Source organism: Ictalurus furcatus, chromosome 8 (assembly GCF_023375685.1).
Source record: "Ictalurus furcatus strain D&B chromosome 8, Billie_1.0, whole genome shotgun sequence".
In the NCBI taxonomy this organism is placed as follows: Eukaryota; Metazoa; Chordata; class Actinopteri; order Siluriformes; family Ictaluridae; genus Ictalurus; species Ictalurus furcatus.
Genome location: NC_071262.1, coordinates 22,536,535 through 22,605,301, shown reverse-complemented (window position 1 = coordinate 22,605,301; position 68,767 = coordinate 22,536,535). Strand labels below are relative to the sequence as shown.

General features: G+C 41.5%; 2 protein-coding genes across 11 annotated transcripts in view; one reads left to right on the top strand and one right to left on the bottom strand.

Moving 5' to 3' along the window:
• cep41 (centrosomal protein 41) overlaps positions 1-3,849 on the bottom strand; it is a 12,001-nt gene extending 8,152 nt beyond the window's left edge. For 2 of the 7 annotated variants that reach the window (XM_053631535.1, XM_053631536.1), the window contains exon 1: positions 1-164. This exon is cut by the window's left edge. Coding sequence is in view for 5 of the 7 variants with exons in the window: in XM_053631531.1 (XP_053487506.1) it covers positions 461-508; positions 630-693; positions 831-1,004 (286 nt within the window). In the remaining 2 variants the exon portion in view is untranslated. Of the gene's footprint in view, positions 165-460; positions 509-629; positions 694-830; positions 1,774-2,170; positions 2,866-3,088 lie in introns of those variants that run through there. The other 5 variants (XM_053631532.1, XM_053631533.1, XM_053631534.1 and 2 more) reach the window with 5 other exon arrangements.
• A 4,315-nt stretch (positions 3,850-8,164) lies between these two features.
• On the top strand, positions 8,165-54,387 carry poc1b (POC1 centriolar protein B). 4 transcript variants are annotated; one of them, XM_053631524.1, is made up of 12 exons: positions 8,165-8,300; positions 9,015-9,099; positions 9,188-9,359; positions 9,440-9,619; positions 10,392-10,499; positions 10,592-10,707; positions 11,303-11,436; positions 12,116-12,184; positions 12,272-12,424; positions 13,608-13,685; positions 51,620-51,835; positions 53,789-54,387. In XM_053631524.1, exons 1-12 carry the CDS (start codon positions 8,286-8,288, stop codon positions 53,933-53,935), a joined length of 1,473 nt encoding a protein of 490 aa, XP_053487499.1. In that variant the 5' UTR covers positions 8,165-8,285; the 3' UTR covers positions 53,936-54,387. The 4 variants fall into 4 exon arrangements, with proteins under 4 accessions (XP_053487499.1, XP_053487500.1, XP_053487502.1 ...); XM_053631525.1 differs by having other exon boundaries at positions 9,166-9,359; XM_053631527.1 differs by lacking the exons at positions 51,620-51,835; positions 53,789-54,387 and adding an exon at positions 24,833-25,695 and having other exon boundaries at positions 8,980-9,099; positions 9,166-9,359.
• The last annotated feature ends 14,380 nt before the right edge of the window (positions 54,388-68,767 follow it).

Sequence of the window (68,767 nt, the reverse complement as noted above, 5' to 3'; positions counted from 1 at the left end):
CTTCCGCAAAATATAAGTGTAGCTATGTCTATAGGTAATGTGGCTCACTGTGATGTGACTCACAGTGATACCGTAGCGCAAGCTCTTCATTCTGAATCTCACCACCTGCTGCGCTACACACATCGCCCGAGGATGTGCTTTACGCTGGAACAGGTTCTGGATGAGAGGAAATGGACAACTCAGGCGCAAATCCGTCACATATCTCCCCTACTTACAACACACAACCACCTCACGTTTAAACACATCGAAAGGGGCTTCCGAGCGGAGGGGCGCAACAGAAAAACATTCGCTCTATCATCGGGAGACCACGAGTTCAAATCCCAACGATGCCACGGCCATATGGAGACGGGAGACGGGGGTGGGGAATTAGCAGCTCTCTCTGTGTGGGAGGGGCATACTCTGTCTAATGTCAATCACATGACCCTAGTCAATAGTGCGTGCGTTTTAAAACTAAACTTACTTTTCTTGAGCTCCTCCAGCCTTTCCATGTGCTTTGACAGGCTGAAACCTATAAAACACACATCGTTGGGTTTTTTTTTTGTCGTTGTTTTTCTCAGGGCGTCTTTAACACACCATGTTAGATCCAATCTCTTTCAGATGGTTAAAACAAACAAACAAATGGATGTTACCTGTATCTAGTCTGGATTTTACATGTTGATATTTGGGGTTCTGGGGAATTCTCTTGTTCATGTACTGAAAAAAAAACACAAAAAAACCAGAAAGAACACACAATGAATTATATTGAAAATACTGGCTGAAACACAGGGATGTGAAACAACTCAGTGGAAAAAGTAAGTGAACCCTTAGAATTAATAACTGGTTGACCCCACCTTGGCAGCAACCTGGCACTTAACCTCAACCAGGCGCTTCCTGTAGCTGTGGATCAGACCTGCATATCGTTCAGAAGGAATTTTAGCCCATTCTTCCTGGCAGAACTGCTTTAGCGCCGTCATATTCTTTGGACGTCTCATGTGTATGGCTTTCTTCAAGTCATTCCATAGCATCTCTATCGGGTTGAGGTCTTGGCCACTCCAAAAGGCGGATTTTGTTTTTCTGGAGGCATTCTGTTGTAGACTTGCTCCGGTGTTTTGGGTCGTTGTTCTGTTGCATCACACAACGCCTACACAGTTTCAGCTGACGTACAGACATTCTCACATTATTCTGCAGAATTGTCTGATATACTTGGGAATTCATCTTCCCCTCAATGATTGCAAGCTGGCCAGGCCCTGATGCAGCAAAGCAGGCCCAATTCATGACGTTTCCTCCACCATACTTTACGGTTGGGATGATGTTTTCATGATGATATGCCGTGCCCTTTCTACGCCAGATGTAGTGCTGTGTGGTTTTTCCAAATAGTTCAACCTTAGTTTCATCAGTCCACAAAACATTTTGCCAATACAGCTGTGGAGTGTCACTGTGCTCTTTTGTAAACGTCAGGCATGCAGCGATGTTCTTTTTAGTAAGCAGTGGCTTCCTTTGTGGTGTCCTGCCGTAGATACCCTGCTTGTTCAATGTTTTACGTATTGTACACTCATGAACAGGGATGTTAGCCAGTTCCAATGATGCCTTCAAATCTTTGGCTGTCATTCGGGGTTGTTTCTTTACCTCATTGAGGAGTCTTCGTTGTGCTCTTGGTGTCATTTTGACTGGGCGCCCACTTCTTGGTAGAGTAGCAACAGTCCCAAAGTGTCTCCATTTGTAGAATGTTTGCCTAACTGTAGACGTGAATTTATAAAGCCTTTGAAATCACTTTGTAATCCTTGCCAGCTTTATGTAAATCAACAATTCTTGATCGTAGATCTTCTGAAAGCTGTTTTTGGCGAGGCATGGCTCACGTAAGCGTGTGCTTCTTATGCAGAGCAAACTCCAAAAGTTTGAGGGGTTTTTATCAGTCAAAGTAGCTGTAGTCCACAACTCCAAACTCATTTTCTTAACGAGATTCCAATTAGCTTTTTTGAGGTCATTAACTCAAGGGTTCACATACTTTTTCCACAAGCACTATGAGGTTTTTTTTGGTTGTTCTCAATAAAGACATGAGGGATCAGAATTTTTTTGTGTTATTATTTTAAACACATTATATTTGTCAATACCCTTGACTTAGATGAAGATCAGATCACATTTTATGACAAATTTATTCAGAAAACCATGAAATTCCAAAAGGTTCACATACTTTTTCTTGCCTCTGTACATCGTATTTACTGTTCTGCCTTACTGAACAGCACGCCACTTTTACTCTGCTGTAGTCCAGCACTGTTTTCATTTACCTGATTACATTACAGCATCATCTCAACCATTCATGTCTAAATATGTGTGTGTTCATGTCTAATAAGTGTCTGTACTGTCAGTGTCTGAATCCGTGCCTTGTCACAAGCATTTCAATGCCCAGGGTAACCAATGTAACTGTGCAAATGACAGATAAATGACTCTTTAAGAAATATTTAGGACAGGAAACTAGGAGGCGTAATTTAATTACAAAAAAATGTACAAGGATGGAGGAATCAAGGAGAAGTCAGTCAGTTAGAGTTTTTGGATGCTCCTGGGGATTCTCCACCATGCTTTCAGACATGACTAAGAATCACTAGCTAGTGCACTAACTCACAGTGCACTCTCAGTGAATAGGCTGCAATTTGGGACGGGGCCGGATTCTGACATCTCAGCTGCAATGTTACACGCCTTGTGTATTAATTTCCCACAGCATGCCCAGTGCATTATGGACATTTCTGCTGCACGCTGTATATTCATCCTCATCCATGCTTTCAGATATAAACCTGTCTGATCCACTTCTCTGGGTAGTGCATAAACAAGTTACAGTCTTGCCAGATAGTTAGAGCTTTCCTGTGTCTGTCATCACCAATGCAAGGTCTTCTTAAAAAGAGAAACATTTATTTCTCAACATTACAAATAATGAATTTTGTTGGCTGACTGCAGCCATTGCTGGGTGACGTCATCTATAGCTTCCACAAATAATAACTAGCTAATTAGCTAGCGCTCAGTCAACCTTGTTTCTATCACACAGGCCGAACAATATTGTAATAATAACAATAATAATAATAATAATAATAATGATGATGATGATGATGATTCCAACCTTTGCGTCGCCGATACTCTGCTTCAACGACATCTTTACAACAGACGCGGCGTGACTTAGCGGACGCTAGCTAACTTTCAAACTCAAACAGGGACCACGGTAAGACGCCGTTGTTTGACTTCCAGTGCCACTAACGTTTAGAGCAGTTGCTCAGCAACAGTTGCTTAGCAACGAACGCGTGCTAAGTGTGCAACAAGAACTTCTTCTTTTTCTTCTTCTTCTTGTTTTAATGGCGGTTGGCAAACCAATTAAAGGTGCATTACCGCCACCTACTGGACTGGAGTGTGGGCAGTAGATTGGCAGAAAAAATAAAATAAAATGGAAATAAAATAAAATAAAATGAAATAAATAATAATAATAATAATAATAATACCAAAACAATACTACATAAATAAAAGAAAATAAAGAGATAAATAAATATATTCTAGATATTCCTACTAGATTACTAAAGTCTCTCACTTATCCCAGTATTTTTTAAATAGTTTATTAGGGGGCGTGTATTTTCCCAGATGTTTTCCCCAGCAAGTTCTCTAGTGTCATGTTTTGTTTTCCAATCTGCATCTCTAGCTCAGCTCTTTCCTCTTCATACCTTTTGCAGTCTAACAGAATGTGTTTTACTGTCTCTTGTGTACTGCAGTGTGTGCAGAGTCCAGTGGGGTGTTTTCCTATTCTGTTTAATGCTAGATTTAAGCCAGCATGACCTATTCTAAGATGCATAATTATCATCTCTTCCTTTGGGTTTCTGCCCTGCCTCACACTCATGCCTACTTGTTTTTGTATGGTATATAGGTGTTGTCCGGTGTCAGCTGTGTCCCAGTATTCCTGCCATATTTTATGTGTGTGTCCCTTTATAATGGTTTTGATCTCTGCTCTACTTAATGGTACTTGTATATCAACTGTTTCATGTTTTATCGATCTCTTTGCCAGTATATCCACAGTTTCATTTCCCTCTACCCCTACATGTGCAGGAACCCAGAAGAAGGAAACATTCAGCCCCTTAGCATGAAGTATGGGAGGCAGATAAAGTATTTAGGAGACAATGTCTTGTCTGCATGATGTTTTCCCAGACTGTATGCTTGATAGTGCTGTCAGACTGTCAGAAGTTATAGCGACATCTTGGCTCTGATGATTTTTTTCCAACCACTGCAGTGCCAATAGGACTCCGAATAATTCTACAGTGTACACTGATAAATAATCGGTCGCCCTTTTTTTGACTGCTACTTCATACCGAGGAATGAAAAAGGCCGCACCAGCGTGGCCTGTCTCAGGCTGTTTTGACCCATCTGTATATATGAATAATTTATCCTGATACTGGTCCACATAGTTTTGAATTATTATCCCTTGTGGCGCTATTTTAGAATTCTCTTTTAATATTTGTTGTAGTCTTGTATCTATAGATGGTTTTATGAATCTCCAGGGTGGTACAGTTGGTATCGCCACAATGGGGCTTACTTGTATCTGACTGAGACCTGCATTTTGTGCCTTTGCATTTCCTAACCATCCAAAGCTTTTAAAGTTAGCCCTATAGAACTCTGAGCATTCTTGTAAGCTGGCTTTTGTGGGGTGCACCCTGCTATGCCCTTGTAGATTTACCCAATATGCCAGCATGATCTTAAACCTCCTGATACACAACGGCATCTCTCCTGTCTCAACTTGTAATGCAGTCACTGGTGATGATTTAAATGCTTTAGTACATATCCGGAGTGCCTGTACCTGTTTCACATCCAGCTTTTTAAGATTTGATTGTGATGCCGACATATATGCTAGGCAGCAATAATCAAAGGCGGCCCTCATAAGAGCCTGATAGATATTTATGAGCGATGCCCTACTTGCGCCCCAGTCTCGCCCTGACAGACATCTCAGAACATTATTAATCTTTTTACATTTGTTCTTGATTTTATCAATATGCGAACCCCAGGTCAGCTTCCCATCAAAAATCACTCCTAAAAATCTCACAGCCTTGACCTGTTCAAGATCTAGCCCATATAATTTAAGTGGTACTGTTTTATGACGTTTAGAAAAACATATACCTTGTGACTTTGAAACTGATCGTTTAAATCCCCATTCATTTGCCCACTGTTCTACTTTCCCTATTGCATGTTGCATTTTCTTTCTTAAATATTCTATATTCCGACCCCTAAACCAGAGTGCCCCATCATCTACATAAAGCGACTTACCTATATTTTCTCCGACCTGATCAAATATGTCATTAATCATAATATTAAACAGTATTGGGCTACATACATTGCCTTGTGGGGTACCATTTTCCACTGCATACCTCTTTGCGTACTCTGCACCTACTCTAACTTCTATTGCTCTTCTGTTCAAGAAGTCTAATACCCAATTATATATTTTACCATTTATTCCTAATCTGTCGAGTTTAATTAGAAGTCCATCCTTCCAAAGCATATCATATGCTTTTTCAACATCAAAAAATACAGCAATTACATTTTCTTTGTTAGTCTGAGCTTTCCTAACTTCTGACTTTAGGTATAATACAGAGTCCATTGTCCCCCGCCATTTATGAAATCCTGATTGATATGGTGAAAGAAGACCTTTACTTTCTATATAGTGATCTAGTCCAGTGGTTTTCAAAGTGGGGGCCGCCAGGGGGCGCCCTCAACAATTTGGTGTGAAAAAAAAAATTCACACTCTCAGACAACCACACACACACTCACACACACACACACACACACACACACTCATAATCAATTCCTAATGTAATGTAATGTAAAGATGTAAGATGTAATTATTAATAAATTAAAAAAAAAGGGGGGGGGGTATATTCAGAAGTCTGTATTTTTAATGTGTTTTAAAGACATCTTGCAAAAGGGGGGCCTTGGTCAAATGTTAATGCCATTTGGGGGACCTTGCCCTGGAAAAGTTTGGGAACCCCGATCTAGTCTATCTGTTCACATCCTCTCCATAGTTTTTCCTAGCTGTGACGTTAATGCTATGGGTCTATAGCTTGATGGATCTGACGGGTCTTTGCCGGGTTTGAGTATTGGAACTATAACTGCCTGTTTCCATGTTAGTGGGATTTTTCCTGTATTCCATAGAATACAGTTTTAATACTACATCAAGTGTGGTGTCTCTCATGTGACCTAAAATGCTATAGCATATACCGTCTTTCCCTGGTGCCGTTTGCCGTGCATTTGATATGGCCCTTTTAATTCAAATAGAGTAAATGGCAAGTCCAACTCTCCCCCTGATGTAGTCCTTCTTTCTACTATCCCCGGATTTTGGGCAAGTGTCTGATCTCTACACTGCTTAGCTGTTGAGGATAGGTTTTCAGTACTACAACAAGATCTCAAGACACCCCCCCCCCCCCCCCCCCGGAGTTTTCAGCGGTCTTGTGTTGCCAGATCTTCACCTTAATATTCACGTAAACGAATCTCACGGTTAAAGACGCTAGAAATGAGATGACAACGTTAATGTCTGCATATTAAAACAATCTGATTTTAAATAAAATCTTATACTGAATCATAGATAAATGAATCACATGAAAATGTATCACTTGAATATGAATCTCATGAAAATGAATCACATGTAAATGAATCATACGTAAATGAATCACATGTAAATGAATCACATGTAAATGAATCACATGTAAATGAACCATATGAAAATGAATAAATAAATTAAAGACAAATAAAATCTTATACGTATTCATAAGTCCTATGCGAATACGATTACAACACATTACAACAGATTTTTAGCTTTGTCGTGCACCGAGCTAAATAAACCTTAGTAAGTTAGAGAAAGTCAATGTTTTTATACGGCGTAGATAAATATTACAATACATTTTCCATGCCAGTCATGATGTTAGTCTTTAAAAACGGTTTATAATGGCCAGTGCCGGTCCTCCCTATACACAAACTACACAAGTTGCGTAGGGCCTCGAACCACCACGAGGCCCCCTTGATCTCTTATAGGCCTATTATTTAACGTCTGTAAATATTTTTTTTATAAAATGCAAATATAAATGCTGATTCAGCTTTAGAGGAGTCATGTGAAATTTCTTTTTTAAAAAATACATGCTTGTATTTATTTAATTAGTGTTTCGGACTCGGACATCATGCTCAGTGCGGCAGGTAATGGCATCATTGACATGTGTTTTGACATATGGTTAAGGCTTCCAAACGAAGCTCTCCGTCAGGAGCGGAAAAAAGAAAGAAAAAGCGCCAAAAAGCAAAAGAGCAAGAATAACTTAAAGATATTTTTTTAAAATATATTTTGCATTCTTATTTAGTCTTGACAAACCATGCAGTGAATTAATTAAAACCAATACTCCAGTTAGTCCAGAGCAACAGATTCAATAGTAGTCCACTGTGTTTCGTTAGAAATACCCCATGATGAAATGTAATTTTCTGTTAGTGTCGGTAGATATCAATAACCGAAACATTCTTATACGTGTTTTAATGTATAGGAAATAAACATATTCCAGTTCAGCAAGGCAAGCTGAAACTGCTCTGAAAGAACAGATTAAGGGGTGGGGTCTTTTTTTTTTAAGGCACTGACAGGGGCCCACTGACAAAGTTTTGCTTAGGGCCCCGGGAAGTCTAAGACCGGCACTGATAATGGTGCTGGAAGCTGATTGGTGAGTTTATTTGTCTCTGTGGAATTTTAGGTAAACACTTGGCAACCCTGAATTTAATCCTTTAGCAGTCTGTTATCCCAATTATGTACATTTACAAACGAATAACAATTAATATACGCGTTATGGACACGAACTAAAACAGCGTGGTGTTTTATTTAACAGTTTTTTGTAAATAAGCATTGTTAAAGTAAACTAAATTAGGTCGCTACTCTGCTACCCTGCTTAATAAATAACGCTATCTAGTTTGATTGAACATGCCTGATGCGGCCATGCATAACGGAAACCCAGTCATGAGTAGTCTATTATTATTATTCATAAATACGACGATTGTTTATTTAAATTAGAAGCGAGTTAGCTAATTAACAATTAGTAAATATATAGTTATATATTTTCCCAAATGATTAGCGATAGTGAATCGACTTTTCTGTGTTCGTTTATTTCCGGCTGCTAGCAGCGTAAAACGGCGCCTTGTTTGACAGACGCGAAGTTAACGGAAGTAGAATTTTAAAATGAAACAAATGTTTACCTATTTTTAAAAAGTTTCGAACATATCCTAGAAGTTTTAATAGATATCTTTTAAATAGCTAGCTAAACAAAATGGCGTCTGTTTTGGTAAGTAAATAAACATTTATCTTCTTTAGCTAATTGTTTTTCGCGTGTTGTTTTTATCGTTGCTAAGGATTCGGTCCAAGTTAGCCAGTGATTTAGGTATTATCTCGTCTTGCTGCTGGAACATGGCTTGTTTATGTTAGTGGAAAGTAGCATAGGTACATTAGCTGATTAGCTTTAAGACCTGAAAGGGATTTCGCTAATGCACTTTAACTGTGGCAGACCGTATATCTGTAACCGCTAGTAGTAATGTATCGTTGTGAACGAGTCGACTCTGTGAACCGAACGTTACGAGCCGACTCGCATATACGAGTCGTTTTTCTTTTTCCTCTTTTTATAGATGTAGGCAGTGACGATACTCTTGCATTGTAATGTTCCCACGGAACCCTCCATATAATCAAAATGTTTCCATGGAAAATTCTTTTCAACATCCGAGCTGTTTTGAATTCATAAAAAAAAGAGTCGACTCCAGTTTTTGATGAGCTGATGCAAATGATCCGACTCACCTACATGTTTTGACCTATTTCTAATTCTAACATTAGTGCTATTTTAAATATCACTAGGTTAGTGTCCAAATGATGTGGCCTAGTACACTTTTTAGGGAATAGGGAGTATGGTGCCTGTTATTCAGTTATCAAAAATGCATCTTAGCACTGCTTAAATGGGTTTTTTTTTAGTGCAGATCTGGTTTCAGCTCACAAATATCTTCTGGTTCAGGAGGACCCGACACTTGCGAGACATTTTAAAGGCCACAAAGATGCTGTCACGTGTGCAGATTTCAGTCCCAACAACAAGCAGCTGGGTATGTATATGAAATTCTGCCTCGCTTTGCTGTTGAAATCAATTTGAGTATCTAATCATATATCAGTATATGATCGTTTTTCCCCCAGCCACTGGATCCTGTGACAAGACTCTGATGATATGGAACCTCAACCCCAAATCCAGAGCGTTCAGGTTTGTCGGACATCAGGATGTCGTAACCGCCGTGCACTTCTCCCCGTCTGGCGAACTGGTAGCTTCTGGATCAAGGGACAAGACTGTGAGATTATGGACGCCCAATATGTAAGAGACACACCAGATTTTTATCTGTGCTCCGTCACTAATCCAGGCACGTCTGAGACATGATCTGTGTCATATTTCAGCAAAGGAGAGTCGATGGGGTTTAAAGCGCACACGGCAACCGTACGCAGTGTGAGCTTCTCCGCCGATGGTCAGAGGCTGGTTACTGCTTCAGACGACAAGTCTGTGAAAGTGTGGAGTGTGCATCGGCAAAAATTCATCTACTCCCTCAACCAACACACCAACTGGGTGCGCTGTGCCAGGTATGTGGTGGGTCTGAGTCATTAGATACGCCTACAACAAGATTTGCCAACCTTTTGTGTTAAGAGGTTTGTGATTTAATAAATAAAAAGAATAACAGTGGCAGATGAGTCAGTTCACATATCAATCCAGAATGGTTGACAGGAAGCCCCGCCCACTTCCTCCTATTTTGGTAGTCTTTTCTCCTTAAAAGATGCACCAACCCGTCATGTCGTTCCACAACATTAAACATAACTATCATGGGGTGAAAGGTATGACGGGTAGTTCGTTAATAAATTGAAAAGTGTAATTGTTGGCAAATTGCTGTGGTATAAGAGGAATAAAACACTTCAGGTCATAAACAACATTGTGGTGCTAATCAGAACTCCGCTTCATCACACCACGCCATTGTTGATTGTTTTCCTATAACAGCAGAACACTGTTTTATCCTTTACTTAACTATAGTAAGTAAGGGATAGAATAGAAAGTAGTCCAGAAATGTTGACTTAACCCTTTCATGCATAGTGTCCATGCTTATGGGCAGTCAATTTAAGGCTCTTTATATATATATATATATATATATATATATATATATATATATATATATATATATATATATATATATATATTAGTGTGTGTGTGTGTGTGTGTGTGTGTGTGTATATATATTAGTAAATATAAGATGTAAATCTCCTCCAAATCAGTTTAGAGAATTACTGTGAATGAACATAATGACAAGTCTCAGTGTCTAGTTTTAAAAAATAAAAATAAATTTACAAGGTTTGTGTCTTTTAGGTTTTCTCCAGATGGGCGGTTGGTGGCGTCATGCGGCGATGACAGGACGGTTCGTCTTTGGGACACGTCCACTCGCCTGTGTGTCAACACGTTTACCGATTACGGCGGGTGAGATTTTCTTTCTCTCTTTTTCTTCTTTTATTTTACTTCTGAACATCTTTCATTCAGCGAGATTAACCATGTTATTTTGCATCTTCTAGACCAGCAACGTTTGTGGACTTCGACAGCAGCGGTACTTGTATCGCGTCCTCGGGAGCGGACAACACGCTGAAGATCTGGGACATTCGAACAAACAAACTCATTCAGCATTACCAAGGTACGATTTTCATTCACAGCCATCAGCGCGTTTCACGTGTAATCCTGCGGGGTTACGTTCTGACCAATCGGCTCCCCAGTTGTGGGGCATGCAGGAGAAACCAACGTGACCTGTTCACCTGTTTTTTCACTTGCTCCTTAACTTGCGTTCTGATTGGTCGAGAGGTGGAAAGAAAAGTGTCAGTCGGGGCAATTCTGAAAATTCTGCTGTGACCAAAAAAAAACCCCACTCTGAACCGTTAGAGGAACTTTCCAGAACAGTTCCTGCTTTGATATTGATGATCTACTGGTGTGATTATTATGTAAAGTAACAGGAACCAGTTTGCGTGACTTTGCCGTCCACGTGAACGTGGACGAGGCTGACCTTGAGTGACCTTGAGACTGTGGTGTTCCTTATTGTTTTGTCATTTTTGTGCAGACATGCTCTGTGTAATTTTAGCCGATTTATTCTGCCTGCTGCACACTAGAGGACACTCCTATACCCATCAGTTTTGACTTGCCACTTCAGTAAGCACTTGTTGGATAACCTCCTGGAGCAGGATCTAAAGAGGTTCCTGATGCCCCTGAGTTCCTGAAAGAGTTCCTGTGTGTTTCAGTCCACAGTGCCGCCATCAACAGCTTTTCCTTCCACCCGTCGGGGAATTACCTGATCAGCGGCTCCAGCGACAGCACGGTGAAGATCGTGGACCTGCTGGAGGGACGACTGATCTACACTCTCCACGGCCACAAGGTGAAAAACTCCACACACACACACACACACACATATTAAACCAAATAATCTTTAAAAAATCATTATATCATTGTCTTTCTGTGTCTTTTTCTGTCTCCTTCTCTCTGTCTCTTTGAATCTTTCTGCCTTTTTGGTCTCTCTTTCTCTCTGTCTCTTTCTGTCTTTCTCTGTATCTTTCTAACCTTGCTTTCTCTCCCTATGTCTCTCATTATCTTTCTGTCTCTTTCTTTGTATGTATTTCTGTCCTTCTCTCTCTCTCTCGCTCTCTGCCTCTCTCTTTATCTCTCTCTCTCTATTTCTCTATCTGTCTCTCTCTTTATCTCTCTCTCTCTCTCTATTTCTCTATCTGCCTCTCTCTCTTTCTCTGCCTCTTTCTTGCTCTATTTCTTGCTCTTTCTATCTTTCTCTGTCTCTCCTTCTGCCTTGTTCTGTGTCTCTCTCTCTCTCTCTCTCTCTCGCTCTCTGCCTCTCTCTTTATCTCTCTCTCTCTCTATTTCTCTATCTGTCTCTCTCTTTATCTCTCTCTCTCTCTATTTCTCTATCTGCCTCTCTCTCTTTCTCTGCCTCTTTCTTGCTCTATTTCTTGCTCTTTCTATCTTTCTCTGTCTCTCCTTATGCCTTGTTCTGTGTCTCTCTCTCTCTCTCTCTCTCTCTCTCTCTCTCTCTCTCTCTCTCTCAGGGTCCAGTGCTGGCCGTGGCATTCTCTCGAGAAGGAGACCTCTTTGCGTCAGGTGGATCTGATAGTCAGGTACAGAGTGATGTTAGAGGGTTTATTGATGCATTTCCTCGTGACTGCTCCGACGACAGCCTCGTCTCTGATTCTGATCGTTTCTAGGTCCTCATGTGGAAGACCAACTTCGACGCCCTGAACTACAGGGAGATGTTGAGCAGACACAGGAAGCGTGTAACTCCAGATCCTCCTCCTCACCTGACGGACATCTATCCCCGCTCCCCACACCTGCACCTCGCCCACAACGGAGCCGTGGAGGTGTGGCCGAGCTTTCTGTCTCGAATACTTATATTATAATAAATTACAATATCTGAATATTCACGAGTTAATGAATAGAGAGCATTAAGATAGTGTTTAATATAGATAACTGACGTGCAGTAATTATTGAACGTCATCTTCATATCGTGTGTGTGTGTGTGTGTGTGAAAATGATCATTTTGGTAAAATTGGCAATTTAACCTGTTTGAAGTCTTCCTCTTTTAAATCTTCCGATTTTTATTCCATCTATCTTTTTTATTTCAGTCTTTCTCCATTTGTTCTACTTTCTGCCTCTCGGTCTCTCTCACGTTCTCTCACTGTCACTCTATTTTTATCTCTCTCTGCCTCTTTCTTGCTCTTTCTATCTTTCTCTCTTTTTTCTGTTTCTCTTTCTACTGCTTTCTTTCTCTTTCTGCCCTTTTCTGTCACTCTCTCCACCTCTCAATATTCCTTTCTCTCTCTCTCTCTCTTCCTTTCTGTTTTCTCTGACTCTTTTTCTCCGCGTCTCTCCCTCTCTCTTTCTCTTTTTCCATCTTTCTGCCTCTCTCACAACCTTTAGACTTCCAAGGGTTACATTATAAAGAATTTTTACTCTCACTCTCTCTTTCTGTCTCCTTTTTTGTTCAGTTTGTCAACTCTCTCTCTCTCTCTCTCTCTCTCTCTCTCTCTCTCTCTCTGTGTTAATCTCTCTGCCTGTGTCTCTCTTTCTCTCTCTGTCTCTCTTTTCCCCTTTTTTGCTCTCTTTCTTTCCGTTTCTGGCTTTCAGCTCCAGCTTTTAGAATGACCTGTAAAAGAAAATCATCTATAATTTGTTTTTATCATTATTAAATAAATGAAGAAAACGAGCGATAAGACCTTTTTAACAGAGCAGTACTAAAAGTTACAGGGACGTTTTATCGGATCTTGGATCTTTGTTCCTGAGTTCATGTGGATGTAGAGCATGGCCGTGATCTCCGTGTTGGAATACTGGCTCATCATGTGCATGGTGATGAGCGGGACCTAGCCAGCGAGTAATAAAGAAAACGTAAATTGCTCGCTGGTGATTGAGCGAGTTAAAAGTAGAACTCGAGATCTTAAGCATTCTTCATGTTTGTCTGGAGTTTTTTTCCCCCCCTGTCTCTGAATGTGCAACACATGAGAGTTTAAACATTGTCTCTCTTCTCCTCTTCCTGTGACCTCTCAGATTAACCCCGCGGTCGCCGACGTCCACTCGGCTCATCCTCACGTGGTGGAGGTAGGAGAGGATCCTTTCTACACTACGGTGAGTTTAGATCCTGTCCAATCAGTCCTTTTTGTTCTCACTCTGTCTCTCACACACACACACTCACACACACCTTACCTCCATGGTCTCTCTCATGATCTCTCACGTTGTTCCTCGTGGAGATACCTGATGAGTGCATCCACCAAGGGGCGATGTAGACTTTATAAAGCGTCCTGTGTAACTGCTGATGTGCTATGTGGCCCCATCTGGTGGTCATTTGGAGTACTGATCATCATGTTTAAGTTCACAGTTGGAGCAGGGGTGTAGATATCCTGATTTTATTTGATTTGATTGTCAGCCACAGTGACTGAGCGCCTCTCCATAAGCTTCTTTCTGTAAGTTAACACGGCTTGAAATACGTCGTTGGGATCGTGTTAAATCCGATACCTCTTCAGTGTTTCAGCAGAGTATCGGTCATGTGGAACAGCGGTTCCCAAAGGATTTAGTTATTTATTTATTTTTTTGCAAACTTTAACTGTAGAGTAAATTCCACACACCAACACAAGACTGATTTTTAACGATTAGAAACGAAGCTTTTCAAACTTTAGGCTTATAATTGAAAGGTTTACAATAATATTTTGGCTGTTTATCGAAACAATAAATATAAAACAAACACAATATTACAGCGATATTCATGGCGACGATAATATACTACGTACATTGTGCGCGTATGTACCGCAAGTATAACATCGGAGTACGCAGGTACAACGTGAATACACAATATTCTGAACATTTCACCAGATCAGACTTTTTTCCCCCCAATTTGTTGTTTTGATTTGAACTCTCCAGTATTAACTGACCGCGCGTTCAAATCCTCCTGGGAAGTTCGTATTTACGAGTTGGAAAGTCGTAATTATGACGTCAGGTGCGCTCAAGTCACTTTGGTCGGAGCAAGATGGCGGTGTACACTCTCTTAATTAACTACAAAAAAATACAGCAAGGTTTTATTTATTTTATTTTTTTTACCCCTGAAGAAAAAGAATGCACGTTAGGTGTGTTTTACGTTCATGTGTGTTCAACTCGTAAATACGATCTCTCCGACATCACGTGAACGCACCATGATACCCTTGAAGCCACGCCCCTTTTCTCCATCTCACATCCTCTCAACTCCCTGCCTAAGAGAACCTTTCGAGTTCATTAACGTGAGAGAAAATCCATCAGCGTGTGTTCAAGTTGGCTAACATTAGACGCGTATGTACGTAGTTAACATCAGTTCGCTAGATTCATTATTGATAGCATCAAAAAGATTTTGTTTGAGAAAGGTTTAAAAATAAATAAATAAATAAATAGTTTCCGGATTGCGAAGCTGGTAACATTATTGCTCCGTCACGTTCTCTCATTAAACCTGAAATGGTGAAAATACTCGTTTTCCTGTCTCCGGTTCTGGATGTAAGGAAATCGCACTTGGAACCCTGAGGGTGCCAGAGTCCAGGAGAATAAAATTACTGGCGAGTTTTTTTCTGAGTGGGCGGGACGGTGTTACTCTCTCTCCTGTCAGTCACAGCGACACTAACCAATCGGCAGCGTATCTGAGCTCGGGTATGCGGAAGAGGGCGGATAGCGCTCTCCTCCGAGTGTGTTGTACAAGCAACGGTTTGAAAGCGTCTCGGCGTCTAGGGCTCTTTTCAAACACTCTCACTGACTCGGTGTCTCACACACTCTTGCTGTCTCTCAGTCTCGTTCTGTGCACGCGCGTGTGTCCTGTAGCAGGTCATGCATGAAAGCAGCACAGGTTAGCATGCACACGCACACACGTGTGCCTGTGGAAGGAGGAACACAACTGTCTGTCTCTCTTTTGCTCTATCTCTCTGCCTTTCTATCTGTTTATCTTCCTATCTCTCGTTCATTTTTCTCTCTCTCGGTCAGAGTATCCTCACTGTGTGTGTGTGTGTGTGTGTGTGTGGGAGGCCTGAGCAGCGGAAGCTGCAACTCAAGTCTGACCGCAACTCTTTTTTTTTGTATGACTCTTCCTGCCATCACTTCCACAAGACTGTCCTTTCAGTTCCCCTATGAGTGTGTGTGTGTGTGTGTGTGTGTGTGTGTGTGTGTGTGTGTGTGTGTGTGTGTGCTGACACACTCTTTGGCCTCCTTCCTGTCTCTCTCCCCAGTGCATTTGCAGCGTTAATAGGCCACGGTGCTTCTGAATGAGAGCTCAACTCACACACACACATACACACACACACACGCACACACTCATTGACAAAAACGCAGATCTTCTTTGTGTTCTGGTTTTATACTCACTGACTCCCAGTTACACCGTGTAAACACGAGTGAAAATATCTTCAACGTCGACAGTACAGATCGTATGTTATCTAGTATTTATGAAACATGCATTGTATCGTCAAAAGTATGTGCACCCCGGACCATCACACCCGTATGTGCTTGTTGAACATCGCATTATACAGATTTATTTCCCGCTTTCCTGTTACAATGCGCTCCACTCTTCTGGGAAGGCTTTCCACTAGATTTTAGGGCGCGGCTGTGGGGATTTGTGTTCATTCGGCTGCTAGAGCATTGGTGAGGTCGAGGTCAGGCGCTGATGTTCAGTGCCTCAGTGTTCAGTGGGGTTGAGGTCAGGGCTCTGTGCAGGACATTCGAGTTCTTCCACCTTCTTCCAACCTTAACACACCATGTCTTCATGGAGCTCGCTTTGTGCACAGGGGCCTCGTCATGCTGGAACAGGTTCGAGTTCCTGTGAAGGGAAATTATAATGCTAAAGCATACAGAGACATTCTGTTCAATTGTGAGCTTCCAACTTTGTGGCAGCAGTTTCTGGAAGAACCACATATGCCTGTGATGATCAGGTGTCCACATACTTTTGGCTGTATGCTGTAAGATTAAACCAAATATATGATTAGAATGAGAAAATTTCAAACTTGAAATTGAAAGCTTTTTAGACACTGCTGCAAAAATAAAGTACCAGAAACCAATGCGTCTTTCACGTCCCGTGTCCTTTCCCCTTCGGTGAATCGGCTTGATCGATGATGTAGCTTTAAAAAATGTGAAATAATGTGAAAAGTCTTTTATTTTTTTTTCGTTCTTTTCTTGTTAGTAAAGAGTTTGATATGGTTCATCATGGTGATATTATGAAATTTGGAGAGGGGGAAAAAAAAGGGTGTATGAAATATTCGTACAATTCATACCATAATTAGGTTCTACATGTAATCTCCTGTTTCAGAGTTTAATGGTTCTGCATACGATCTTGTTCGCGCGACGCTATTTTGACACTCTTCCTTAAAACGAACCGCAGAATCTATTCCTTTCACGTCAGGTTAAAGCCGATCCTCCTGAGAAGCGTGTGTGTTTTGGGGTATCACGTTGCCCGGGGTTGCGTGAGTGTTGGGCAGACCGAGAGGAAGCGAGCGCTCAGGCACTTCCTGTGGCGTAAGCGATGAGGGATTGGGTGGCCGTGAGACACAGATACCAGCCCTGAGCTCCGGTGACGAGACGTGACGGACAGACGGATGGAGGCTTCTAAAGATAGAGATGGGTCATGCTTGGGTGGGGGTGGGGGGGTGACGGAGTGAGCTAACCTTACAGGGAGAGGAGAGACATGAGCCCCAGACACGAGCAGGAAGTTATTGATTTGCGGAGGAAGCGTGAGAGAAACCGAATACGTGTGTATAGTAGGATGCGAGAGCTTTTAAATCTGAAACCCGTACACGTTTAGCTCGTTTGGTACGTGAATGAATTGCAGTTTAGCTGTTCGACGCAGAAAAGCTGAATGTTTTCAGTAAAGTACTCAGAAAACCCGAGCAGCTTGCATACTCAATTCTTTAGGTTTACAAATTTAGTTCCTTTGTTGGTTTAATTCAGATTTATTCATTTTGTGGTTGTTTTCAGTTAACTTATATAAGTATCACTTATGAAATATAACTTCAGTTAATGCTTTTTTTTTTTTTTTTTTTTAATAGGATTTACTATACTCCTGAAATATACAGTGTTTAAGCCATGACTGCACGAAGACGGATAAATTACACAGCATTACAAACGCCGCAGTTCCACCGTTCGTTTTCTGATACGTACGTAAACGTTGAGTATCGGCCTATATCGATATTCATACTCGTACTCATTCGACTGATCCGCAGAATTTTATAAAATACAGGAAAAACTCATAGCTGTAAACACGACTTGCACAAAACAGCAGCTTTGTTCATTCAGTTAAACTCCTTCACACGAAAATCACAGGCATGGCAAGTATAATGAAGTGTAAATATAATCAAATCAATTCTAAGAAAATACACAGTCATGTCTTTTTATATGTGAACATTTCCCGTTCCAAAAATAAATCGATAGAGAATCTTCTTAAATCCACTTCCAAACTTTCCTATTTGTTACAGGATCAAATTGAAGTAGCTTTCTTTTTTTTTTCTTTTCACTGATATACAATCTGCCATTTTATGCTGGTATGCTTTATACAGTATACATTCTTTCTATCTGTCTGTCTGTGTATCTACATGTCTGTCTGTCTGTCTATTTGTCTATTTGTCTGTCTCTATCTATTTATCTATCTATCTATCTATCTATCTATATATTTATTTGTTTTGGGGATTTTAGCTCTATTTCCTTCCTTTTTAGCTGTGGCCAATACTGGCTAGTTCATTAATTACACCCCTTTTTTTTATTTATTTATTTTTTTTTGTCTTTTTTTTCTTTTTTTTTTCTGGAACGACACCATACAAGTCCCTGCCTACGCAGTTACTATGAAACCGGTACCGTATTCGAACGAGCACATTAACATAAACCGTGTTTTTGTCATGCGGTTATACAAAATGAATCTGACCAATCAGAATCAAGATTTCACCAGCACTGTGGCATAAACGAATAAATCCTTTGACTGATAACAAATGACTAAAACGTTTGCATAGTGCTATACCGGGCGTATCAGTCTGAAGCGATGGTGAAAATAGGGCCCAAAGAGCTGTTTAACAATCAGAGAAGCACACGAATAAGGCCTAGCGTGTTGTTTGTGTTTATGCTGCGCATCGTGCAGTATGTGTGGGTTCCTGTGTGATTTCTAGGAAACAGGAGGTGTTTTAGTGTTAAGAATGTGTTATAGTTATGTAACGTTATGTTCACAGCTATGCTTCCGTCGTGTTATCACAGCCTGGCTGGTGCTGAGTGCTTTTGTTATGGCCGTGGGCGGAAGCTGGACCAGTGCTCTGATGACCTGTGCTGGCGTTTCAGCCTTCTCCTGTAAATGCAGACTGAATAAAAAAAACCACTGAAATAGAAAAAGTCTATATTCATCCATAAACAGCCTATATTCATCTATAAGTGTTTATGTGCTTTATAAAATGTACAAAAGTGGGTACATCTACAGCTGTGTGTAAAAGTTTGCACGCCCATTCAATGGGGTTTTTTGAATATAAAAATGAAAAGAGATGGTCAAATATTTATATATAAATAGAAATCCTCCCACAAGTCTTGATTAAATAAATGAAGTGTCTGACCCGCTGACTTCGAAAATGATCGACTGAATCATAACGAGCTCCGTGGCAGAACTAGAGCTCCAAAGTCGGCTAAAATGGCAGGCTGTCCACGAAAGAACATGATCACATGACCAGCGTGTTCTCTGCATGTTTTAACTCTATGGGTTACGCAGATAGGGACAGTGCATTGGCATTACATGCATAATGAATATAATGCTGATTCCCATGATGCAAATAGTCACATTTTTTTGCATCAGGATGCGTCATGCCACGATGTACCCTTCCTTACACCTCTAACTAATCATAGAACATTCACAGAACATTCTGAGCTGTACGTCGGTGCACAGCTCGAGCTCCTAAACCCTGTGCCTCTCCTCCTCAGAAAGGTAATCAAGCATCTGCATGTTCCTAGACCGCACCGTAATGGTTAATTATAGTGAATGTTAATCCCCGTCCCCTGAATTCTAATTCTAGTTCCCAGTACACGGAGCACTAAGCACGGTTGGTTACACCTCCTACACACACTGCGAGAACATTTCAGCCTCTGGTGTCACTGCTGAGCGAGCCTGCTTTCAGACAGCAGTGCCTCAAAATGCTATTTTTTACCAAAAAGAAGAACTGCTGCAACTCCATGCCACCATTCTGCAACACCAAATAATCTTCAGCGGACACGCCGGGCCTGTTGGTACATCTCACGTTGGTAATTCAGGTTTGGTTTGAAAGAGAGACTTTTCGGGCTTTCTTACTGGCAGTTTAGTCCAAAACAGAGCACGGTTCGGCAGTAAAAATTGGTCAAGTGGAGGCGCACCGCGGTACCGAACCCGAGACCACCTGTAGGAGGTGGTCTGAGCTCGGTTGCGCTGGAACTGTGCCACAATTCCCGTGAACGTTAACGCAACTCGTCCTCGGGTCCGCACTTGTTCAGGAAGTAAAGTAACCTGCGCTCGTGTTTTAGCCGAAGACGACGTCGTTAGTTTCCACAACACACTAATCTAATAAGTGAGTGGCAGGGGAACATTGTGGGGCACCGAAAGGATCCGCTGCTGCGCGTAATCGCAGCAAAATAATGCAAAAACCAAAAATATGGTGAGTCGCGTTGTGTTCTCCATGCGCAAGATGAACTTAAATGTACCGGGGTTCAGTAAAATCAAGTGAGTCTGAAACCAGACCGACGCTGCAGGGGCGCCGAGAACACTCGCACTCGGATTCAGACCGCAGCAAACGTTCCCAGTGCGAAAAGTAGCTTTTAATTACATTAACCGTGTAATAATTCTCGCACGTACCCAAAGCTCTGCGACTCAGTTGAGCATGTCAACGATGTGAGCAGCCATGCCCATATGACGCCAAACGCATCAAAAGACAAAAATAGACCGGAAACACGAAACGAGTCCTGAACCTTGTGTGTTTGTGTAACGAATGTGTCATGGCTCAGTTTAGTTATTTTAAAGGTTATAGAATCTCTGTGGAAAAGCACCGTTTTTACAGAGAAGCCTTCTCCATACACAATGGCTGAAAATACACTGACAGTCCATTGACACCGAGTCTAAAAATAGCATCGTGTTCATACTGCAGGTAACCGGGACAAGTCGGAGGCGAATAACGAGCTGCTTGGCTCGACCTTCTGCTTTTCAGCATCTGCGCTCTTCTTCATCTTTCTACAAAAAATACATCTAAAAATATAGTCAGCCTGACTGTAGCCGTGAGGATGGTAAAAACATGTGGCGAGCTGCCGGAGCAGTTCCTCGTGCTCTTTTAATGCAGGGGAGTCTTTAGGATTGTTCTAGTTTCATCAATATCTTTAACATGACTTTTATTTTATTTTCTTTAAAAAAAAAAAAATCTCTTAATAGCCTGCAAATGGTGCAATGACGCTCCCGAGACAATGCAACAAGACGTTCATTGACGCCAAGGCTAAGTTTCTGAGACACTGACAGGCCAAGAGACTGAGTGACATTGTTAATATTCAGAAGAAGAGATAATTGAGTGCGGAGAAGAAAGGATGAGACTGTGTGGAGGAGAACAAAGGATGCAAAGTGGATTTGTGATCATTATAAGAGCTTGAGGTGACAACAAGAGCGAACTTGAGTGAAGGTTTCAGTAGAATGAAATTCGAAACTTTGAGCAAAAACTAATTTATAACATTTCGTGTTCACAAACGTTGATGGTTTTTGTATGTTAGGAAATGGAAAAAATAATGAAAATATTCTCTAAAGACCTCTAGGTCCACCTTTTGCCTTTACAGTGTCTTCCAGATCGTCTCAGTAGCTTTTGGAACTCGTTGTGCCACAGCGCTGTTGAGCTCCGAGATCAATGCTGATTGATTAATTTTCTGTAACAGCAGTTCTGACACTTTTATATAAATGTGCTCGTTCTAGTACAGATTAAAAACTGTGTGTAACTGTTGCTATGGTGATGTTTTCTGGACGGAGATGTTGATTTAACGTTTACAGAAGGAGTCTCCAGTGTTAGCTGTTTTGCAACAGTCAGAGGTAAAGCTGTAACTTTTTTTGGGACGAGCTCTCCTGACGATTCCGTTACCAAGCTCACTATACACGAGATCGTATAGTCCAAGTGCAGAGATAACAGCCCGAAATGTAACACCAAATCAGTCGAAACCCGGGCTAGGTCAAAACATTAAAAATGATGATGAATCATTAGTGAATAAATCCAAAGGGGCTGGCCAAAACATCAAACATGATAAACAGTCCCAAGATCCAAAATTCCAGAATTCCCAACAGGAAATGCCAAGCAGCTCGGAAAGGAAGCAAGACTTCGCGCAGTGAACCTGGAGGCTAGTGTTCAGAGTGTCTGTGAAAAAAAGGAAGTGTTGAGTTAAGAAGAACTAACGTGATTCATCGACGTTCCACACTGTTGAACCGTAACTATAAACGGATAAAAAGTATGACGTGGCATTTTTTTTAAATACATAAAAAAATGGTTAGCGAATAGGAATAAATGCTTGTCGTTATTAGAAAATAATTACGTTCCTGGTGGGTAACAGTAGCTCTGCTTCATCACATCGCCCTGATGTTGATTATTTTTCTATAACCGCGTGATCCCATGTGTTTTATTCCTTACGAAGCCCATCCCCTGCACAATTTTCCTATCGTCACATATTGTGCTTTTCCTCAGATCTGGACTGGAGACTGAGAAGGTCACGACCATGCTGTTTTTCTTGGTTTTGCACCATGTTCTGGATTGTCTTGTTGCAGGATGTACTGGCATTTCACTTTTACCTTCTTGGAATTCTGATTTTTATAGTTTTACGTTTATTCATTTAGCAGACGCTTTTATCCAAAGCGACTTACAAATGAGGAAATGCAAGCAAAGCGGTATATCAAGTGGAAAACAGTACGCTTAGTGCTACTACACAAGGTTTTTAAGATGGTTCAATCTTAACACAGGATAGGTATTTATTTATTTATTTGTTTTTGGCAAATGCTTTGGGGCGTGCAGACATTTGCACTGATCTCTGTGTAACACGCCATAATGTTTATGTCTAGCATTACCACAGCTGAAGTCGGTCATAATGAACATAATGAAGACTGAACATAATTAAAGCGTGAAGTGGCTCATGCATTCAGGTGTGTGTGTGTGTGTGTGTTTGTCTACATTGAAGAGACTCTGTGTGTGTGGACGTGCTCTCTGACACAGGTAATGTGTCTCTTCAGAATGCCAGCGCCTCTGTGAATAACACTGGGTCATCCCTGTGCGACCTCGCCTCTCAGACAGGAATGTACCACTTTGTGATTTAGTTCCTGTTTTCCTTTTTTTCCCCCCTCTTTAATCCCCTCACCTGTGGGATCTAATTTTAGCTTAGCATGAATGCACATTGGAAGCTGGCTCTTGAGCTCTTCCTACACAGCTCTCGAAACATTCACATACCAATGAAGTTTTTTTTTAAACTCTGAACATTGATATTTGACACATTTTTGTCTCTTTTTTTGTGTGTGTGTGTGTGTGTGTGTGTTTTGTACGTGAAGAGATGAAGCTGTGAGAGGTTTTGAGGAATTCAGTCGGCATATAGGCCTAGATTTAGGCTAAGGAAAGGAATGCAAACTGTTTTTGTTTTTGCCTTCGAGTGAGGAACGTATGGAGGATTTACAATCAAAAGGGCCGTAAAACAAATCTGCTTCCTGTAAGGCAGGGGGCGAGGGGGTCACGGGCTCCGGAGGTGGCTCAGAAACCCAATATTGGCTGGGGTCGGGAGGTAAGCTGCATCCTGGGCCCACCTGTTAGGAAGTCATTCATTTCTATTCCTATCTCAAACACCCCCCCCAAACCCCCTCCCCTCCTTTTCAACACCCATCTTCACCATTCAAAATCCACGAGATTCTCATTTCTGCTTTTCCAAACGAATCAGATTTCCATTCTGGTCCCTGGTACTTCTACTCATATGAATTCCTGGGCATTTTGAAATTCCCGTATCTGCTCATTTTTCTTACGCACCTTATGCCTCCATCTTTCTTTTTCATCAACTTCTAAATTCAATCTGGTAGCATGTTCTACTCTCTGGTTTTGGGCTCAGCTGGTCATGTAGGCTCATGGCGAGGTATGTCAGGAATGCCCATGACCCTTTGAACCTTCATAGCTCCTACATCCCTCAGCAATACCCCCCTTCCCCCATGCCCCAGGCCCACCTCATTCCTCCATCTCCCATCAACTGCAACATCCATATGGCGCCTCCATGCCGACTCATCCAGGCCCCTCAGGCTTAACCCTGGCGTTCTTCCCCACCTCCGGGACGTGTATTAACCTCACCTTGTCCCGCTTGAAGATGAGGTTAAGACTTTAAGTTGAAGGTCATGCGGAGGAGGAGCGCTCGAAGGGGAAATGGAGCTTGGTTAAAGAGCACTTAACCATCAGGCTCAACATTCCTCACGGGCCTGTCTGCCTCACCTCGCCATGCCTCGCCTCTTTTGTGCGTCCATCCGTGCTGCACACGTCCATCTTGGACCCTCTTGAGGGGGAAAAAAAAACCGCACCACCACTGGAAGCCCTTGAGTGATCAAAAAGGAATTGCATTGAGTTGATGTTTAACTTGTATTTTCTCTTTAATGCACAAATCCCTTTTCAGTGAATGAAAAGCTTAAAGGTTGAATGGACGCGTCACGATTGCGCATACGGCTTTCAAGTTGTTGCTATTATGATTCAGTTGTATGGGCGCAAGTCGTTGCCGGTTACAGTGGGTGGGAATCCTGTTGAGGTTTGCTGGGAACCCAGGCCTCGAGTGGGGTTAGGTATTAGCATTAGCATTCCTATTGTCTGCCTGTCGAGCAATTAGTGGTTAGCTTGTCTCGCACTCCAGGTTCCGTTCCCACAGCTACTTCGCATTCGATTCGGCATTATCTCAAATTCAAAAGCAGATTATCGTGCATTTGTGCAGCGATGGAGTTTAGCTTAAGTTAAATCCTATACACTGACCCTGTTGTTACCTTCTGTTTGTGAATTCGCCATTGTTCAGTGCTTTCACAAGCCTGTGAATCCAGCTTGTTTCATTGTTGCCAATGTTCAAAGGTAAGCTCTAATTTTTAAAGTACATGGAGATTAAACGTATGTGTATCTGTATTATTATTATTATTATTATTATTATTATTATTATTATTCTTTTATATACTAAATCCAAGTTTTAGTGTCAGGTGAAACCTTGTACATTTCAGGTCACTCTGTACTTTGATTTCAACATGGTGTAATAGTTCTTCTTCATCATTGTAGGCTGGCAGCTGATGTGGAAATTAATTCAACACCTGTTTTTTGTGCTGTTATGCGAAATTAATCAAAGACGGAGTGGTGTGATGAAGAGGAGTTAGTGTTGCCAGCCAGAAGTCGAATAGTTTCCTAGAACAACACAGCACAAAGTGTTTTATTCCTTTAATATCACAGCAGTTCGCCAACAGTTACGATTTTTCACAAAACCAGCCAGAGCCATATCTCCCTGCAGTTCTTGCCTGGTTTCCCACTGAAGCTAAGAAGGGTTGAGCATGGCCAGTACCTGGATGGGAGACCTCCTGGGGAAAATAAAGGCCCTGTTTACACTAGTGCATTTTAAAACGGTCCTCGTCCACACTGGCGTTTTCGCTGTGTTTCAGAAACGATCTCCGTCCACGCTACACGACCGGAAAAGCAGGTCACGTGACCATTCATGCACACTGGGTATGCGCATACAAGTGTAAACAGGAAGTTGGTTGCTAATCCAAACCGGCATTCCACGTAGGGCTTACGGCGCTCGAAATGAGATTTGTTGCCGATCGCTCTAATCATAGCTCGCCTCTTGCGCATGTAGGCAGCTGCAGTATTATAAAATACAGAATTTAACTGCACAGTGGCTGCTAAAAACGACAACAAAGCCAGCAAAGTCTCCATGTTGTTGTGTATACGATCAAGGTAGTGTAATGGTCATGTGGTAGGGGCTTGACGAATCAGGGAAGGATACGCAATGATCCAGAAGACCCACTCAGGGGGCGAATGTGGGAGAAGCCACGTCTTTGTTTTAAAAAGTCTTAGTTTTTTGTCTGTTTACACTGAAACATGGACCCAGAGTTTTCAAACTAAAATCGGGTCTAAGGCGTTTCCAAAAGTCAGCGTTTTCGTGGATCGAAAATGCCGGGGTTGTGTAGACGACAGGTGTAGCCGTAGCAACAGTTATGCATTTTAAAACAAAAACGCATTAATGTAAACTTCTTTACTATGTAAAAATAAATAAATAAATAAAAAAACTGAGTGTCTAGAAAAGCGCTATATAAAATGTAACTGTACCTAACTAACTAAACCCGATAAACACTCTTTTTGGGTGACTGACTCCTTATAATTGTTATTTTTCTAAAATATAAGAGCCAGCACTGCTAGTGTCTTATAGCTAGAGTACGAACACGTCAGTATTATTAGCGTGTGTACAGTACGTGCTGCCCTTCCTCTAGCGAGCGAGAGATTTGCAGCCTCTCTCCTGTTAGGACGGAAGCCTGTCCATCATTAGCACAGAGCTGAGAGAAACCTCTGGAGCCTGAGAACTGAACTCGGGTCAGTCGTCCTCACTCCGTGCCCTCTCTGTCTCTCAGCCAGGAAGCAGAAAGTGTCTCATTTAGCACTCTCGTTCTACCGACAAAGCACTGAACTGAACTGCCGACGGATGGGTTTCAGGCTTGTTTTCTTTGACAGCGCTGAAGGTTTTTTTTTCCCCCGTTGTGAAGAATCGCATGTATGTGTGAGAGAGTTCACAGGAACACGAGGTCAGAATCACACCTCAGGCCAATTACCTCCAGAACACGGCTGCACCATGAATCATGTTTTAAACCGCGTTCCTGGAGTTCTGGAGTTAATTAAAACACAGTTGACATTGATATATTGCAGATCTTCGCTAATTGGTTAACATCACACGCATGTTCAATTTTACCTTACATTCAAACCTCATTCCGATGTGCCCCTTCCTGCCCCCATTATGCCCTACACCATGTCCTATTTGTTCCCAACACCATCCCCACCCTATTCCAATGGCAAGATTTATTTTATAATAAAAAATGTAATATATATTATATAATAAAAGTTTTTTGGTTGACTTTCATCTTTGTTTACTAACTTTTGTTTAACTACATTTCCCACAATGCCGTTCAACTGCCCGCTGATAACTTACGAGTCTTCGGGTCATCTCTACCTAAAGAGAACGATGCAGCGGCGCTTTAGTCCTTTAGTCTGTCCATCTCTCTCTCTCTCACTTCCTCATCTGTACACTCTGCTCAAACAGATCATCTTCCAAAGCTTGAACTTTCTAATGCTTTCATCGCGCTCGTCATCTCGTCGATCGCTAGCTAGCCAAGCCGGGTCTCATCTGCATCATACAGCTGCGTTGCACTCTGGGACTTTGAGACCAGCGTTTGCATCAGCGTCCCCATGATGTCCACACTGGATTTCTCATTAATATAACATTGCTGGAGACTAGCAAGTGAGGACAGAAGCTCTTCCTCCTTTTACATTTTCGTTCCCTGTTACATCAAAGCGGCACATAACCGCTAACTCCTCATGAGGATAGCGAAAATAAATAAAACACAAGACTGATATTTCGGTATAAAACGTACTGAATGTGTTTTGAGGGCGAAGTTTTCCTTTAACTGAGCAGTTTTCTCTCCTCACGCCTTCGTCGTCACTCTTCCTGATTTTTCATTCTGCTCTTTGTAGCCATTTCAGTCTCGGGCTGTTTTTTTCTGGCTTCTGTCTTTTGTTAGATGTTCAAGGTTATGGAGTTGTTGAGTGACTCGAGGTAAGAAGGCAGCAGAAGCGTGATGTTACTGAACAGTGGGAGGAAATAGCCTGATTGAATGTAGCATGAATAACACATTCCTCACCAGACGTGTGAATGGACATGGCTTCAAAGCGGACAACTGCACAATGCATTCGACAAGCCAAGCAGCTTCCATCATTATCATTTAGAGCTTTAAGGAAAAAACAACTTTTTACAGCTTTTTTTGTACCTGTCTCTTAGTGTTACAAGGAAAAAAATGCGGACACAAATCATTTTGGGAAATGTTTAATGAACTTGAACTGTACTACTACTACTGAACTGTACTACTTCTACTACTACTACTGAACTGTACTACTACTACTGAACTGTACTACTACTACTACTGAACTGTACTACTACTACTACTACTACTGAACTGTACTACTACTACTGAACTGTACTACTACTACTACTGAACTGTACTACTACTACTACTACTGAACTGTATTACTACTACTACTACTGAATTGTACTACTACTACTACTACTGAACTGTACTACTACTACTACTACTGAACTGTATTACTACTACTACTACTGAACTGTACTACTACTACTACTACTACTGAACTGTACTACTACTACTACTACTACTGAACTGTACTACTACTACTGAACTGTACTACTACTACTACTACTGAACTGTACTACTACTACTACTGAACGGTACTACTACTACTACTACTACTACTGAACTGTACTACTACTACTACTACTGAACTGTACTACTACTACTACTACTGAACTGTATTACTACTACTACTACTGAATTGTACTACTACTACTACTACTACTGAACTGTACTACTACTACTACTACTGAACTGTACTACTACTACTGAACTGTACTACTACTACTACTACTGAACTGTACTACTACTACTACTGAACGGTACTACTACTACTACTACTACTACTGAACTGTACTACTACTACTACTGAACTGTACTACTACTACTACTACTGAACTGTACTACTACTACTACTACTACTACTGAACTGTACTACTACTACTACTACTGAACGGTACTACTACTACTACTACTACTGAACTGTACTACTACTACTACTGAACTCTACTATTACTACTACTACTACTGAACTGTACTACTACTACTACTGAACTGTACTACTACTACTACTACTACTGAACTGTACTACTACTACTGAACTGTACTACTACTACTACTACTGAACTGTACTACTACTACTACTGAACTCTACTATTACTACTACTACTACTGAAATGTACTACTACTTCTGAACTGTACTACTACTACTACTGAACTGTACTACTACTACTACTACTACTACTGAACTGTACTACTACTACTGAACTGTACTACTACTACTACTACTGAACTGTACTACTACTACTACTACTACTACTGAACTGTACTACTACTACTACTACTACTACTACTACTGAACTGTACTACTACTACTACTACTACTACTGAACTGTACTACTACTACTGAACTGTACTACTACTACTACTACTGAACTGTACTACTACTACTGAACTATACTACTACTACTACTACTGAACTGTACTACTACTACTACTACTGAACTGTACTACTACTACTACTACTGAACTGTACTACTACTACTACTACTGAACTATACTACTACTACTACTACTGAACTGTACTACTACTACTACTACTGAACTGTACTACTACTACTGAACTGTACTACTACTACTACTACTACTGAACTGTACTACTACTACTACTACTACTACTACTGAACTGTACTACTACTACTACTGAACTCTACTATTACTACTACTACTACTGAACTGTACTACTACTACTGAACTGTACTACTACTACTACTACTACTACTACTGAACTGTACTACTACTACTACTACTACTACTACTACTACTGAACTGTACTACTACTACTACTATTGAACTGTACTACTACTACTACCGAACTGTACTACTACTACTACTGAACTGTACTACTACTACTGAACTGTACTACTACTACTACTACTGAACTGTACTACTACTACTACTACTGAACTGTACTACTACTACTACTACTGAACTGTACTACTACTGAACTGTACTACTACTACTGTACTACTGAACTGTACTACTACTACTGTACTAGTGAACTGTACTACTACTGTACTACTGAACTGTACTACTACTACTGTACTACCGAACTGTACTACTGAACTGTACTACTACTGTACTACCGAACTGTACTACTACTGTACCACTGAACTGTACTACTACTACTGTACTACCGAACTGTACTACTACTACTGTACTACTACTACTGTACTACTGAACTGTACTACTACTACTACTGTACTACTGAACAGTACAACTATTACTACTACTAGTGTACTACTGAACTGTACAACTACTACTGAACTGTACTACTAGTGTACTACTGAACTGTACTACTACTACTACTACTACTACTACTAGTGTACTCCTGAACTGTACTACTACTACTACTAGTGTACTACTGAACTGTACTACTACTACTACTGTACTACTGAACTGTACAACTAATACTACTAGTGTACTAGTACCTCGTCTCAAACACGTATGTCTCCAAAAAAGACACGCCATCCATCCATTTTCTGTACCGCTTATCCTAAACGGTCGTGGGGAACCTGGAGCCTGTCCCAGTGGACTCAGGGCACAAGGTGTGAGACACCGTGGACTGTGTGCCAACCCATCGCAGGGCACAATCGCGCACACACTCGCACACTACGGACAATTTAGAGATGCCAGTCAGCCTACAATGCATGTTTTTGATCTGGGGGAGGAAACCGGAGAACCCTGAGGAAACCCCCAAAGCATGGGGAGAACACGCAGTCTCCAAGATCGCAGAGTCTCCTGTTTGTTTAGAGTCAGTGAGGGTGTGGAACGGTTTATCTCAAACGCTACAGGCCGTCAAGCATTTCAACATGGCGTCAGTCTGACTTCCTGTTTCGAAAGGAAATGCGGAATCGAATCATGACCCTCGAGACGTTCCATGGAGACCTGGCAAAAAATTACTTCATTTTGATCCATAATTGAGATTTGTGGCACCAGGATTATTCACGTGCAACCTTCAAGGCCTAATGTACTACATAAGACTTTACAGACATTGCACAAGACATCTAATTATTGATCTCGCCCCTGTTTTTGTTCTGTTTTTGGAAGCCCTTTCTTTCATCTTAATAGGTTTTGTACTTCAAAGCCCTGTCACCAAAAGGAAACATTGACTTGCTCTTCAGCCGTACTCCTCCATCTGCTTTCTCTCTCTCTCTCTCTCTCTCTCTCTCTCTCTCTCTCTCTCTCTCTCTGTTATTTATAGACCATCTCATGTGAGGGTGATCAGTTAGGAAACACACTAACCGAGCTCTTCAGCAGTGTCCCTCATCTTGCACAGATTACCCAGAATCCGTATGCGCAGTATTTCCTTGGACTACACTAGAAATCGGTTTTGATGCTGCTTTTTTTTTTTTTTTTTTAAATCTCCTTTTCATCTTCCAGGAATAAGATGGAGGATTTCAAATTTCAAATCTTAAATTGTCGGACACAACATTGGCGCAGTAGCGAGCTAACAGGTTAATGAAGCAGACGTGCGAGTGTTCCTCTTGTGAGTGGTAATGTGGGGTCAGATGGCAGCAGTTTGTCTGACTGTGTGACGTTTTAAGTGCAGGGTGAGGTTGGTTTTTGCTCCACTTGTGTTTTAAAATGTGTAATAGATGGCTGACTCTTACCACACTGCTCATACAGATGGCATTAGGAACTAGATATGGCTGAAGTTTCTAGTGAGAACATGGGTGTATGTGCCACCGTATTTCTTCTTTCTTTCCCAAACGACCAGATCTACAGCAGTGCTATTCAAGTAAATCTAAAATTTATAGCTTGTAGGTCTAGAACGTGGGTGACTGAAGGGTGACAACAGTTTACTTTTAATGTTTAACCAATAATTATTAGCTCACGGCTATAAATACAACATCTGTTTGACATGGTTGTTTCCTGTACACCTGTTTTTAAAAGGTAGAATAAACACAATTCTTTATCCAGTCCTATTTAAACATGTTTTCATCTTCATCCTTTCTCAAGTGCATATATAGGGACTTTATCGTCCACGTACAATATAACATTGCCTGATATCCATGATGTTCTTCACTGATTAGGTCATATTACCACACCTGCCAACCTTAATGCGTTTTGCATAGGAGCGCCGCAAGAACATCAGCGTATGCTAGTAAAACGTATCACTCAAATACATCAAAAGAGCAGTCTTTTTCTCCCCCTGGTAAAACAGGAAGCCCCGCCCCTTTCGTTCATCTCATTCACTCTCGACTCGCACAGTGAGTCACTCACTGTCACGGAGAACGCTTTGAGGTCATTAACGTGAAATACAATCTATTCATGTAAATTTGACTTGGGCAACAATAGACAAGTGTATATTTATCAGGTAGCTATATCTGTTAAAGCACCAAAATGTTTTGGCCAAAAATAGTCAACAATATTTGTTTGTCGGTCCAGGAAGATTAAATACGCTGTATAACAAAATTTTAGCACTAAGTCCCTGACCAAGTGAACTAGCATGAGGATTTCTGGGGGGTTTTTTTTATTACTTTTTTTTATAAACTGCAGAGCTCTTCTATAAGGCACCGTGGATGAGGCCATGTGCTAAACACTGTAAAAGTTCTAAAAAAATAAAATAAAAATAAGCAGTTTAAATGCTACAGAATATTCCAGATATAAAAGTACAGTAATCCATGCAAATGATATGATTTGAAGTCGATCGAGTCGAGTTTTATATTAGTTGGTCTTTTTACACCCCCAATCAGGATACGGATGTTTGTTTTGTTTTTTTTTTCCTGAATTTATAGGATTTTCATGAACATCTCATTTCTTGTGTCAACACTCTTACTAATAATTTACGAATAATTCAGACAGTACCCAGCTTGATAAATGAGGCCCACTGATCTGTTCTGCAACAGTAATTTTCCCAAGTGCTTGGTTCCGTCCGCTGAAATGCCACGTCTGCGTCTAGTCTACTGTCCGTGATCTATACAGCGAGAACCTCAATGTACAAAATGAAAACCTGCAGTGGAACCTCTTGTTGACCTTATTCACAGACTCTTCATGACTTGTAGGCGTCGTAGAGGAAGGATGGTGCGGTTTAGGAAGAGTGAGGGTTACGACAGGGTCATCACCTCCTGGGTCGTTCTGGAGGTCCCCCACCCTCAGAGCCACCTGTGAGTCAGATGTTAAGAGAAGAAAAGAATGATGCTTTGAATTCGAAACGGGTTTTTTATGAGGCAGCTCGCCCCAGACAGAGGAAGCACTCCATTGTTCACATTGTTCTCGTCTTGTGTCTTTCTTAAGAAGGCCCATTGTTTCAATCCTTTGGGTGATAATCAATGAAGTTTCTGTTTGACCCTCCCACTGGCTTGTAACGTTCCCCTCATCAACACAGGAAAGCATTAAAGAACTTCATAGAAGTTTCTGTTGGAAAAAAATTGCAGATACGGATCGAGAATGGTTTGAACTTGGGGGCTCGGGGTGGGTGATCTGATCATGATACTTGAAGACGTTGTTAATATAGGTGACTTGAATTATGATATCGGGACTGGATTTATTTTTATTTATTTATTACTGCCAACAAAATCTTACGATTATTCACAAACCATTGACTAGATGCAAAATGTTTTACAACATACTGAAATATTTAGTGTTGGTTAAGACTATGGCTAATGTTAATTTAGGGCTAGGCCATATGAAGACCGTATTAGAGCCGCAACAACCAATCGATAATAATCGATTATGAAAATCGTTGACAACGAATCTCATTATGGATTAGTTGGTCTACGTGTGGCACGGGGTATATTTACTCACTACGTTCTGTGCCGAAAACACGCATCGGAGAGTAAATACTAAAGTTGTGTCCCAAATGACGTACTATACACTTATACCCTATGCACTGTGTACTTTATAGTCTATCGTGTGAATTTTAGAAATGTAATATCATCTGAAATATAACACTAGCGGTTTTTTACTAACTGGAAGTATAAGCTGTTTCCAGTCGATGGCGCAAGACGTCATATGCACATAATGCGACGCCGCTAGCTTTAGCCTAATACCCAGAGTCAACGACAATGACTTTCTTCAGTTTACTGTTTATGTCAGCGTTACCTTTTATTCCCAGCTTGACCTCAGTCACCATCAGACGGATCCGAAATTGTCAATTGTCGGAAAAAAGTGTGCGACCTCCAAGTTCTCTAAGGCAGGAGTGCATTTTATATTAAATGCCACGAAGAAGTCTGTAACCTGTAAACTTTACAAAGTGGAGTTTTTATAGCAGGGAAGCACGACGGTGAGGCACGAGAACAAACTTATGTTTATATCCAAAATGCTCCACTGTGCAAGGGGCAGGGGAAACTGGTGCGAGTTGCTTACAAGGTTTAGATTAATTTAAGTGTATTGTCATTATATGCTGTATTTGCACGATGTAATGTAAATTTTGTCGTTTATTATAACGGAAGTGATTTATTAGGAACGAGCCGCGTTGCCCCTCAGTCACAATGTAGACGTGATGATAGTGTAACGCAAGTAAGATCTGTAATGAAAATAAACACTACGATCAAAGTAAACACAAGTAAAACAATGTCTAAAGGCAGCGAGTAGCACAAACCACAAGGTGCAGTGAAAGTGAGTTTTTATTATTAATTTAGGACTGTAGTTTAATTCAGTGCTTTTTTGTGCATCCTTAAAAAATAATGCATAAATGCTTATACATTTTAATATAAATATATACAATTACATTTTGTTTAAAGTTTTAGTCTGAAGCTTATATTTGTAACACTCAGTTTGTGGATTTTATTTTAAATAAATGAAGAAATGGTACTGAAAGTTTGTTGTTGGGTTATTGTGTACAATGTGGAATTTTATTATTTATATCTTTTTCGCAATTACAGTCTGACTGGAAGCTCAGTACTTAATCTTTCAAATTGTAAAATGTTTTAGTATTTAATAATCAATCTAAAATAAATGACGTTAGTATCATCGAGCATTTATTTTAATGGAACACTACAGTGTTGCTCAGTATGTGAGCAAACATATTGCAACACTTATCATGAATCATAAAAATTCCTTTTAGAATATTTTAATTACTATTATTATTATTATTATTATTATTGTTACTCATATCACTTCACCCCAATGTTAATGCTTACTTGGTAATGTGTGTAATAGCTGTACACTTCACATAGATGTCTGAAAGCTTGACCATATCCATGATGCTCGATTTAAAAATGTATGACGTAAATATATCTCAGTATCGATATCATGATCATCATATCACTCAGCTATATTAGAAGATTTAGGGCAAATGATCTTGATACTTTTCGAATAGATTTTGAGATCTTTCTCATCTAGCATGGTCCAGCTATGTTATTGTGAGTGCAGAAGAGACGGAAAAAAAACCCCCAGCTCCGTAAACGATTATTGTTTGACTTGATCAAGGAAAGGAGATGTGATTGACATTAACCCGACCCACACAGTTGTGGAATTTCAGTTATGGTGAAGAACAACCCACTTTTGGGTTTTTTTTCCTTCTCCCACAAGTGCTTTTACTTTTTCTTTCTTTTTTTTTTTTTTCTTCTTCAACCTCCCCCGTTCATCTTGTAAAGTGCACACAGGAAAACATCTGCCGCTCTTGACTCGTTGATCTCCTCACCCAGTCTTTGCACTGACCTCCATTGACCTCTCGTCCTGAGCCACGGTGGAAGAATGCATCAGGTTCAGAGCTCGAGTTCCAGCGCGTTCACTGGATGCCACACCGTTCTCTCTTCCTGTCATGCCTCCCCTCACCGGACACCTTCCCTCAGTGAGCTGGTGTATCTGCTTATTTATGAGCCGGTTAGTGGAAGGAGATCCCAGCACCTCTCTCACAGAGCTAAAATTAGGAGCTCGTTTCACGCTGTTTATATGATACGCCGGAGGTGCTGCGAAACTCGGTGCCGGTTTCGTTCCTGTCTGGCACAGGAAGCGGTGTCTGTCCAACCCAGCTGTGGGAAAGTCAAGCTGCTGCTGTCTGAGGCTTTTGGTTTCCTGCTTAGCACATGATCAAGACTTTCCTCTGGCACTGGTAAAATGGGATTCTCCTTCTCTCGGATGACATCCTTACTCACTCGTCCTGGTTTACACACTCTTATTCAGAGAGTTGGGTTGTGCAATACATATGCAACTTAGTTTTAGGACATTCTTTCTAACTCTGTACGGATTTGTGGAAGAAAAGACACTACTGATCAAAATAATAGAGCCAAAAATGTGTAATAAAGTGTTAAGCTATATGCTGCCCAGAAAAATGGAGTCTCACATGTATAGTCACCAGTACTGGAGACAAATTTGACCCCTTAGCTAACGTCTTAATTACGTTCCTTAACTCTACATTCACACTAGCAAGCAACAAGTTGCTTGTAGTTTGTCACTTGTGGGCATATCCACCATTTTCCGACAAGAAACTGTAGTACTATGTATAGCTTCTAAAGCTAATTAGTTTAACACTAATTAAATAATGCGATAATCAGTGTGAGAATCAGTTATTGTATTCACCCATTACATTCTAGGCTTCGCAAAGGAAGTGAACTGTTCTAGCTACATCCAGTGACAAGAGGCACCAACGATCTCTACTTCCTTCCAAGCTTTATTTTTCTTCGTAACGTCTCTACACGTTTAACGAGAGGTCGTATATGACCACATAAGATGAAACCACGGTTATAAGACTTTCTTCCGTTTTTTTTTTTTTTGTTGTTGTGTGTGTGTGTGCGTCAAACCGTAAATGCAGGTAGGAACTAGATAGATTTCAGGAAATCTCAGTTCAAACTTTGCTTGTTGGTTGTCACTGAAATCGCTGCTCTGTGAAGTTCACGTACGTAGAAAATTAACTGCCGCTCGTCACTTTGTCACTTGCTAGCAAGGGGACTAGCAATTCCAGTTTTTAAAGGGGTTCTACTTGGAACCTTTTCTGAAAGGGAAACCATTTGTGGGGTACTACTAGGTCTGCAACTAACGATTCTTTTCATAATAAAATAAATATATTTTAATAAAAATAAAAAATAAAAACATATAAGGGCAGTGGTGGCTTGGCAGTTAAGGCTCTGGGTTACTGATTGGAAGGTCGGGGGTTCAAGCCCCAGCACTGCCAAGCTGCCACTGTTGGGCCCTTGAGCAAGGCCCTTAACCCTCTCTGCTCCAGGGGTGCTGGGGTGTTATAAATATTTACTAACATACTGGGGTATGCGAAGAAAAGCATTTCACTGTGCTGTAATGTATATGTGACAAATAAAGACTCATTATCATAAAAAAAAAACACAAATTGGTTATATATGTATTAGTTTTTGTTATATATAAGTATTTATGCATTGTTTTTTTTTAATGGATACACAACAAAAGCACTAAACGAATAATAAAATTTCCCTTTCACTGCATCTTATGGTTTCTTTCACTCACTGGTTTTAGGCAGTGTGACCTCGTTACGAACAGATCACTCCCGTTATAATAAACGACAGAATTGACACTGCAAGTGCGCAAGTACAGAATATAAGGACAGTAAACTTTGCCGTTGTTTAAGCAATTTCCCCAACCCCTTACAGACAGTGGAGCATTTTGGATGGATATAATTTTTTTTTTTTTATATAATTATGATTTCTCAGATAATACAGAGCAGTCTAAATGCATAAACAGGACAAGACTAATGGAATGCAAAGGTTTCTGAGGCTTTAAGGGGTTCCTGAGAAACCTTAGATCTGTCCCTCTGGTTTTACATTGGACTTGGTTGGTGGGAAAGGAGTAAGTCCAAGCCTCTTTTCTTGCGTTTAGCCTAATCGGCTTGACCAGACTGGGAAACTGAAGCCGTCGATTGTTACGACACTTCAGAAATACCGTGTGTCAGATTATGGAGGATGTGGAAACGGAACACTTAAAGGGATGTAAACCAGACATACATGCTTACATGCTAAAAGCTTGCCTCAGACACCATGAAAGGTTCGTGGTTCACACACGCCCCTGTCACAAAAGCACACGGTCACAGCGGCTTCAATGCCGTGGCGAAAATCTGAAGCAGCATCCCAAGTTGTGCTTGTCGGCCCAATTTAGGAACCCTCAGTAACCCTCCCTCCCTCTTGTGGCACTAATCCAGGTCATAGGAAGTACCAGCAAGTGATCTTCTGCTTTATGAGCTTGGCTTGAAGACATCCGTGTCTGTTCACATGCTGTCTATTCTAGGACTATCCGCTGCTCGTATCTGGCAGGAGTCTCGACGGCCATGCCAACGAGGATTTAGTATTGTACCCAAGAGTTCGCCTTGTGTTTCTACACCGCTGTCGAATTTATAACATGTCTTCGACTTGGTGTAGTGTGTGTGTGTGTGCAGCTCCAAACCACAGTCTAACTCTGCAGAGTGTTTGGTGTGTGAGAAGAGGAAGTGAACACCATGTGCTGTGGTGAGAAGAGAAAAAGAAGAGGAAGAACCACACCACATCACTGACTCGCACAAGAAAATGTGAGAAGTTCGGTTTACTTCTGAATCACCCTGGTTTAGAGCTGCACAGTAAATCAAGCATCTATTTCAGAGTCCTGAATTGCTGAAATCTAATCAGTTGCAATGTTGGTGAGTTTAGAGGAAGTGAACGGATTGGCTTATCCTGTATTTTTAGTTGTTTTGGTGCATTAAATCACGAGCTCTTCATTCACTGTTCAACTTTCTGCTTGATTAAGCACTGTACATATGTTTTCATACCGTCAAAGACTCAATCAATATAGGTTGGTTGTTTGTTTTTATCCTGTTTTCTCCCAGAACTAATCATTTGTCATTGGCCATACCCGACAATGAAGGTAATAGAAACGAACTCCCAAGCTACATTAGCCCAGCACTGTGACTTTACGTTAGACGTTGCTTTCTCGCTGTACTGACGAAAGTAAACAGTGCTACCAGTGGTTTTCTTCTCCACGACACCTGAGCCACACTGAACAGGTTACCAGTTACCAGGTTTCAGCAGGATATGATGAGTAGATCAAATATTCATCAAGAAGAAGGAAAAAAAAAAACGACTGAAAGTTCAGACAGTGGCCTTAAAGCATGCAAGAAACCTTGACTCTACACTTCACAGCAGTCTGTGTTGTATTGAGAATGTCCTGCGTGTGGCTCTGGGGCTAATGGCAGGCTTGAAAGAGCCCCCGCTGCCTCCGAGACTTGCTCGCTGTGCACGACTCTCTCCGGCTGAGCTTTCTGAAGGGCACAGACTCAGCTGGGCCCCAAGCCACCCACGGCTACGGCTGTCAATCAAAGGCACGAACCTTCTCCTACTCTGTGCTGTAGCGCTGCAGGTTTATTAGCACACCGAACACCCGTGCATCCACTAAGCCTGTGTGTGGTAGATGTACAGTGCACGACTCATGCCACAGAACAAAAAGTCTTTATGGAAACGTATGTAAATCCGTGTGCGTTTTGGAATCATTTTTAAATTTGGTTTTGGTTAAACGCTGACGTACTTTTCAGCATTTGCATGGACAGTAAGCATCACGCTAGGTATCAGTTCAACGCTCAGCTCAGGCTTTAAGTGTGAGCTTGTCTGTGAACGACATTTGTACTTTTGAGGAAGTAACAGCTCTTGGTGCGTAAACCTACTCAGTGCGTCGTGTACAATAGACAGAGTTATCTATTCGGGGGGGGCATTTAAAGTGGGTCAGTTATGTAAAAAAAAATAACACCAGTCACACACAGAGAGAGAGAAACACGCACACACAGCATGAGAGAGGGAGAGAGAGACAGAGAGGGAGAGAGAGACAGAGTGAGAGAGGGAGAGAGAGACAGCGAGAGAGATAAGAGACAGATACAGAGTGGGAGAGAGAGACAGCGAGAGAGATAGAGACAGATACAGAGTGGGAGAGAGAGACAGCGAGAGAGATAAGAGACAGATACAGAGTGGGAGAGAGAGACAGCGAGAGAGATAGAGACAGATACAGAGTGGGAGAGAGAGACACACACAGAGTGAGAGAGGCACACAGAGAGAGACACACACAGAGTGGGAGAGAGAGACAGCGAGAGAGAGAGACAGATAGACAGAGTGAGAGAGAGAAACACACACAGAGTGAGAGAGGCACACAGAGAGAGACACACAGAGTGGGAGAGAGAGACAGCGAGAGAGAGAGACAGATAGACAGAGTGAGAGAGAGAGACACACACAGAGTGAGAGAGGCACACAGAGAGAGACACACACAGAGTGGGAGAGAGAGACAGCGAGAGAGAGAGACAGATAGACAGAGTGAGAGAGAGAGACACACACAGTGAGAGAGGCACACAGAGAGACACACACAGAGTGGGAGAGAGAGACAGCGAGAGAGAGACAGATAGACAGAGTGAGAGAGAGAGACACACACAGAGTGAGAGAGGCACACAGAGAGACACACACAGAGTGGGAGAGAGAGACAGCGAGAGAGATAGAGACAGATAGACAGAGTGAGAGAGAGACACACACACACACACAGAGTGAGAGAGGCACACAGAGAGAGACACACACAGAGTGAGAGAGCGAGACAGAGTGAGAGAGTGACAGCGAGAGAGATAGAGACAGATAGACAGTGAGAGAGAGAGAGAGACACACAGAGTGAGAGAGGGAGAGAGAGACATAGAGAGAGGGAGAGAGAGACACAGAGTGAGAGAGAGAGAGAGAGACACTGAGAGCGAGACACAGAGAGAGAGACAGTGTCTGGCAAGAAGAAGCACGTCCTCAGGATCTGACTGTAATTTTTTACCAGCAGATGTTTTTTCTTTTTGTTTTTTTTTTCTGTAAAAGCAAATCGTTAATTGAACATGACATACATTCGTCACTTTAACTTATCTTCTCCGTAACCTTCGACTCTGAGTGTTTGCACAGCGGAAGACAGACGGCAAGTGTAAAAAAACAAAAACCAGAAGTGGCTGAAGTGAGGAGAGGAAGAAGACGAGAGATGGGTGGAGAGTGGAAACACAAATGCTGAGTGCAACTCACAATAAGTGGAAGAGCCACACTGGAAAACGAGGAACAGAAAGTTAAAAAAACAAAGACTCATACACAAGACACTGAAATGTGAGGCTAAGCAGAGCACAAGAACAGGATGTGCTGCACAAAACAAAACTTAAAAAAAAAAAAGAAAAGTCAGGACATGGAAAGGACAGCAAATTATCATGAGAAAGACAAGAGCGAACAGGTAGAGGACACGGCAGGGAAAAAAAACAAGATGGAAAAGTACAATGCTGCACTCTTTATAGTCCGATCTCCCTGAAATTCACCTCAGCTCTTTTGTATTAAATCCTAAAATCTACACTGACATGGTTGTAAACTGAACAGTAATCACTGTGCCCATTAAAAAAATCTCAGTATTGCGCAGTACACCGCAGCTATTGCACAGTGACGCTGTATTGCACCATATTTATTCATCCTACAACTATAGCTGCATTTGTCTAAAAAGTCTACTATAGTAACGTTATTGTTTCTATAGTAACAACAAAAAATTAACACCAGTCACACAGAGAGAGAGGGAGAGCGATAGAGAGAGACGGGGAGAGAGAGGGAGAGACGAAGAGACAGAGAGGGAGAGATGGAGAGAGACAGAGAGGGAGCGGGAGAGACAAAGAGAGAGAGAGACAGACGGAGAGAGAGACAGGGAGAGAGAGAGGGAGAGATGGAAAGAGATAGAGAGGGATCGGGAGAGACAGGGAGAGAGATAGAAAGGGTGAGAGAGAGAGAGATAGAGTCAGAAAGAGAGGGAGAGACGGACAGATAGAGACGGAGAGAGAGACGTAGGGATAGAGAGAGAGAGAGAGAGCTCATTCACAGGGACCTGTGTGTAGCATTTAAAAAAAGTGTGTAATGTTTGATATGGTGACGTTTTCTGTAAGGAGATGTCTGTTTATGGAAGGAGTTTCCTGTGTCAGTGCTTTGTAAGAGTAAGTTTTCTGACATTGACAAGTTTAATATGTAATACTTCAGTAACCATAACCTTCATCACACCAATCTGTCATTGATTGTTTTCCCATAACAGCACAATATACAGTCTTATTCCTTACAAATATTCTGTAATATCTATGAAATCATCACATGGAATAGTTTTTAAATAGCATTAAATTATATACTTAAAAAAGAAAAAAATCTAGTCCACTGATAGGGTACTTCGCTTAAAGGATTCTTTAGATTGTTCTATATTGTATTGTGTTATTAGGTATTGTATGTTGGGGAAATAACTGTGCATTTTGCATTCTTCTATTTGCACAGAAATGAATACTTTAAATACTACATTTTTAGGCCCTGAAAGCCTGACCTTTGAATTCAGCCTGCCAAAAGACAGCTCTTACATTATTGAGGTCAATGAAAGTGGGGAAGTGCCAGTTAAAATGTGCTATGAGGTAGTTATAATACTGCTACTACTAATGCTAATACTACCACCACCACCACTACTACTACTACTACTACTAATGCTAATACTACCACCACCACTGCTAATGCTAATACTACCACCACTACTACTACTACTAATGCTAAGACTACCACCACTACTACTACTACTACTAATGCTAATACTACCACCACCACTACTACTACTACTACTAATGCTAATAGTACCACCACCACCACTACTACTACTACTAATGCTAATACTACCACCACTACTACTAATGCTAATACTACCACCACCACCACTACTACTACTACTAATGCTAATACTACCACCACCACCAATACTACTACTACTACTAATGCTAATACTACCACCTCCACTGCTAATACTAATGCTAATACTACTACCACCACCACCACTACTACTGCTAATGCTAATACTACCACCACCACCACTACTACTACTACTAATGCTAATACTACCACTACTACTAATGTTAATACTACCACTACTACTACTACTACTAATGCTAATACTACCACCACCACTACTACTGCTAATGCTAATACTACCACCACCACTACTAATGCTAATACTACCACCACCACCACCACTACTACTACTAATACTACTACTACTACTAATGCTAATACTACCACCACCACTACTACTGCTAATGCTAATACTACCACTACTACTGCTAATGCTAATACTACCACTACTACTACTACTACTAATGCTAATACTACCACTACTACTACTACTACTACTACTAATGCTAATACTACCGCTACTACTACTACTACTTCTACTAATGCCAATACTACCACTACTACTAATGCTAATACTATCACTAATGCTAATACTACTACTAATGTTAATGCTAATACTACCACTACTACTACTAATACTACTAGTACTACTACTGCTAATACTACCACTAATACTACTACTAATGCTAATGTTAATACTACCACTACTACTAATGTTAATGCTAATACTACTACTAATGCTAATACTACCACTACTACTACTAATACTACTAGTACTACTAATGCTAATACTACCACTAATACTACCACTAATGCTAATACTACCACTACTACTAATACTACCACTACTACTAATACTACTTGTACTACTAATGCTAATACTACTACTACTACTACTATGACTAATGCTAATACTACTAGTATTGCTAATGCTAATACTACCACTATTACTACTACTACTACTGCTACTACTACTACTACTAATAATAATGAAATTATGCCATGATTCTAACGTATTATTAGCACATTGTATTTCTAAGATGTTTTAGAATGTTCTCTGTGCTAATGAAAGTGCTGTACATTACTTTTTCAAGCTGTAGTTTTATTAGGTAATGATTTTCCTCTCATATATGTTTAATATAGCCATTCTGTAATAGCCATTTCGTTATCTCCTGCCCATTATTGCTCCTCTAAAAGCATATGGGAAGTGGATATGACCGCATGTGGCATGAAGAGCAAACCGGATGTGCTGGACTGTTCAAACACGGCTGAATGAGGTGTCAGTGGGCTGTATTATATCTGCAGCAGATAACGGAGCTGCCCGAGTCACAGCATACTGTTGACCCTGATGTTAATGATCGGATCACTGGGTTAAACAGTAAACCAACATTAGCTTTCTGTCTGAGCCTGGAGATTTCACCAGAATCAGTCTACATTTCATGGTGTATGAATAGTTAGCTAAAACTATAATTATTTAAAATATATACTGAAATACTAAGAAAAACTAGCGCTAACAAAAGATATCAGATAAAAAATGACTAAGCTAAACAAAAAGGAGACATGAATTCAACAAAAAACTACATTACGAGACCTTGAGTAGGGTTTCCGAGGGGGCGTTTTTTTGGTTTTTTTTTGTGTCCTGTTCAGAGACTGTAAATGAGTTACATCCTTTAGTTGAATGCAGCAATAAAATGAGTTTATATAATTAAAATGCTTTACATTTAATCAGATACAACACTGACTTTTTACCTAATTGTAAAAAAATCAAAACCACACGGCCTGCATTTGAGTTTTTCACTTTGCCTTTTTTTTTTTTTGGTAACCCTTTCAACAAATGAACATCGGCAGAGTTCAAAAACAGATCTCCTGCTTTAACATGGTGTGCTCTTTCCTCTTGAATACATGAGCAGACCATATTTTCTGAATCTGCTCCTGGACATGTCCCCTCTCTCGCTCTCTCACTCACTCTCTCCCCCACTCTACATCTCTGACCCCCCACTCAGTCCACCTCTCAGCCTCTTAACGGAAGGCAGTAACGATCCATTACCCACAGGCGGAACGGTGACATCAGTTTCTCGAAGACAGGCGGATTTAATTTCCTGGCCTGCATCCGCTGCGTAATGCTGCGCTAATGGCTTCCTGTTCTGAAGCGCCACAGCAAGCGTTAATTTGTATCTGCCATCTGAGCTCACCTGGTCTGGCGCCCGCCTCTCCAGGCCATAAAACACTCACCGACACGGTGTAGTCTACGCATAAGCATCGTTACCTCTCATTCTTTCATGTCACGCAAAAGAAAAGCTCATGGTTTTATGAAGTACGTGTGTGATCGTGCGATTCAGCATCATCCCATGATGACATGTTTATTAGTGCACCGTTTTATCTCTTCACTTTGTGTGAAGCGTTCTCACTTCACAGTTTCACTGCTTCTCAGCAACGAGTCGTTCCACGTTTCTTCTCCTGTATCTTCTTCCTTCAGGAAATGGTATGAATGTCGGAGGCTGTCTCTGCCTGTGCCTGCTAACATATTATCTCTGTTTATACGGCACAGTCAAGTGGCTTAACCTCCACCGTGATATGACTCATCTGCGCTAATGTCTTTATATAAGGAGCTAAATTTCCCTTGGATTCGAGCCAGAAATGCTGGTTTGTTTAGCTTATCCTGGGTTTCTGACAAAATGGGTTTCCTTACAGGATTCAGACAATAACCAGCTCCTAACAGCAGACATAAGCATTTTTAGGCTTTAGGTTATTCAAGAGCTGCATCTTCTCATCACGACTGAACAGAGTCGGTATGAGTCATTCAGCGAGGATTTTATGTGCACAATTGTGTAGGTCCATCTGCTCGCAAGACTGTTTCTATGATGTGACATGTTAAAGGATGAAATAAAAACATCAGGATAATGACAGCACTTGTTTGTGAGAAGAACATTTAGCGATGCTTTGATTCTGAGCAATACTTTATCGCCTCGTGATTGAGTTAATCGCAGCCAGCCCAAACAGCTTACTGAATATCTGGAGCAATTTGTGTGTGTGTGTGTGCGCGCACATACTCTGGCTTGCTCATTCTCGCCTGATGACTCATCTTCTCAGTGGGATCTCGGTGACAGACTGTGTTTCACACAGAAATTTTGTCAAAATTCGCCTGGTTTTTTTTTTTTTCTTTTCTTTTCCTTTTTTTTTTTTTTTTTCCTCCCACTTCGCCCATTTCCATAGAGGAATCTCCCCCCGTTTCATTCAGCACTAATCACCAGGCTAATATTGGTGTATTATCTGCCCTGTGCTGCTCTTTTTCTTTCCTGTCTGTTATCCTGTGTTTCCTCACAGATATGTTGCTTGCCATCTCTCGGATAAGCAGTTTGCTCGATTGCGTAAGAGCGTCATATCCTGTGACCTGGTCTTTCACTAGGTGCAGGAAACCGATAATAATGCAGCTTGACAAACCGGCCAGAGTGAGAAAGACAGAGAGCAAGCATTAATTAGAGAAAACGAGAGTTGCACACGATCATCACGGTACAGGTTTCATTTCTTTAACTGCACAATTCTTTTAACACGCTATAGTAATCCCATTCAAAGTATTGCATCATGTGTAAGTCACAAAGCTGATAGTAAAACAGTACAGTTTTTATGGCATCTGTGGAAGTTTATGATATTTATCTGCCGTGGATCCAGTGCAGAGAAAGTTGAAGCCAAAAGGAAGGTGTTTATTAACATAAACGTAACATATGTATTCGAATGAGCACATCAATGACTACTGTCAGAGCTGCTGTTCTAGATAATAAACAAAAACGAACACTCTCTGGCATCAGAATTGAGAATTTTGTGTACTTTTAAGCATTTTGGTTTTAATAACTCGTATATAATAAGCAGCGTGTAAGTAACAGTTGTGACATTTAAATAATTTCTGGCAAAAAGCAGATTTCAGGGTCTCTTCGAGTCATGGTCCTCTTTTCTCAGTCCCAGGAAGCTTCAGATGGCTGTGGCTCACTTCCCCTGGCAGGAAATGGCCTACATTCAACATGACAAGTGTTGGTTTCACATTTCCGCAGTACTCGCCAGCATCGGCGGTCATCTCCGCTTGCTTCACTCAGCAAAAGCAAAGGCAGCTCACCAAAATATCTGTGAAGGCAGCCGTGATTGAATAGGATTTTGATTTCTGACTTGCTGTGGGTTAAACAAGGTCTTGATCAAGGACTCGCATCATATTGCTCTACGCCCTTAACACTGATCTTATCTTTATATTCCTTGGGCAGCTTTTTTTTTTTTTTTTGGTTTAAAATGTATAAACATGAATATACAGTATACATGTTCAAGGCAGCTTTTGTTGCATCTTGATCCGTTCTGAGAAGTACAGGAAGGAAGTATATGCTGCATGCACACCAAAATGAAATGTAATGAGAGCGGTGAGTGCAGCCAGAGAGGAGCTTTAACTCCATTAGGTTCCCCTGAGCAGGTACTCCACACAGCGGAAATCGGACTTTGATCTGCACCGAAGCTGATAAAGAGGCAGAGAGCGAGTGGCTGAAGGCTGAAATGAACTTGGCGGTCGGATAAGGGAGTGGGCGACGGGTCAAAAGCTAATGCTGCCTTTGATTTCAATAAAGCTTCCTTGTACTGGGAGTGCTCACTTTAATGCCATTACAGGGCATCCTGTGACAAGGGAAATGTTCTCGTCTCCATCACAAGACAGGAGGCGTTACGCTCCTAATCACTTAATGTGTTTGAGTGAATGGAATTGAAGGGGAAAGCGGTTCCTGTGTTCCTTTGTTCCTGTGTTTCTGCGTGCTGCCTCGACTACTGTTTCATGGGAACTTATTGACCTTTTTGTTTACCCTGACTAATATCATTTTTTTTCTTGTTTTCATAGAAGCACAATGGTTGTGTTCTCTGCAAGTTTCAAGTATTATAATAAAAGTGTCATTTTATCACTCCAAATAATAACACTTTAAGGGAAATTATGCAGTGAAGAATTATCTTGGGGGGGGGGGATGGGGGGGGCTCAAATCACCTTCTGAATGTGATCTACTCCAGGACTAGCTTTAGTCTAACCACTGGCTGGCCTTGACCTACATAGTTACAGTGCCCTCCACTAATATTGGCAGCCTTGGAAAATATGAGCAAAGAAAGCTATGGAAAAAATGTCTTTATTGTTTAACCTTTTGATATATATTTTTTATTTATTTATTTATTTATTTTATTTTTTTCATCACAAAAATACTCTGCTCTCGTGGATATCAAACCATTTCAAACAACACAGGCTTATAAAAAATAATCTTTGTTAAATATAGGTGTGCAACAATTATTGGCACCCCTATGAATTGATATGAGAAAAATATATTTGTGTATTCATAAGTGTATTCATATTGATATCTTACTTTTTTTTTTAGTACACCTCGGTGACTAGGAACAGGAAATTGTTCAACCGTGACTTACTGTTTCACAGGGATATAAATATGAGGTAACACATAGGCCAAATGCCCTTAGTCATCCATAACAATGGGAATATAGACCAAGGAATATAGCTGTGATGTACAGCAAAAGGTTGTTGAGCTTCACAAAATGGGAAGTGGCTATAAGAAAATAGCACAAGCGTTGAAATTGCCCATTTCTACCATCAGGGCAATAATTAAGAAGTTCCAGTCAACTGGAAATGTTATGAATCAACCTGGAATTGAACGTGTCTATATTGTCTCGACATACTGTGAAGAGGTTGGTTCGAGTGGCCAAAAAATATCCAAGGATCACAGATGGAGAATTGCAGAAGTTAATTGTGTCTTGGGGTCAGAAAGTCTCCAAAACTACAATCTGAAGTCACCTACATCCCCACAAGTTGTTTAGAAGGGTTTCAAGGAAAAAGCCTCTACTCTCATCCAAAAACAAACTCAAGCGTCAAGTTTGCCAGACACTACTGGAACTTCAAATGGGATCGGGTTCTATGGTCAGATGAAACCAAAATAGAGCTTTTTGGCAATAAACACCAGAGGTGGTTTTTGGCGCACACAGAGAGGTAGCCATATGGAAAAGTACCTCATGCCCACGGTTAAATATGGTGGTGACTCTTTAATGTTTTGGGGCTGTCTTTCTTTTCGAGGACCTGGACATTTTGTTAGGATACATGGCATCATGGACTCTATCAAATATCAACAGATATTATATGAAATCCTGACTGCCTCTGACAGTCAGGATTTGGTTGGATCTTCCAGCGGGATCCAACACATACATCAAAATGAACACAAAAATGGTTTACTGACCACAAAATCAAGGTCCTGCCATCGCCATCCCAGTCCCTTGACTTGAAAACCATAGAAAACCAATAATTGTTGAACACCTATATTTCACAGATTTTTATTTTTTATTTTTTTATAAACCTGTGTTTTGTTTGCAGTTGTTTGATATCCATGAGAGCAGAGTATTTTTGTGAATTTATAAAAAATAAAGACCATTTTTCACGGCCTTCTTTGCTCATATTTATCAAGGGTGTCAATATTAGTGGAGGACACTGTTTATATTATACACAGAGCAAATCACCACTCCTGTAACCATACTGATTTTGTTTTTCTACATTCCCACACAGCAGTACAGGTTTTCCTTGAGATTAAACGCTTATCACCGGTTTTAACTAGCCATCTGATTGGCTGTGGTCCATTCACTGGCTGAGAGTTGTTTTTTGGAGCAGTGATTTTGTACCTAGTTAATGAAAGCCTCCATTCTCTTTCCCCCTCTCTTGAAGTTAATTATACAAATAAATGCAGCTTGTCATGTTGCCGAGCAATGGAAAGTATAAACTACTTTGCCTTGAAGATTTCCCCATGTTGGAAAACATTTTTTTAAAGGTACAGTTTGACTGACACTGGAGCCTCCTTCCATAAACTTCACCATATCAACAGACCTTTTTTTTTTTTTTTTTTTTTTTTTTTTTTTAAATCTGTTTATATACAGTGTCAGTTGGATAACTTGTGAATGAGCTGTTACAATATTAGAATGGGTGCATTAATATAATCCTGACATTTAGAGCTGCTGTTATTATAAAAATGAATCAACACCTTCTGACTGTCAACAGCACTCGGGTATAATGTATGTCCACACTGTGACGTATTCTAATTTTTCATTTCTTAACCCGAATAAAAAGGAAAGAATGTCTACACCTAAAATGCACAGTTTGCCATTGTATAATCTTGATGTCTGTTGGTCTATTAGTGCAAAAGTGTGAACATGAGGTTTTTGCTTCACTTGCAGGCATTAAATCAGCCGCACATTCCCAGTAATGTCAAGAGGATACTGCGGTGAAGAGCCACGTGACTGAGTTTTCGTTTTATTAATGGGGCTAGGAGAGGACACAATTCTCCACGATTGCTCTGATCTCTCGTAACGTTCCATTTCTGGGCCGCAGCACGACGAGCCGTGTGATATTTCAAAGGCTTGTCTGGGCTTTTCTGTGAGGCTCAAGGAGCTCATAAATATTCCCATTGGCTCAGTGCAGACCAAGTACCTGTTTAGCAGCCGCCAAACCTGTTGACATAAATTATAGCTCGGCCAACATAATGGCCGTGGGTCTGTCCTCAGAGCTGAATGATTATGTTCAAGCTATAATGACCCACCTGTGCCCACTTCAGTCCCTCTGAACACACTGTCAGGATCGTACCATCACCTGACTATATATGGTGCTCAGGGTTATCGTTATATAACCACACTCTCCTGGTCATGGTGCTGCATGAATGACTGTGTGGAATTGAATGGCTGATTTTGCTGGGTTTGAACAAATTAGTTCAAATGACTGTATGCAATGTAGGTTTCACCCATAATGGTGATGACCAACAGAATGCTTTCAAAAGGCCATTCCTAAAAGCAGTGTCGTGCAAAAAGTATAGAAAATGGTTAACAATTAACAAGTTCTTTTTTTTCTAATTCATTTTTAAGTGGCAAAACAGGGAAAGAATTCACCCTATCATCAGGATAACACAAGTTTGAATATCAATGCCACAACCATCCATGGCCAAGAGTCCAGGAGAGCAAACCTGGCTTCCTAGGAAGGAAACTCTGTTCCTTTCCACCACCTAATCCGAGTGATATTAGACAATCTTGGCATTCTGTGAGCTCATGTATTCAGAAGACGGCAGTTAACGTCGTCTTCAAGCATTTTCAGCTGTGTGATGGCAGATTTGCACATATTTTAGAGGAAGCATGTGTTGCCTTCACCGGGGAGGATAAAGGGTATGCATGTCTTCCACTGTGAAATGTTCTCTGATCCCAAGCCTGGCCATTGGAGACTCAGAGCCTTGGAGTTTGAATGTTCTTCAGTTGTCACCCATTTTTTCTAGGTTGATGCTACACAGAAAGTGCACGTGTCCTACTTTTTTACTTTTCAACACAATAGACCTAGTCATAAGTTCCTGCTTGATGGACATTTGATTGGCAGCCAGGCAATCCCCATTATCTTCGCCCTCCTTTTCTGCCTCATTGCACTTGAGCTTCCTGTGTTGATGAGGTGGAGAGGAAGAAACAACAACAACAAAAAAAACCCAAGAGGCAGCCAGGTCTGGAAAGCAAGGAGCTCACAAACGAGGAGAACAGATGTTTTCCAGATGTGGCCTGCGGCTGCAGGAGGGACCCTCGAGCTGGCTGGGTTACACACTGGCTGCTTTGTTCGCCCCCCTCCTCCTCAACAGCCCTCTTCCTCTCCCAGGCCATGCTTCTGTCTCTCCACCGCTGGCCTTTGAAGTCAGGACACGACGCAGGAAGCAAGGAGCTGCAATCGATTTTTCTTCCTGTATTAGAGCAGGAATGTGTAGACAACCCTCCTTCCTCCTCCCTGTTCAAGTCCTCCACGTTGTTGATGAGCCGTGTCTTGGTGCTGCTTGGCCCACAGGGTCAGAGGCCCTATACGCTTCCAGAACTAGCAACATTTCGGCAAAACCACCCACTAGAACAGGTGTTGGGACATTGGAACCTAGTGGCAGAGACTCCTTCGTGTCTACATGTTTCAGGTTAATTAAGATGTCCACCGAACTGATGGACAGATGTCTTATTTGACCAGTCAGGTTCTCGACTAGCGCAACAGCAAAGCATTCACCCTGTTTTTGCAAGGTTGTGAGTCTGAATGTCAAGACGATAGAACAGCCATCCAGGAGTCCAACAGAGCAACATTCCCATGCTTTCTGGGTGGGAGGGATGTCATACTCTCTCCCCTGACAGTCAAAACGGCGTTAACCAATCGTGGGCATCTGTGATCTCATGAATGTGTTGGAGGGCATTAAACCCTTTCGCCAATGTTCAGCTGCCCCATGATGTAGCATGTGCAACAGTTTGAAATGATGCAGTGGCTGGGTTCATGTGTCTCAGAGGAAGCATTTGTTAGCCTTACTAGTTAAGGGTAGAAAATAGCAACGATATAAACTGGGGAGAAATGGGGGCGGGGGGAATATGAGCAGTCAAATCGACCTTTTCAGTTAAAATGATCAGATACGCTCCCATCCTATCCAGCTTCCCTCAGTGGTCTCGCTTCTTCTCACGGTCTTGTGTTTCCTCATTTTACTGTCGTTTAGGCTGCAGGTAGGCACACAAGTGGGATCAGAGAGCATCCCAGCACCAGCGCAGGCTTAACCTCCATCTTTCCTCACACACAACACCAAGAGGAAGCCAGAGAAGAGGAAAATCTGGGGCCAGGGGTCACAGACTTGCAGGAGGAGCGTGCTGGAACTTCGCCGGCATTGAGAAGTACATTGGAGCACATCGTTCAGCAGCTGGACATTCTGACTCAGGTGAGCAGTACACCCTTTCCCTCGTGTTACTTTCTCTTATCCTGTAAACTTTATTATCGTGTTGGTGGATTTGCAGACATGCTTTCAACTCAAGGACAAAGTACTTTTCATAAAAGCGAACATGTAAAAAGACTACCAAACCTGCACAGAGTAATGTAGTGACTTTCTCCTGCAGTTTCTTTCTCTTTTGAAATGTCTGCTGAGTTTCAGGCTCTTCTCAAATTTCTCTTGCTCTTACCTCACATGTGCCGCTTTTCCGCCGCAGGAACTTTCCCCAGGACCTAGGGACTTTGGGAGGTACTCGGTGTGTTTCCATCGCACGGACCAGGGTCTAAATTAAGTTCCGGGTAAAATATTTAGCCCTCGCAAAGTACCCAAAGGTGGTACTTTTTCAAAAGCCAGGAATTTTGAGGGGTGGGACTTGGGTGCTGAACATTCTGATTGGTTGAGTGCACACAGCCTTTTTTTTCCCAACCACCATTTTTAAAAGTCTGTTGCGGTGCGTACAGTACCAGTTGTTTATTGCGGTTTGAATCAACACAATGGAGATGAGGTTCAGGCTTTATTAAGTATGTATGCCGAGGACGGAATACAGCAGGAATTGGAAACGGCGACCCGCAATGAAAAAGTATACTTAAAAATATCAAGTGGGTTAAATGAGCTGGGCGTTGTTCATACAGGAAAACGGTGCAGAGAGAAGCTCGTGCGCACGTTCGTTTCCGTCATCTCAGCAATAGCTGATAAAATCCAATTGCTTGGTTTAAGTCTAGAATTACGAGTATTCAGAATTCGCTTTACTACCACTGCTAGTCTCTTTTCCAGCATTTTCTCAATTACCTCTTTAGCAAAGATACATCACCATCAACAGCACAGCTTCAGTCTCCTCCATGCTTGCCGTTGTTGCACTGTCGTTATCAGATTGCAGAAAATAGACTGTCTGTTTTTAAAACACGAACCTTTTCGATTTCCTTCCGTGACTAGGAATCGAACCCAGGCTGCAGCAGTGAGAGCACTGAATCCTAACCACTAGACCACCAGTCAAACTCATTTGGTACTGATCAAATGTTTGTGTTCCAATCAGGGCCTTCTACGTGTTTTTATGAGCCGAACAAACTTTTTACATTATTACATACATTATCATTAAAATCAACTTTCTTTGTGTCAATAATCAGTTTGAGTGTAGCATACTTCGAGGCGTCATATCTTCGCCATGGGCTTGTCATGCTCAGTCGTACGTCACCGGACTAATTTGCCTGATTTTCACGGTTCTTTAGACCGCGATGGAAACGCAGACAACAAAGGTCTGGAGGAACCCAATAGTCCCTTGAAAAAAAAAATGTTCCTGGGATTAATTGTTCCGGGTAATTTCAGTGGAAAAGCGGCTATTAAAGCCAAATGCAGTCAGACATTCATGCTCCTCCATTGTTGCTGTTGCTCTTTTGCATTTCCAGTTCCCATCCCACAACCTCCACAGGACTCCAGCTACCTTCATGACTAGCATTATGGTGATAGGATATGAACACCTGAGTATAGTTCTGGATTTAGATTAGTACCACACTGTCTAGTAACATTATGCAATGGAAAATGGACACCGGGGGTCTCAGCCATGCGCACGCATAGTTCTGGATTCAAATTAGTAAACGTACCACATTGCCTTGTACCATTATGCATCAGGGAGATAAATCCCAAGTTACGGATAGTTCTAGATTCAGATTACATTTACATTCGTACCGTAATCGTACCGCACTGTGTGGTGGAAAAAAGATCTATTGAGTTCTACTGTCTGATATGAGTGATTTCAAATTAGTTTTTGTGTGCGACTAGCCTAGATTTTGGAGTGTTTTAAAAATGATTGTTGTTAAAATGGTATTTTGCAGCTGTATTAAATGACCGAGTTTTGAATTGATATCAGTGGTGTATGGCACTAATTAGCATGAACCGTTTGTGTTTCAGACTGTGGCTGTACTGGAAGAGCGTCTCACGCTGACAGAGGACAAGCTGAGAGAGTGTCTAGACAACCAGGCTGTTATCCTGGAGCAGATGCAGCAGCAGGATGAGTCGCGCAATGAGACGGGAGGCGCTGAGAGTCCAGCAGTTTGACACGTGTCCAATCATCAGCTTTCAGGGGTCATTGACGTTGTTCTGGAGTATAAGAGACCCCCCCCCCCCCCTTTTTAACACTTGGGAACTTTGTTCAGCTTCAAAACGCAAGCAAAACAGAAAGAAAAGGAACGGAAGGAATTGAAGGAAAAGCAGGATGGAGGTCAGAGGGCAGTGAGGGGTTAGAATGGGGAGGATGTTTAAAGGATCCTGTAGCGGTCTCTCCCAGAAATTCATTAAGTCCCTGCGGATGAGACGGCTGCAGCTAGGAAAACATCCCGGCCTTGTTTTGACAGCGGTGAGAGGCGGCGTTCTTCACGACACGTCGGGAGAGAGACAGACATCTCCTTCTCTCTCTCTTTCTTTCACTTTCTCCTCGTTTGTCCTCATCTGTGTATATGTAACTTCTGTGTACATTTATATTTTATACAAATAAATGAATGAAAGCAGTATGCTCATTGTGAAAGACTGCACTCATTGTTCATGTGTGTGATGTGAGGCCAATTTTCCTTGTGCCACATTGTATAGTGACCTCACCAACACCCAAAACTTTTATATTATTAATTCTTACCATTTCCATAAAAAGCCTATACTTCATAAATGGAAAGATTGACCCCACCTACACAAAGCATCGAACAAACTTCGAATGACTAAGTTTTCTTTTGAACATTTACAGTTGCATTTCATGTTGTGCAACATCTGCAAAACAAGTTCCTGTTCTCACTTGCGTTATAGCAGCTATAAACAGGCATTAGCTCACCAGCCCCTCTCTTTTGACGGGAATAAAATAAGCAAAAACAAAAAAAATATATAGCTTTACAGGCGGCTGTGGTTCAGGTAGTAGAGCGGGTTGTCCACTAATCGTATGGTTGGCGGTTCGATTCCCGGCCGAAGTGTCCTTGGGCAAGACACTGAACCCCGAGTTGCTCCCAATGTCAAGTTGGCGCCTTGCATGGCAGCTCTGCTGCCACTGGTGTGTGTGTGTGTGTGTGTGAATGGGTGTATAAAAACCAGTGTAAAGCACTTTGTAGAACCGCTACGGTTAAAAAAGTGCTACATACGTGCCAACCATTTACATTTCGTTCTACCAAGAAACTATGAAATGTACGTCTGTGAGTTCATGTATGTGGAAGAGGGGAGATAGCACTGTCCTCTGAGTGTGTTACAGTACCAGTCTCACATGTTTTACATGTACAGTTTCATTTTGATTGCTTTTTTCTGTTTGTCCTTGTATTTATTTTTTTATTATTATTATTATTTATTTCTCTTAAATGCATCAAAAAGCATAGAGTAATGAGTACAAAATGTCGTGTATAGTCAGACCAAATCAGAATTTCATCAAACAAACAAACAAACAAACAAAAAAAGAGAGAGAGATAAACAGACCAAGTTGTTGTGCACAGAGACTCTCTCAGCCGTGTTTACTCTCTCCTGCAGCCGTGTGGTTTTCCTCTGGTGTCGAGGTGGAGCGGAAGTGGGGAGAACAGAGGCGCAGAAGTTTCTGCACCTCGTGTTTGTTTTGGGTGCCACATCCTTCCCTGTTCTTGTTCTTCACTCCTCTTCGCCTTTTAAACTCTCACCCTCAGACATGAAAACAAACACCCAAAAAGCGTTTGTTTTTTTCTTTCTTTCATTCTTTCAGTTTGTGCAGCGAAAAATAATCGTCTATAATCTTTATTAATCGTATATAATCTCGCTCTCTCTCTCTCTCTCTCTCTCTCTCTCTCTCTCTCTCTCTCTCTCTATATATATATATATATATATATATATATATATATATATATATATATATATATATATATATATATATATATATATAAAATATAATATGAGAGATATATAGGGAGATATTATTTATATATATAGATAGATAGATAGATAGATAGATAGATAGATGTTAGATGTTCACTAAAACATTTTTTGTTTTTTTGTGTGAAAGAGCTTTTGCAGTTCTGCTCTGCAGGCTTAACATAAGAACAAACACTCAACATGTGACTCTTGTTTTTCTAATTACCCCCCCTACCAGCTTCTTAAACGCTTCCTTCCAGACACAAACACACACAGAGCAGGTGTGCCCCGTGACCTCCTTGCGTCTTGTGATGAATCCGCAATACTTCTGCATTTACCGAAAATTTCGGTTTTGTCAGTTGATGTTGAAAAAAAAAAAACTGCCTTAGAGGCAATAACCTACTTTCTAATGACCTAACTTCCTTTCTTTTCTTTTTTTTTCCCCCCAGTCGTTCAATTTTCATAACTGTTAAAACAAAGAAAGGAAACGTCCTCGCATCTTGAACGTTATCTGATGTGCAAGGAGTTCATTTTCATGTTCATTTTATTTTGCCTGTCATTATCTACGTTGCTTGTGAAGCCGTTATATTTACATACCGTGTAGTTTTACGCGGATTCCTAAGAAACTTTAAATATTGGCAACAGGGATCCGTTACAAAAACGATAAATTACGATGACTTTTCCTTGCATTTGGAAAGCGGAAAACTTTTAACGTACCGTGTCTACAAACCTCCGAGCCTTCATGCGTTCTGTGTACTGCGTTCTGGAGATTTCACACACATAAATAAATCACAAAAAAGTCCTGTTTTGCTAGATGAGCTAGTCGACGTGTGAATTTGGAACAGTTGACAGTGGTGGAAAAGTTCTGTTCCGATGTTCTGGCACTGGAGACTCCTTACCTAAAGGTTAAATATATACGTGTCCTTATGGTGATCTGAGGAAAGAGCTGTAGGAAGGAGCGGTGTTCGAGTTTTGTGCTGTGACACCTGCACCCTGCAGACACACTCAGGTGTTCCCCAGCTTTTAGAAGAAAGGCAAAACAAAAATAGAACCGAGTGATGAGGGTGGTGGGGAGTTCAAAGTCACGTATCCAGGTGTAAAGGGATGCGGGTCGTGTTTGGGTTACCGTGAATGCATCTCAAGCACGAGTGCGATCGCTCACTTGTGTTAAATTCGATGGTGTTTTCCCTCAGAAATCTAAATTTAATGCAAGCGAGCGGTTGAACTTGTGCTACTTTTCATTTTCCATTGTGCCCTTTGTAGCATGGATGGGTGTCTACATCCAGCACCTAGCTTTGTGTGTGTGTGTGTTCATTCCTAACACTACATTTCAATCATCTGCCTCTCTTATCTCCGGCTCCGTTTTCCCTCGCTTTGAAGTCGAGCAAATTCTCTGACCCCGAGTATCCTTCGCTTTCCTTTGATTGTATGACGCTAAGAACCTGTTTTGCTTCCTGAAAGGAGAGACTGTTCTGGTACAAAAGACATTTTAGCTACGATAACAAAGGACGGGCTTTGTGTGTGTGTGTGTGTGTGTGTGTGTGTGTGTGTGTGTGTTGGCTGATAATCGGGGCGTGAACTTCCTTACTAAGCATGTGGTGAGAATTTTCTATACACAAGCGAACGAGTCCGATTGGTGTAAGAGGAATAAAAAACTCGGGGAGGATCGTGCTGTTCTTGGAAAGCAATCATCGACAGAGCGGTGAGATGAAGTGGAGCCAATGCTAATGCTACCACCCAGAAATGTAATTGTTTGTGTGTGGTGTGACACAGCATACTTTTTCGCCATTTACAGTTCCTGTAAACGTTGTGGGACGTCCGCAGAACAAGTCAGTTACTTTATCACGGCTATAAATCGTTGTCCCGTCACCAGCGTCTGTTTTTCCTCTCTATATAAAAGCCAGCTTGTTATGTTACAGAGAAACCGCATAATCGTAAACCTGCCCTTGTTCAATATGTTAAATAACGAACACGACTATAAAACGACTCAAATATTTGTATTTCCCTATCCCATGAGTCACCTTTTTATCACAAGGTCTCATGACTTTCCGGTCTTCACGGATACCTTCCTTTTTTTTCTGTCTCCCTCGTTTCCATTCTGCTGAAAGAGGAAGCGTGAGAGCAGACTGTCTCGATAAGACCCATCTCCGCACCTTTCCCACATGGGATTCGGCTTTAAACAGGAAAGAGGAATCACTGCCAGGCTCCAGCGTCCTTCCTGTCTCTCCGCAACCTGTTTCCCCAAACCTGACCCGTCTGTCCTTAGTGGAAATAACTCAGCCGTGACCCTGGTAGACGGGCTGTGTGAACGTCCTAGCTTTAAAGCTCATTCACAGTGGCGTTTTTCGTCTGCGAAATTTCAGTCATGTCAGCAGAATTCATCACAATCCGTAGCTATGTAGTGCAAAGACATTGGCATCATCAACCAATAGCACAATCGCTGTAGCAGTGTCTCACAGCATTGAATATCCAAGTGTCTTCTTGACAAGACTTTAAATTAGCTGATGATGTAGAGAAATCAGGTTTTTTTGTTTGTTTGTTTTTTTTACTGTTTATGGTTAACAAGTTTGCTAGCTACGATACGACATAGACGTAGCCTCCCAAGCCAACTCCAAATACGCAAAACGTTGTGCACGTTTTGTGCATGCAGATCCATTTGAATTCATTTATTGCAGTAGAATTGCATATACGAATCTGTTGAATCAAGAATTATTTCCTGAACAACATTTGGGGTAGGGGGAAGAGGGAAACTGGACCAAATTGTAGTGCCGATCTTTTTGTCACCATCTTGTCCGAGCCTATTCCTTGTGTCTTTGGCTTCTCTTTAGGATTTGATGCGTTTCCTAATCCCTTGCCAGAACAGTCCTAGATTTGCATCTGTAAGTGCGTGTCTGCACTTGTACGTCTCTGTGAAAGGGCCTCAGGAATCTCTAGAGGTTTCCTGAGGGGTTGGGGGGGTTCAGACGACAGCTGGAGAGACACGGCTTCTGGAAAGTGCCATCTGGCTGGTGGGTGTCGGCGCTCGCTGGCACATAGATCCCCTTCATGCCAGCCAACGTTCACATGCTGCTTCTGTGCTGCTGTCAGCTGCAGTTTAGAGAAATGTTGTGATACGTGACGGGATAACAAAAGCTCGGTATAACAAAACGTCTGGTGTTGCATAAGTTCTGATCTCTCCATGCGTTTCCTTCGTAAAGGTCCCGGCACCCACACGGCAACGTTTGCCCTCAATCTCATCTTCCCTTTATTTTGAATCCTGAGTGTCCTGAAAGTGCCAAAGGTGAAGGATCTCGAACAATCCTTCTTCCACGGCCCTGAACCCTCTCCTGGGCTACATGATGAGCTTCCTGATGAGGGACTCGTCCATCCATTTCTAATTCTTTCTTCAGGCTTCGTGTGCATGTACGTTGGCGTTCCAATCCAATTTTATCCCATTCTGCATTTGGTAATTAGAGATGTGTGATACAGCAATATCATATCGAGGTCATAGTAAATTGTCACAATACTCTTTTCTACAAACACTCAAAGTATACAGGTAAAAAAAAAAGAAGTCAGCGCTATGTCGTTATTTTGATTTAACGCATACTTCTCTGTCCAATCGTTTTCGAGCATTCTGTTTTTGTCTATTTATTTTCTATTTTAACACGACGAAACGGTAAATCATTTTGTTTTTCATTTACATGAAGGGCTCTTCTTTTTCAATGAGCCACCTATAGATTAATAATTTAGATAAATGAATGTACGCAACATAGAATCTGCTACAAATGTTATGATGGCTCATGTTTTTTTCTTTTAAAGAAAACACTCAAGTTACTGAACTGCAGCTATTTTTTTTTTTTTTTTTTTTTTTTTCATGTTTATCGGATCTGTGTTATTTTTCGAGTGCTTAGTTCGAGCTGCTGAAATATTTTGCGGTTCGCCTGCTTTAGATCATTTCTTAGGCTCCGCCTCCCGTAATTGTAAACACGGGGAGTTATGCAGATATATAAAAATATAGTTTTGGTTTAAATGTCATTTTTGGAAATGGTTTAGTTAAAAATAGAGACGGCACCGATCTGATAACCAGGATCAACATCGGGCCGATTATCAGAAAAAAAAAATGTTGGATTGGATATCGGAAGGAACAAAAAGAACGAATTCAGTCCGATCCTGTAACAAAGGGAAATATCGGATTTGGGTCCAATATTTATTTAGTCCAGAATTGATTTATACCTAGTAGTATTGGTATTGGAAATGAAAAAGTGCTGTTATGCTAGTTCTGCTTGAAACGTTTGTGTATGTGGTGTAGTGACTTAAAGGTTAAGGCTTTGGTTTAATTCTCAGAAGGTCATGAGTTCAAATCCCAGCGTCCCTGAGCAGCCGCTTGAGCTAGAACCTTACCCTTCAACTACTCAGTTGTATCTTCTATCAATTTTAAGTCACTTTGAATAAAATTGGCAGACTCTATTGCTACTCAATCACTAAAAATTTCTCTTTTTTTCTCTCTCTCTTTTTAAGTCCTCGTTTTGCGTGATTGACACAGAACCTCCAAGCAAAAACCCTGTCACAGATGAACTCAGTTTCTCCCCTGCTGTGTGTGGTTTTAAGGGGCTGCTGAGGCCAAACAGATCCTGTGGAAATCCAGACTCACCAGTCATATGGACACCATCACACAGTACTCACTAGAACAGGAGTACGGTCCAGATGTGGACTCAAACGATTTCACTGATCTGAGTACTGCAGCAGAGGCGAGAAACATATCTATAGCCTTCTAGACATGAACCGGCTCTGCTTCTGTAGCGGTTTATCCAAATCACGTGTTTATGTAAATTATTAAGATTATTACGGTTGTTTTTTGTTTTTTTTTGTAGATTTTTCATTTGATTTACCCTCTCTGGTCTGATTAGTGAACTTTAAAAGAAAACCACTGACAAAAGCAGATTGTTTCACGATGAATTATGTGTCACGGTTCTCCAGATCAAATGCAAAACGGATGTTTTCCGTCTGATTAATACGTGGTGCTCAACAAAAGGTGGTACCGTGAAGCACCACTACGAAATAGAATGCTTCAAATGGTCTTATTTCGGGTACAGCTGTAAATGAATCACAAACGTTTAATCATTTAAAGGTGGCTTTTCACGGACCGTTGAGTCATTTGAACTGAATAACCCACAGCTAGACGTTGATCAGAGAACAACAGGTTTTTTTTGTTTTGTTTTGGGTTTTTTTTAATCTCCCCACTCGTTTTGTCATGGAGGTAGTGACATTGTTTCCAAATGATACCCGTTCCTCCGCTTCTCGTATTATGCAACCAGGCCTCAAGCTCAGTTAGCTCGTTTTGTGTCTGGCACTGACACTGAGAAGAATAATAGGTACTTAGTGCACTTATATCACGTCCTGTTCCTGTGTAAGCGTGTGGTCACTAGCCCACGCACAGTGGTGCACAGGTGTGTTGTGGGACGGCACCGCTAATCCCGAGAAGCGCCAACAAAGCAGTGGCCTAGAGAGCTGAGAGCTTTGTATGTGTGTGTCAGTGTCCTCGACGTTAATCCTTACCAGGTGCTTCCTAACAAAATTCTTCGTCCCTTTAATCGGCCCACTGGAGGTGAGTTAGTTAGCGCTCTCCCTCCCGAACGCTGTTGTTCTTACAGATTAGCCACTTTGCTACCTCAGTCCCACACCCATCTGTCAGCTGAACAGAAGGAGAACAAAGGGATGAGATAAGATGAGGAAGATGAGGAAGCCCACACTCTCGAGTTCTTTGATATCATGTTGTCTCAAATTCTCCCTCCATGTGCCTTTGTATCGATCTCTGTGTTGTGTCCGCCCCTGTCTTATGATTGGTCCTGCTTGTATTTACCTGCTCTCCGTTCCGCCCTTGATTAGTTTGTGTATTTATGTTGCGTTTGACTAAAGAGCCACCTCCTGAACTAGGAATTCCTACTCGGGAATTCAGGACGGTCTCCACAACCCCGAGTTCAGCAAGTGATGTCATGTCAACATGGCCGCTCATGATACGAACAGTAAACAAAGTAGCACTTCTTACCTTTTAGTATTACAAAAGTAGATAAATCAACATATAGACATGTTCATTTGTTAAACCTACTGTTTTTAAGAGGAAAATATACATCACTTATCAGTTAGCTAGCTAGCTGGCTGCTTACAAAAGACAAACATGAAAGCGCCATGTTGGGGATTAATCCCCACACTTTGTACCTCGAGGTAATTCCAAGCTCAGACTTCTCCGCTTTCTTGGTCAATCGAACGCAGCATATAAAACCCTTATGTCTTCGTGAAGTCTTTCCATGCATTTATATTAGAAAAATTCTGAGCTGTCTTTTCAAGTTTCCGTCTTCCTCGTTGTTTTTGGTGTACTTCCTCGTTTAGACCCTCGCCTGTTTTTTTTTTTTTTTTTCCCCTCTTTGTTTTTTTCATTTCTATGTGGATCGTTTGCTTCTGCCAGCTGTGTTCTGTTCCCTGCTTAGAATAATGGGGACGATGATCAGATTTGCCCTAACAAACAACAACAGCTGCTTCTCACAGCATGTTACATTTCATCTCATCTTGTTATTAAATGTGTATAGAAACGTTACGAAAGGGAAAAAAAAAAAATACAACTTGGAAGGAAGTAGCAGAGATTGTTGTTGTCTCTGGTGGGTGTACGTACTTTAGCTAGTAGTCGCTTGTAGTTAGCTCGCTTTGCTAATCTAATCCGAGAACGAAGTTGGTACGAAGCCTGAGATTTACACCCCTACTCACGTCACTAATCTGCATTAAAACGTGCTTCATGCACCAATGTTTTCTTCTCTTTTGCACACATTAGATGAATTATACAGTATATCTACGACGGTTAAATAGTGAATGAACAAATGCAATGATGTGTTGGAAGAAAGAAATACATAGTGACATGAATACAGTAGATAAATTACTGAAATATCACATTGTGAGACTGAATCTGTGTTCTGTTCTCATTATGATTCATTATTTATGGTAATATTTAATCTAATTTAATCGATCTTTGTTTTTGGTAAAGATATTCCAACTAGTTTTGTTCTTGTTGGATTTTAGCATACAAACCTGGCAACCCATCTACTAGTAGTAGCGGTGTTAATGTGACAGACCACTGATCGTTCATTTCTTTCTTTATTTATTTTTTATTTTGTAGAACTTACACACTTTTTTAATAGAACTTACTGTTTTGTCTGAAGCGCAGTGTTTCTGTCACTGCATGTCCTGTTGGCTGTGTTTTTTTCCCCCGTCACAGGAAATGAAGCCACTGTTATTAGGCCTCATAATCTGACGCCAGGAAGAGGGTCTGTTCACAAAAACAAAAGCTAATTTATGTTAGCCTTTCACATAGCCTCATCCTGTTTTGGCTCCAGACAAAAACAAACTATTGCCAGGAATCAGTGCATTCACACACACATACACACACACACACACACACACACACACACACACACACACACACACACACGAGTTCGTCCGTTGATTTCGATGAGTTCATCCTCTGCCTCCATTATGGAGAACACAAACTGGAACTCGACTTGTGTGTGAATTAAAGTGAGGAAGACTTGCGCAGCATCGGCCTCACTCTCACTTCCCCGTGACCGCCATGATCCAGTGGCAAGACTGAGTCAAGACGACTGCAGTTGGCCCCCGGGCACTGTGATTCATACACCCATTCACACACCCATTCACACACCCATTCATACATACATACATACACACACACACATAAATATACATGTACACACACACACACAAGCACACATACATACATACACAAACACACACACATATATACACACACACACATACACACATACATACACACATACATACACACACACACGCACACAAACACACATACATACACACACGTACATACACACACACACATACATACACACACACACATACACATACACACACCTACGTATACACACACACACACACATATACACACACATGCATATTTTAAGGAATATTCTTGAAAACATATTTTAAGAAATGTATAATTCATGATTGCTAATAGTTTGTTTGTCGTTTTTAAAATAGTTTTTTTCGACACTGAACCTAAAAAGACGTCCATGAGTAACACTGATGAGGATTTTAGCGTCGAATTAGCAAAAACATGACCTGTGGTTAACTAGCCTCCATGCTGATATCATGAGGACATTAATGACTTTGTAATGATTCATATTTTTAATGAATGATTTACTTTCCGTCTCTAATCTCGGTTACAGGCTTGTACAGTACTTTCGAAGTGACCTTGTCAGTCAGTATCGCATCACTGAAAAGATCACATCAAGTGATCTACAGGAAATTCGGATGATGCAACTTCCTGTTGAACTTGTGACTTGTGGAATATTCCAGGTATTTTATCATGGTGAATGTGTTCAATGTTGATTAAAACAAACAAAAATAATTTTTCATATAACGGATGACTCGAGGAAAAGGACGCTTCAGGCAAGAGACGTTCAATGGCTTTACACATTAATGCAAAGATATGTTGTTTTTTTGAGTAAGTAGGTTATATTTCAAGGTAAAGTGTAGTTATAATGGACAAAAACACTGGTTTTATTCATGTTTTAGCTTATTTATCTGAAACGTTCTCATAGCTTGTTGTGAAGGAAAATTGACGTTTTTAAATGATTCCAATCGTGGAGTCAGATTTAAGGTTGTCTCTCAGTCAGGTGACACAGTGTGCTAAGCAGCATTACAGATCTTTTCTAATCTTTTAAGATGCCGCTGCACGCGCACGTCACTTGAAGCCATGATCCTCTAATGATGTTTACCGCCAGCACACCATCCCTGCTGTCCATGCTGTCCATGCTGTCCCTCCCGTCCCTCCTTGCTGTCTCTGCTCTTCCTCCCTCCCATCCCTGCTGTCCATGCTGTCCATGCTGTCCCTCCCGTCCCTCCTTGCTGTCTCTGCTCTTCCTCCCTCCCATCCCTGCTGTCCATGCTGTCCATGCTGTCCCTCCCGTCCCTCCTTGCTGTCTCTGCTCTTCCTCCCTCCCATCCCTGTTCTCCTTGCTGTCCATGCTGTCCCTCCCGTCCCTCCTTGCTGTCCGTGCTATCCCTCCTGTCCCTCCTTGCTGTCCGTGCTGTCCCTCACGTCCCTCCGTGCTGTCCCTCCCGTCCCTCCTTGCTGTCCGTGCTATCCCTCCTGTCCCTCATTGCTGTCCGTGCTGTCCCTCCTTTCTGTCCCTGCTGTCCCTCCTTGCTGTCCCTGCTGTCCCTCCTTGCTGTCCATGCTGTCCCTCCCGTCCCTCCTTGCTGTCCCTCTCTGCTGTCCGTGCTGTCCCTCCCGTCCCTCCTTGCTGTCCCTGCTGTCTGTTTCGCTGCACAGAAGTGGGAATCCGAAGCGAATGTGTTGATGGTAGTGCTGGTGTTGCACGGATTAACAGTTGCCCTTGGTGTGTGTGTGTGTCTGTATGTGTCTGTATGTGTGTGTATCTGTGTGTGAGAGATGGCAACATAGTATCTCAAAATGACCTAAATGAATGAGTTGTGATGGTCATCTTTGTGTAAAAAAAAAAATCGAATGAAAAAAAACCGAGTTGCCACTTTTTGGGGGGGTCCCATCTGTTCTGTTCCCCTTGTTAAACCGTACCTCCACCTGACCTTGACAGCTCAAAGATGCTCGCACACATACTTGCTCGTGCATCTGTGGACAATTCCCAGCTGGAGGTTCTGTAATTAACATTGTCCACCATCACACACACATACACACACACACACACACACACACACACACACACACACACACTCTTCACCAGTCAGCAAAGGGTTACATTTAACCCAAACACAAACCAGTTCTGCAGCTCCAATCCTGAGTACACTTTATTTTATGATCAAATAAGGTGTGTGTGTGTGTGTGTGTGTGTGTGTGTGTGTGTGTGTCCTGCTGACTCATTTGTCATTATTGCCTCTGGCAAAATTAGCACCCCCTTCCTGACTAATTGTTTGATCTGGCCAACTATCAATTATCAACTATCTGATTATTTCTCTCCGGAGCCAAAAGAAATGTTCCTGTTAAAGTTGCCAGCAGCCTACTGGGTGGTCCTCTGATCATATGAAGCGTGACGGGATTTGCGTCTTTATCCCGTGCCATTTTTTGCAAAGACAAGGACGGAGGTAAATGTCTATACAGGACCTCAAACACTTGCGGCACTTTGTTTGAGAAAGTGCTGGAACTATTCAGTCATTGACAGGACGTGCCAGGTTACACTCGACCTACCTGGCTAAAAATGGGCATGTAGAGTGTGTGTGTGTGTGTGTGTGTGTGTGTGTGCGCGTGCGCGCCACTTTGGTGGGTGGTCCGGCACAATCAGATCTGTGTATGTCTGCGTTACACCTGGCTGGATTTGACTTCTCATCACAGAGTATGGTTCTACTCAAATATCAGAAAATCCAAAGATGGATGTGTTTACGGTTTTACCGCAACATTTACGGAGGTTTATTTGTGACTCCTTGCTACGGCGATACGGGAGCAACCTGAAAAACCAAGCAGTTTTTTTTTTTTTTTTTTTTTTTTTTTAAAGAAAATGAGCAATTCACTGAAGAAGAATGGACACCTGCCAATCTATCTGAACTCTGTATATTAGAGTTTGGTCCTTATTTATCTGAGAACTTATAGTATATCATTCCTGTGGATGTAATCACTACTATCATGCTCAGATTGAATGAGATCATGATGTCGTAGGTATTTCGAACAGTATAAAATAATTAAGAGCACAACACAGTAACGTGATCATGTGGCCGTTCGTTTTTGCACCGAGAAATAAATGAGATATTCTGCTGCAGAAAGCTCCAGGATTCCTGATTCCATCCTGAGCTCAGACTACTGTGTTTGTGGAATTTCACGTGATCTCCTGGTGTCTGTATGGGTTTCCTTCAGGTTCTCTGGTGCTCCCAGTGGTAACCTGCCTGGTTAAAAAGCACATACTGAAGATATGAAGAATAAATGAATGAGTAAAAAACCCTGGCCATGCCGCTGCACCGATGCAGTGATACAAACGAGCGAATAAAAAATGCAGTTCTTTTGAAGCACTAGTTCTCCACATATTGTATGGAAACAAATCGTAATCACATCATTGTTTTGCTCTGATCTGGCTTGTTTTTTTACTCCACACTCAATGATCTCAAGTTCTCTGGAGAGATGTGGAACCAAGCCAAGGCGTTGTGTAACACCAATACAGAACTGCACTTGGAGAACCTCCTCCTCCTCCTCCTCCATCTTCAATGCCGAGCTCATGAGACACCGTGGATCCACCGGATGCTCTGATTACATAGCATTGGTGCCACAGCCAACACATAATAACCTCCATCCTGTCCTCCTTTAATTACCCACACACACTGAGAGAGAGAGAGAGAGAGGGAGAGAGAGAGGGAAACAGCGCTATTACTCAGGATACCCCAGAGGACCTCGGCCCCCTGTTTACAAATTCCTATCATTCTTCAGGATCTGCGGGACTTCTGTTTAGGAGCAGAGGAAAACAGCTGTTGGAAGGAGCAATGGCTTCCAGAAAAGGGCCGTTCTCAGCAGCAAGTGCTCTCTGAATCACCCGTCGGGAATGTGTTGAAAGTGTACTCAGAACTGGAGAGGCATGAGGCCAGGGAACCGCCGCACTGAGCTGTGTTATGTCTCGAGCGGAATGAATTTGGAGCTCAGCGAGTCGGTATTGGGGGTGGGAGATGGTGAATTCTGCTGGTTGTTATGGAAACAACGGAGGATGAGGTGTCCTGAAATGCCACCGCAGTGAGCTTTTTGTATTTCAAGGCTAGACAAAACCCTATGAAGCGATTATACTGACCTACACTCTGAGAGATTCGGTACGGTTATGCAAACGGACGCTTGTACGCGATCAGGCTGGTTGAATGCACCTCATTTAATCACGCGCTCAGTAAAGTGGTGTGTAAATGTTCTCGAAGGCCAAACCAAACTAAAACTGTGTCAAATTTTTACGAAACGTTCTATAATTTCCAGTATATACTGATGAATGCCAATCAGACCTAAATTACCAAGTGTGTTCACGTTCAGTGCACGTTTACATGCAAGTAGCGACAAAGGTCTTGGCATAGGGTGCCAATATTTTTGTCCTACAAGGATAATGAGTCTTTATTGATCATATACAGCACAGTGAAAATCTTTTCTTCACATACCCCAGCATGTTAGTGTCAGAGTGCAGGGTCAGCCATGATACGGCACCCCTGGAGCAGAGAGGGTTAAGGGCCTTGCTCAAGGGCCCAACAGTGGCAGCTTGGCAGTGCCCCCAACCTTCCAATCAGTAACCCAGAGCCTTAACCACCAAGCCACCACTGACCAGAATAACTAGTCTTATTTGTGTTCGTTTATGGATTTGTTTCCGATCGCTTTCTGTCAAATCATTCAAAAGAAGCAACAAAATGAGTCTTACTAATGAGTTCATACAATCGGTGTGTGTGTTTCGAAATAAAGCGATTTAAACTCGAGAGCGTAATCCATATTTAAAATCGCAGCAACTCAGACATTTACACGATCTGAAGCCGAGCAATCCAGGGTCACGTTAGCGACTCTACTTATGTGTAAACTTGCGAACTAACTGGATTTTCACCAACCCCACATTTCTTGTGTGAACGTTCCTTATTCGTGAATAAATTCTTCTTTTTCAAGGGCAATAAACGTTTCCTTCTAATCGCTTTTCCATTACACATTTGAGAACGTTAACCGACCCAACTTAAGAGACTGAAGCAATGATTTTGTCGAGTCCGTTGTTAAGTTCGTTCCTTTTTTAAAAAAAAAAAAAAAAAGACTATTAACCAGCTTCTACTAGAACCAATGCAAGAATTGCGAAAAAGTGTTACATTTTAGCAACAATAACACAACGACAATGAAATTATAAGTATTTTAATTCCAAGCCGTGTGATGAAATAGCACTAAGGGCATCATCAATGCAGTAAAAAAAAAAACATACAATAACAATTTTTTTTTAAAAACCCGAATACAGTTATTTCTAGAGATGGCACGAGACCATTTCTTTTCTTTTCCAGTACTTCAGCCTTGTGTCTTAGCTG

Bases quoted from the DNA above. Each gene is read 5' to 3' on its own strand.
- poc1b (XM_053631524.1), top strand. The intron at 10,500-10,591 runs GTGAGATTTTCT...TGCATCTTCTAG, and splicing joins ACGTTTACCGATTACGGCGG to ACCAGCAACGTTTGTGGACT. The intron at 12,425-13,607 runs GTGTGGCCGAGC...GTGACCTCTCAG, and splicing joins CCCACAACGGAGCCGTGGAG to ATTAACCCCGCGGTCGCCGA.